General features: G+C 42.0%; 1 protein-coding gene across 1 annotated transcript; it reads left to right on the forward strand.

The window, feature by feature from the left end:
• Nucleotides 1-11,034: 11,034 nt before the first annotated feature.
• On the forward strand, nt 11,035-45,050 carry LOC144935869 (tyrosine-protein kinase Src42A-like). The gene is made up of 8 exons (XM_078862701.1): nt 11,035-11,770; nt 22,784-22,905; nt 26,391-26,557; nt 27,933-28,101; nt 29,855-30,013; nt 34,722-34,903; nt 36,369-36,525; nt 39,610-45,050. The coding sequence occupies exons 1-8, from the start codon at nt 11,388-11,390 to the stop codon at nt 39,819-39,821; spliced, it is 1,551 nt and encodes a 516-aa protein (XP_078718827.1). The 5' UTR covers nt 11,035-11,387; the 3' UTR covers nt 39,822-45,050.
• Nucleotides 45,051-72,089: the final 27,039 nt, after the last annotated feature.

Raw genomic sequence — 72,089 nt, forward strand, 5'->3', positions numbered from 1 at the left:
TGGTATGGCTGATGCAGATGCAGAGCAACAACTAGAATTTATTCATAATAAAGGTTGTTGGGTTATATCGCGTTATTTATAAATGCGTGGCAACCCTCCACCACCCGACACGGCCAATCAGTAAAAAATGTGTCACGTTGACAAAAGACAAATATTTCGCTACTTTAGCCCACCGGTGTGTTGAAGAGTGAATCCACAACATTTACAATTTTGTGTTAAACTACAATTTAATATGGGAAGAGAAAGATGGGGGGGAATCAGAAGAGTAGGGGGGGGCTAATCTGGATTTTTACCGTCGGCCCCCAACAGGAATTTTTTTGCCGATCCTGACCGCGATTAGCATACTTTTTTTTTTCAAAAATAAGTTCACCAACACAAGAATTGCAAGCAGGCCGTCAATGCGGAAAGTGCATTCGCTTCGCCAATTTGTATACGGCGACGTTCTTACCCCCGTCCGACGGCAAAGTGACCTTTCGTTGGAATTCACCTCGAAGCAAATGTGAAGTGGGCTTCGAACGAAGGGAGATAAAAAATTAACCCGTAAAAACAAAGTTTTTCACTATAAATCCTTTATATGCGTGGCATCGGGCGGCTAGAGTCCTCTCGTCCTCTGGCTTGAGATGGCTGCCACCTATGGGTCAGATGATTGTCTGGCAGCATTAAACAATTGGTAATTAAATATTTAAAACATTTTCCCTAAATAGTGTAAAATTTTGGAAAAAAAATGTTCACGAAAATGCATTGTCACGCACAACGAGTCTGTGTGCAAAATGTCAGCTCGATTGGATCACGGGAAGTGGGTTCAAAAACGACCGAAAGATTTGCACGGTCCTAAGCAAGCAAGCGAACTTAATATAAAGGATTTTAAAAGTGAACTCAACGTTAGCAGCTTTGTGATCGTGTGCAGGAACTCTGCAGCGCTGCGCTACCACCCGAGTTCGTTTCCCGCTCACGGCCACCAACAGCAGTCACGATTATGTGAACCGGTTCTGGGCCTCCCCTAAGTCGACTCAGCCTCAAACGAATACCCGGTGCGATGTACAAAAACATCGCCGCTCCAGAGACAACAGTTTGTTAAGGCCATAGGGCGGATATTGTCTCACTGTTACATCGAAGGATGGTGATAGACGGAAACGGATTTAGCAGACAATCATTCACCAGTGGATTGATCGTATAGCGTACGTATGAAAGCATATTCAGTACGAGTCAACTAGTGTATAGATTTAAAACTCATATGACAGGGTGTGACCGACGCGTCGTGAGGAGACTATTATCTAGAAGTAGTTTGACAATGGACGATAAATGATAATGATTCCCAAAGGGTAGAACCCATTATCAAACAATTAGCAGTTTGAGATCGGTCAAGGCAACGACACACACACACTTGGTAATGTGAAAAACTATAACCCATCAGTGTCATCCGGCCTATCTGAGTACCAGGTGAGTTCATAACATCTATAATTATATTATAATTATATAATACATATTATTACGTAACATTCGGGTGCGATTGTTTAGAACGCATTTTCGGATGACAAGCGTATGCATTGGTCGAGAACTATGCTGCCAGGAATCGAACATGAGATCAATTGCAATTGTCTGGATGTTGAACGGATTTTTGGAAGGAAAAAAACTGGCTTCGATCTGGCTTCTCGAAACCAGAAAAGTTGCTTTATAGTCACCATCGTCGGCCAAGGTCAATAAGGCTTCCCCCATGCAGCGGTACCTTGTACAGGGTGGTCTAGATATATTGTGACCCCCCCCCCCATTTAATTATCTATAACTTAATCTATTTGGGTAACAATAGGTGTGAACATAGAAATGAATAAGCAAAGGAAAACAATGTAAGGGGTAAATTTTGATTTAAAGCTTTCGTGACTGCAGGGATTAATTTTCTTGGTTCTTTCGGTAATTCACGTAGAAGGGAAATAATAAAATAATACAAATAATACAAATATAAAACAATAAAATTTTGATTTAAAGCTTTCGTGACTGCAGGGATCCATTTTCTTGGTTCTCTCGGTAAAGTCACGTAGAAGGGAAATAATAAAATAATAAAAAAACAATACAATTATCACAATTATTGTTTTATATTTTTATTATTAAGGGGTAATTTAATTTGGGGTCACAAAGCATCTGAACCACCCAATTTAATTCTCTACAACCTTTTTTTTTAATACACCAATGGGTGTGAAAACAGAAATGAATTAGTAAAGGGAAAACACTGGTAGGGGTCAATTCATTGGATGGTCACAAGACATCTGGACCACGCTGCACAGTACGATCCTTCGATGTGACAATCCAGCCGGCACCTGCACGCCGGTTGATTGCATCGCCACCCATCACCGTGGTGGACTGTGTTAATTATTTCCCCAACATCCATTCTAAGCGACGTGTCCTGCAAAAGTCACTTATTTCAGATCACCTCTAGGTCAGCGGCACTCGTGGGAAAAGGCTTGAGTCTCTACACCCCAACTGTGTCGTGTTATCTTATTCGTCGAATAACTGAATGAATGCTCAACAGAGTATTGGACTACTTAAATAACTATAGCTATCGCACGGCTCTGTGTATCTCACCTATCGCAGCGAAGGTTCAACTATGCTCACCATCTCGCCCACATACTCCCCGCCACACACTGTGGGTATATCGTTTGAATATCTGAACATTCCATCGCTCGCGTGAATTCCCTGCACGCGTGCTTGTTTGAAGGGCGGAATGCGACTCATCCACAGGGGGGTTAGCTGCTTGATTTCGATGCTAGACGTCGAGTGTAAAAAAAACCCCAAAAAACATGAAAATTACGAGAAAACCCCATGGCAACAGAAATATAGAAGAACAAAGGTTCTAATGGGCGCGGTTGTAAATCAGCAGTGACCCACGCAATTTGGAGAGGAGGGATCTTTATTGTTGGCTATGGCTGCAGATTCTTAGGTTATATCGGTAAAGTCACGTAGGTAAAACATTAAAATTAATAAAAGTAAAATAAAATAAGATAAGAATCACGACGTTTCGGAGGCAACACAAGCTTCCGTCTTGCCTCCGAAAAGTCGTGATTTTTATTTTATTTTACTTTTATTAATTTTTATGTTTTACCTACCTGACTTTACCGAAAAAACCTAAGAATATGAATCCTTGCAGTCACGAAAGCTTCAAATCTAGAACTATGGCTGCAGAGTTTGGTAGTATATGTTGTTGACGTCGTTCATTGTGAAAATTCGGTCACAGTTCCTATGATCACTGTTTCATTGCTTTTATGGCTTTATTTTGGTGATTTTCAAAATAAATTTTGATTTGGCCATGTGTGTTTGTTGTAGTACAGAGTTAGACTGATGGCCTTGCTCTAAGTTGTCTTGTGGTTGTTGTTGTTTGACTTGCATCCCACTGGGATTTTTGCACACAGTGTTGGTGTACGGTTCTTTTTCTGCAATATTTTGCTGTCTTTTCTTGGATTTTCTGTTTGCACATAGTCACTTTAAGATGTTTTCTTGTTCATGTTTTTGTTTTCTGTTTGTTGCGGTTTCACCCTCTGCCCCCCTTCTCTCTCTACCCCCTCTCTCCCTACCCCACTTCGCTCTCTCTCTCGCTCTTTGTTTTTTAAACCACGACAAGTGCTGCATCTGCACGCAGCCCTTCTCGCAGTCCAACGGCCTCCGACGGGTAGCTCAGATCTTGCATGCAGAGCTCCCCGTCATCTGCCACCGAGCACACGGCCTCCTCCATCGCCCACTGCTCCTTGAAGGCTGGCACGGCGTGGGTCAGCCGCGCCGCATGGCGGAACTCCAGCCCACACACCCTGGCTACGACCAGAGCGCGGAAGATGCCCAGGCTGCTGGCCGGACGTTTCCCCTCTACGGCCACCTACCTCGCCCTGTGTACGGCGAGCTTGGCGTAGCCGACGAGCACGTTACTCTTCTCGCCTCACTGGAATAATCTTCCCCTCCACATTAAGTAGTCACCTTCGGCCGTTCGATTCTGCTCCTCACTCAAAACTCAAGTGTTTCCCCGAGCTCACTCCACGACCCCTCCTCCCCTCACTAACCTCCACCCTTACTGTCCCCTCTTCGTATTCTCACGCCATGGTTATCACTCATTAACCCCACTCATTCATTCATTCGGTCGTTTACTGTCATCAATTTCGCTTTCACCGAATTCGCGTTATCATCACACACATTTGCCCCCATTGCTTCCTCTCTCATCGATGTCATTCATCTCATCTCCGCACATCGCATTCAGACGTTGCACCGTTGTTAATTCGTTGTTAAGCGCGCCGCTGGTTGTAACGCCACTTAAATTCGACGAAGGTGATATGAGAAGCGCAAACCTCGACAACGGTAAGGAAACGCGCTCGGCCATGTCAAGAAGAAACACGTTTCACTTGTTCTAACGTTTCACTTCAACCTATTATATATACACACACATACACACAACGATGAAAAACAGAGATAAAGATCCCCCGTATAGTCTTAGCAGACTTTGAGAGGAAGTGCTGTTAGCGAGCACCTATGAAGGCCGGCAGGGCACACGAGGGGGCGGCGAGCCAACACCACGCCCGGCCGCCTTTGTCTCCCAAGTGGCGATGTTTATACACAGCACTAGGGAATCGCGTGCGGCTGAGTGGACCTAGCACCCTGCACACATATAAACACGTAACTCACCCACGTCGCCTATGGGGCCGTCCATAAATGACGTCACCTACCTAAGGGGGGGGGGGGGGGTCAGACATTTGTGACGATGTGTGACGAGGGGGGGGGGGTTTGAGAAATGGGACGTCACATCAAAATGCGCAACTTTAAATAAATACAGTATAGACAACACGTTCTACTTTATTAAAGAGACTTTTTAATACATGTTTTCTCCTACAACATCAGAGTGCAGCGTCACATTAATTACGCACTAACAATGACAATAGTTGAAAGCGATTTGAAGCATGTTTTATTTTAAAAATGGAAATATGGTTTGGGGGGGGGCAGAGCTTTGTGACGTCATATTTGAGGGGGGGGGGGGTCTGACTTTTTGTGACGCCGTGTGACGAGAGGGGGGGGGTCAAAAATCGTCCAAAATCGCGTGACGTCTATGTTGAAATGCGCGGGATTTGCGCGGAAGAAATCTGCGTGCTTGAAATGTCGTTCGACTGGATTCGCTTCTATCTGATCGCAGAGAACGAGACGTGCGTGGATTTTCTTTTTTGCGTGTTGTATTCAGACTATTTCGGTTTCTTCCCGCAGGCAAAAAATTTCAGGCGCGGTCTTGAATAGACTCCCGTCTATTGCACCGATTTAAAAACGTGTACATTGTGTCCAACCCGCAAATTACTTGATCATGCCACTGCAGAGAGCTCGATAAGAGACACTGGAGGTGCATGGAAACAAGACATTAAACATCCACAATCTGCACAAAATAATAATCATAGGGGGCCGTCCATAAATGACGTCACGTGATTTTGTACGATTTTTTACCCCCCCTCTTCCGTCGTCACACGGCGTCACAAAAAGTCAGACCCCCCCTCAAATATGACGTCACAAAGCTCTGCCCCCCCCCAAATAAAATATGCCTCACACCTGATGATGATTGCTTGTGTTGCGATCGAAACGTCGTGATTTAATTTTCATTTATTATTTTATTTTCTTTATCTACGTAACTTTACCGAAAGAACCAAAGAGTATGCTTCAAATGGCTTTAAACTATTGTCATTGTAGTGCGTATTTAATGTGGCGCTGCACTCTGATGTTGTAGGAGAAAACATTTATTTAAAAAAAAAGTCTATTTAATTAAGTAGAACGTGTTGTCTACATTCATTAAAAGTTGCGCATTTTGATGTGACGTCACATTTCTCAAAAAACCCACCCCCCCTCGTCACAAATGTCTGCCCCCCCCCAGGTGTGTGACGTCATTTATGGACGGCCCCTAAACGGTAAAAGTGCAGCCCTTCAATTTGTACCTCACGCCACTGCGCCCCTCGAACAAGAATGCATTTGGCCGAACCGTCGTAGCTGGTCAGAACATGTGGGAATGCTCACGCTTGACGCACACCGCATGCCTGTGGGATATGAATGCCAAGGCCTGAATTAAGCGAATTTGACTATTATCTCACCGAACCAGTTTTATAGAGCAACAGGTTACAGCAAAACAACAAGTAAATAATTTACAGGCCTTTACAATTCTGTCCAGACACTTTAACAACTGCACAGAGCGTTAGGTAGACTTTTGTCGGTCTTCTGGGGATGTTTGACTATAAGAGTTGGAACGTCAGGTTCCGGGTTCATGATGGACTGAGACAATATCCCCCACTCACCCACCTCCACTTCAGTTTCGCAACAAACTCAACAAGTTCGTCGATTTTTCGATTTATAGTTTTCGTGACTGCAGGGATTCATCTTCTTGGTTCTTTCGGTAAAGTCACGTAGAATGGAAATAATACAATAATAAAAATAAAACATAATACAATAATTTGTATTATATTTTATTATTTCCATTCTACGTGACTTTACCGAAAGAACCAAGAAGAAGATCGTCAATAACACTGCCCTAAATGAATACATCTACAAACACACAAACGTAATTATCGATGTTCGGACAATGTACCTTCTTCATAGCAATTAACTTTAATCGTATGTGCGCTAGCTTTGAGAAGTTGCGCGCTAGGTTTGAGATCGATTTAAGATTGCGTTGATTCAAGACATGGTGACTCATATAACACGTGCATACGTAGTCACGCACTCGTACCCATTGTCGCGCATCGATCGTCGCCCGCTGTCCACCCGGCAATATCAATGGCTACACCACAGGAGATGAGCAGGTCACATGCGGTGGGGTAAAGTATGGGTTACTCGCTCCTCTTCCAAGACATTTGGCCAGCGTGGGAAGAGGAGGCCAAAAATGCCCTCTGGAGCGGCACGCTCTACAGTTCACTCTCTCGAGCTCCTTCGAGTCAAAGTCCTTCCGCGCCAGCAGTGGAGAGAGCAATACATTGGTGACACTTTTATTGGTGTGTTACCTTACCTGAATAACGTACCTTACGATGAAATGCAATCGATTGTTTTTGTTTGCCATTTTGTTTCGCAGATAATTAATCGGTCGATTTAGATTTAAAGCTTTCGTGACTGCAGGGATTCATCTTCTTGGTTCTTTCGGTAAAGTCACGTAGAATGGAAATAATAAAATAATAAAAATAAAACATAATAAAATCATTCTCACGACGTTTCGGCCACAACGCATTTCACAAGTAGTACTAATCGCATATCTGCATTTCCCATAAATATGCTAAATTCCTCTTGATATGCAAATTATTTTGTCAAGGCGCCCTTCCCCCCTCCATTCCAGCTTAAATAGTCGCTTTAAGCCTGGAGTGTGTCATTCAGACTCTGTCTTCTCAATAGACCTGCTCTCCACCTGAGGACGGCTGCTTGCGTTGTGGCCGAAACATCGTGAGAATTATTTTATTATGTTAGATTTTTTTTTATTTTATTATTTCCATTCTACGTGACTTTACCGAAAGAACCAAGAAGATGAATCGGTCGATTGTTACATCGCAACATCGTGAGAGGTGACGGTGGTTTGGGGTGGACTTCATACAGCAGTTGATTGACCATGGCTGATGGTGATTTTTGTTTCGATAGGATAAACGGTACGGCCGCATTGCATGTATCTATTTCGATTTAAAGCTTTCGTGACTGCAGGGATTCATCTTCTTGGTTCTTTCGGTAAAGTCACGTAGACCTGGTTTCACCTGAGGACGGCTGCTTGCGTTGTGGCCGAAACGTCGTGAGAATTATTTTATTATGTTTTATTTTTATTATTTTATTGCTTCCCTTCTACGTGACTTTACCGAAAGAACCAAGAAGATGCATTTATCTAGTTTTGCAGTCGTGGGATGGTAGAATTGTGTTACACGTAACGCCTATTGTTCTCCGGTTGATATTAAGAGGAAAAGAGTGAACACCTATTGTGTGTGTGGACTTACTGTGCAGGCCCAGGTAGTTTTACAAATTGCGTGGCCTGTGTTCTAAAGCTCGTGGGATGTCTACTGTGTGGGGTTCTTCATAACAAAATGAATGATAATACGATTTAAAAAATAATCTATGCCTCGAGTTTCCTGCCTGGATCATGGCTGGACTCCTTTCCAACCCAACAATAACTCTGCCGTTGTTAGTGGCCCCTGTGGACCGCTGCCACCAAATCGGTGGAAGAAGTTCGCAAGATAGCAACGCAGAAGAAGCGGTGGAAGTGATACATACAGAAAACTCACACGGTTCATTTAAAACAGCTCTAACTTTTCAAATGTGTGCTTCTTTAATTACAATTCTTTTCGCCCAGATTATTTACACTCTATAGAATGTAATGCAAAAAATACGATACATATTGTTTTGGAATTCTACGGATTACTTTCAGTGCTCCGAGTGCAGGATTTGTGAGACGGTTATGAAAATGACAGCCGTCGATTATTTTCCGCTGGAGAGAAACAGGATCCCCACGAGTTGTTTTAATAATAATTATTGGCGGCTGAACTAATCCATTGACCCATACACATGGCCGAGATTTATACACGCCGTTATTAATCTTTTTATCCATCAGTCGTAATTTCCTACTTTATTTAAAAGCGCGTCACGAAATGTATACGAGTATGCCACCTTCCAAAAACATGCAATTGCAATTACATGCAAATATCAAATGCAGTCCGTTCCCGAAAAAAACGATCTTTGCATCGTTTTAAACGATTAAAAGATATGCCCATGTGCGTGTTTTACATTTCTGTACAGTATGTGTGTTTGTATGTATGGTGCAATCCATTTTCATCCGTTCATACGTGCTCCGACCCAGTTGGATTTTGGTTATTTAGCCATGACATTCCACGGGATGCGAATTATTGATTATAGGAATGACACGTATTTGCGTTTAGAATGATACTTAACGCAATTTTAAACGCGACAAGTCATCTCACGGACGTGTCAAGCCAAGAAGTCCAACAATTAAAACAAACACCAGAGACTACCGTACTTTTACAGGTAGGAACAACAGATTCCACACTGCCCACCAGGGATTATTTGTCTGTCGTGCATAGCCCCTCCCAAACATGTACGCTCCCGGATTGGTTGAAGTGCGTCACGTGACCGCGAGCTTTCTGTCGTGCACGAATGCGCTGTCCAACCAAGTTCCTACCTGCCCACTCCGAAGGAACGTGAATACATTTTACGCAAAGCATCATCATTACAAGGGCAGCAGGTTGTCACAGCCATAAGTCGATGGGCTCCATTCCCGACTCGGGCATCTTTCTGCATGCGAAGTCTGTATGATTACTCCCTGTTCTGCATGGTTTTTCTCCGGGTTCTCTACTTTTCTCACGTGGCTATCAACAACAGAAAATTGTAAAAACTGGTATTGGCCAGAATTCCCGATGCTACGGTGAAAAAGAACGTAGCTCAATGGGCCTTAGCCGAAATAAACTGATCTGAAAATTTCGATTTAAAGCTTTTGTGACTGCAGGGATTCATCTTCTTGGTTCTTTCGGTAAAGTCACGTAAAAAAAAAACCTGTTCTCCACCTGAAGACGGCTGCTTGCATTGTGGCAGAAACGTCGTGAGAATTATTTTATTATGTTTTATTTTTATTATTTTATTATTTTCCTTCTACGTGACTTTACCGAAAAAAACAAGAAGATGATCTGTAAATTTCTCAATTCGGATTACACAATGCAACATCACCCCCTACTTTAAAACTCTTGGCAAAAAAAAAATAGTTTCGAAACCCAGTCAGGCTTTCCGTTGATATAACAAACGTAATAATTGCGCGAATTAAATATTATTAGTTACCTAGGTGTCAATTATGGTCAAAGTCCACATCATTGATGCAGAGTTTTCAAAAAAACCTCACGGACAGTCTCTGTTGAGCTCCTTCGAGTGGAGGCTCTTCTGCTAACAGTGACGTGAGGCAAGACATTTCATGGCTGGACATCTTATTAAATCCTTTATATTAAGTTCACTTGCTTGCTTGCTTGCGCGCTTACAACCGTGCAAATCTTTCGGTCGTTTTTTAATCTACTTCCCGTGATCCAATCGATTGCTTAATGGTGGCAGGCAATCCTCTGACCCATAGGTGGCAGCCATCTCAAGCCAGAGGACGAGAGGACTCTAGCCGCCACGCATATAAAGGATTTATAGTAAAAAAATTTGTTTGTACGGGTTAATTTTTTGTCTCTATCATTTGCCAAATATTTCGTGTGGTGCCAATCCCACCCATCCCTTTGGCTTAATCACTCGCAAAATTTGGCCTATGGTCACGAAACGTTCACCGACGCATGCAGAGCAAGGATGAAACCCAGAGAGCGAGCGTGGAGAGAAGGGATTGCTGATGGTGGGGGCAGTAATCTAAGCTCTTTTTTTCAACGAAGCATCGGGATGATTGGTCAATACCAGTTTTTACACTAGAAATAGCGTGTGGTTAGCGCGCTGCGCTACGAGCCCGATGACCCCGAGTTCGATTCCCGCTCACAGTGACGATTATCGTCACCGTTCCTGGGCCTCCCCTAGGTCGACTCAGCCTCAAATAAGTACCTGAGTGCGGTCTGAAAATATCACCGGCCGGGGAGACAAAGGCGGTCGGGCGTGGTCCTTTCCACCCACCCCCTCGTGTGCAGTACCGGCCTTCATAAGTGCTCGCTAACAACACTTGTTAAGGCTACACGGGACATCTTTGAAGTGGGGTGATGTGTGGGGGGGGGGCAGTTGGTGTGTAGATACGAATCCAGCTTCACCTGGATGGCTCAGGTAACGTGGGCGCTTGGGCAATGCAGAGAACGAGGAAACGCGTACGCAAAAAAAAGGCTTATCGCCTACGTGATATAGTGAAGGACGGGTGAAGCGCCTAGCAAAGCCGCTCACCCCCCACCCCACCTACCTACCTACCTGGGCGAGAGCTGTCTCGCATGCACGCGACTCTGTCAAAGAAAAGCTTCTAATAATAACGAAGAAGGTCGCGCCCGTCCGGTCGAGCCGGATTCCACGCGCGCAACTTCCTCCTTCCTGATCGAGCGCCGCGGGTTTCGCGACACGAGCGAGGAAGGGGTCGCCCCGGCTTTCTTGGCAAAGCTGCGGGGAGCTTGTCAACGCGGCCGGCGATTCGCTCGTTCGCTTAAACACCGCGAGCAAACGACTACGAACAAAAAGCAATTTTCGCTACTTTGAAAAGTTTGGCATCATGGCTCCCCACCCCACGTCTTGAGAGAGGGAGAGCCAGCTGTGTGTAGTTGAGATAATGACGATTCGTGCGAAAGGGTGAAGTTGTGATGGTAGCCGATTGCTGCTGTCGTTTTAGGTTGTTGTTGTTGTTGTTGTTTTAATAGCCTCGTACAATCTTCGAAGAAGAACGGCGAAGGACCTGCTAAACGAACGCCATGGCGACGTGCTTAAGATCGTGCTGCCCTTGCTGCGAATGCCTCTGGAATATGTGCTGTCCCCCGGCCCCGAGAAGCGATCAGACTGACTTCGCTCGTCCAAATGAATCCTCGAGTACAGCCCCACTACCGCCGATAACTACACACAACAATCCGACGTTCAAGCCGCTGCCTCTCTACGTGGCCCTCTACGACTACGACGGACGAACAAACGAGGACCTGAGCTTCAAGGAGGGCGAACTTCTAGAGGTGACGGACAAGACGAACCCGGACTGGTGGTACGCGCAGAAGAAGACGGTGAGCACCAGTAACGCCCGCAGCAATACCCGGGGATACATCCCGGCCAACTATGTCGCCGAGTTTCAGAGCCTCAACGCCGAGCCGTGAGTCGCTTCACAAAGCAACAAGCACACACACACGCGCACACAATGCCGCCGCCGCCTTCTCCTCCTCCTCGACACCTTTTCCCTTCTCTGTGGTCGTGACTTGTCTCGATCGCCAACTTTTGCTGCTCCTCCTTCTTGCGCACCGCCACGGTGCGTGGCGAAACGCAACAAGGGTTTTGTTGTTGTTGTGTGTTGTTGTTGTGTGTTGTTGTGTGTGTTGGAGAGGGGCAAAACCCGAGCGCGCAAAGCTGCCCCGCGAGAATGATGCCCTCGCCACATTCATTCATCCATCTTCGCCGCCTTCACCTGTCCTCACCGATGCGGGCGGTGGGAATATCGGAACGCGAAACGATGTTCTGGGTTTATATTAACGCGTACATGATGCAGCAGCAGCAATGTATTCAGGAGCTGAATGACCAATGTCCGAGGTCTTCTAGCCCGCGAGAGGGCTTCAGGAACGATAAACATGGAACGATGGTGGATAGGCGTCCGCGTGTACTGCTCCTTAAGCCAGCCGAGCAGCGTTCCGGAAAGTACTTGTCCTGTACGGTGTATAAATATGTGACTTATAAGCCCTGTCCCACACCCCCCTGGGCAGCTGATATCAGGGGTGTAGGGAAGAGGGAACGATGCCCATGCTGGGGGGAGGAGCTGGGAGCACAGGGGGAAAACGGGAGGACAAATGGATGTTTGCGCTCCTCGAAAAATGCATTCTGTATAGCGGGGTATATACGGCTGAATTATACCAATAATAGCCTTGTTCACACGCGGCATTTTTAATCGTCGTATTATTGTACCGTGCAGGAAATCATTTGTTTTTCGAAGGTTGCAACTTGTGTATATGCAGAGAGACGCTCTCGCCACAAAGTGATCGTTATTAGAACCCGAAATGTTTAATCCGATTAACAACCTCGCATCCTATCCGCATGGCCACAGACCCTCCAAGCAGCATGATTACGCAGATTTTTTTTGTCACGAGACAATTTGCCTCCGCTCCAGTTTTTAATGGCTTGTGGGTTGAGGGGGTTATAGAAAAATATACAGGGTCTTGAATTTTACTAATAGGTGAAAGTCAGGTACTGGTGTGCACATGATCTCCCGGTAGCCTCGTGACGTTATAGGTCTCGGTTTTTTGTCAGTTGCTTAACAGCACATCACTCTAGACGATTTAATTCAGGACAGTTCTCCCTTCTTCTGAGTCAAGGCCGTAGCCATGGAGTCAACATTGGGGGGGACCAAATCTTCTAGGGTGTCTGGGGGTCCCAACCCAGAAAAAAAAATATCTCAATTTGAAAACGAATTTCCTGCCTAAAATGTAAACAAAAAATCACTATCACATAGGATGGACTTTTTATTTATTTATAGTGTATTGTATTGTATTACATTTTCTTAGTTTTTTCGGTAAAGTCACGTAGGTAAAGAAATGAAATTAAAATTATTTTATTTTTTATAAATTTTAATTTCATTTTTTTACCTACGTGACTTTACCGAAAAATCTAAGAGTATGAATCCTTGCAGTCACGAAAGCTTCAAATCTAGAATTGTATTACATTGCTCTGTTTTTTTTTACCTTTTCTTGTTTCATTGTATGTAATTGCAGATATTAGGGATTAATAAAGTACAACCATAACCACAATCATATGAACAAAAATCTATGTTATAGCAATATATTGGGGGGGACATTTTGAGCATATTAGAATATTACGGACTTGTTCTGAGTACAGTACTGCGATAAGTTCTCATTCTTCCCGATGATGTGTCCCAGTTTTTTGTTGTTGTTGTGGTGGCGGCGAACTCGAGAGACAGCTGCTGGTGCATGCAGGGAAAAAAAAACACAACGTGCCCTTGCACTCGTCTGAATGGCCACCCGGCTGTAATTTTTGTTGTCAAAACAAAACTACGAATAAATTTCGATTTAAAGCTTTCGTGACTGCAGGGATTCATCTTCTTGGTTCTTTCGGTAAAGTCACGTAGAAGGTAAATAATAAAATAATAAAAATAAAACATAGTAAAATAATTCTCACGACGTTTCGGCCACAACGCAAGCAGCCTTCCTCAGGTGAAGTACAGGTCTCATTCAGACGCTGTCTTTCCGACAGACCTGTTCTTCACCTGAGGACGGCTGCTTGCGTTGTGGCCGAAACGTCGTGAGAATTGTATTTTATTATGTTTTATTTTTATTATTTTATTATTTCCCTTCTACGTGACTTTACCGAAAGAACCAAGAAAAATACGAATGTTTGTACAGGTGACTCCGACAAGAGAAGCCTCTCCTTTAATAATCCCTGCAGTGAACACACAATGTGGAGTGCTTCGATAGATACATTATTATCGTTATAATTTATGATGATTATTTTTTATCTATGCCAGTGTTCAAGACCTAATATCAATCTTCACTGATCTCAACACCGTGGCCCGAAGTCAAACTCAGTGGCATTGCTTGTTAATGCCAAACCTGTAAACCACATACGGTATATATCTTGATTTGAAGCTTTCGTGACTGCAGGAATCTCGTGGAACTGCTGGATTATTTTTTTCCGCCAGCGGACAACCGCTTGTGTTGCGATCGAAACGTCGTGATTTATTTTTTTATTTTATTTTTCTACCTACGTGACTTTACCGAAAGAACCAAAGAGTACACATGATTAGTTTGGAGGTTGATAATGAGTACATGGCTATTGCTGGGCCATATTAAACTGTCCTGTACTATTGACAAAATACATCACTTTGTTGTACAACAATTCACTGTAGTTCAGTACTGCACTAGATTGTCAAGTGAAATTGCGTTGTATCACACTTCATGCAACATTATGTGGTGCTCTTTCAGCCGCATATTATTTACACATTAAAAAAGTTACCAAAACATGATCTCGGTGGTAAATGGTAGCAAAAATCACACCGTTATTTACCATATACACGTACTGTACGGACACGATAGAGGCATTTGCTGTTGCAAGCAAAGCTTTTTTTTACATTGGTGAAAAGGTTACACTTCAAAAACGCCCTTTCTCCATCACTTGCAATGAGTAACCTGTTAACATGATCAGCGCCGCCATTCTACGCTTCCTTGTGTACGTAGGACATTAATTTTAACGGAGCTTATCCCAAGCAAAGGTTTGCGTTTACCTTTGGCTCACTGAGTTATTTGCATTTTGTACAAGGCAAGGTGCATACCGTGTTGTAGGCAAAACCGGATTCGATCTTGACAAAGCAATTCTTGCCAGCTGCATCTAACCGCATATGCCGGTGTACATAAGTTAATCTAGAGGACTCTATTTTCTGTCCAGTGGCTCTGTATGAGAACAAGTGAGTGCTATTTAATGAGTAACACACATGAGTGGTAATGTAACCTGGCCTGTAATGTGAACTATTTAACACGTAGGCTTTCGCGACCAATTTAATACATAATAGAGGTTTTTGGGTTAGATCGCGTAAATATATAAACGTGTCGTTGGCTCTCCAAACACACCGGTGTGCTGTACTAGTGACGAATTGGCCACGTTCTGCTTACGTGACAACCCTTACTAGTTGGCTGTGTCGGGTGGTGGCGGGTTTTAACGACACATTTATATTTTCACGCGATCTAACCCAAAAAAAACCTCTTATGGATGTGAACTATGTCCAGAGTTCGTAATGAAAATCTTTTGCTAAGTCAACATCAGCAATGAGGAAGCATAAACAATCCCACTCCTTCGGCTAAACATTTGTAAGGCTTTGTGGCACAGCCTTATACAATATTTATCTTTTAGTCACCAATGTTCTGTTATTTCCCTGCCAATATTGATGACTAGATTGTCGGTGATGTTTTGAGCAGCAATGCTACTCCTTCACGACACTTAGGGGCAGGTCAGAGAGGCCTGTAACTCGGAAGTTCCCACCATGGCTGGCAGGTGTAACAAATAACACTGGTCAACACACTTTTTCTGGCATAAGGTATTCTAACGGTTTTAAGGTAATTTTGGAGTGCTGATTTCAAATCTGGCATCAGTTTTTGTCTATCGCATCAGGTTTATGAGATATCAAATATTGCATTTTCAATAAAAACTGCAGAAGAAAAATATTAAATAAATGTGGATATCTACATAAAATTATATTATAAACACACTATCCTAAAAATACAGCACCATATTTTAACACTAAAGCAGTCACTGACTCGCAACAACTTGCAATCATAAGTGACAGAGTTAATTTCGGGTAAAATCAATGAAAATGGGGTATGCCGATAGTATAAAAATGAGATGTGATAGAGCAAATCTGAGATCAGACTTGGAATCAGCACCCTGAAATTAGTCTAAAACAGCTGCAAAAGTCCAGGCCAGAAATTTTCTTTTTTGTTGACCAGTGTATAATCGATTGCTTTAGGGATATCCAATTAAACAAATGCACATGAGATTCCAACCATGCTCCAACATCCAAAACTTCCATTTCATAATAATTGAACATTTTAATAGAATGAATGCGTCATGGAAATGTCTCCTTCCGTGGCATCAAAACCCATAGGGGCATCTAAAGGCATCTAAATTCCCCCATAAAAATCTTTAACTCGACTCCCCCCCCCCTTTCCTGCGGTAAATACCTTTGATAGCATCCTCTGCCTTTCTACACTGAAATGCCAAAGCTACAAATGTAGAATGAATGACGTAGACTACCAGCAAACCGGGCCCCCATCCATTCAAACCCCCTCCACAAGCCACCCAAAACGCGACTTTGTAAGCCACACAAACATCAGCCATGGGAATGGCTTTATGCTTGCTTACTATCACCATACTCACACTCTAGGAATGTTTACCCCCGCCCCTCAGACCACAACCCCCTCTTTCCCCTGTATATCCCCCTCCCACATATCTAACAATGCAACGCTGTCATGTGGTTAAAAATTATGATTTGATGCACTTGTATTATTTTACTGATCGGTGATGCATCCCGTTGATTTGTTTTAAACTAGTTTTCTTAATCGTTTTAGCATTTATTATTTGAGATCATTTAATGGAAAGATGTACTGTATGTGAGAATTCGGTGAGATTCCTGATGACGTTATTTTATCCTTAAAAAATAGTTGGATGCAAATAACTTGATGCTGTATGCCCCCATATTCTTAATCTAGAAATCTAAATCAGCTCAAGCCTGACTTGTGTGGCCACCACCACTCTGAATCCCCCCCCCCCTCTCCCCACCCACTATGGGAACAGATTCTGCTCCACGCAGCTTGCTTCTTGCTTGCTTCTTCTCTCTCCCTACTTCCCGTCTTTCGTCACCCTCTGAAGGGATGAGAGAGTGATGAGAGATGACCATAAACCATCACGGCAACTCCGGTCATATTCTTAGGTTTTTTCGGTAAAGTCACGTAGGTAAAACATTAAAATTGATAAAAGTAAAATAAAATAAAAATCACGACGTTTCGGAGGCAACACAAGCTTCCGTCTTCAGGTGGAACCGTCACAGCCACGACAGCTGTATCAAGTAAATGATCTCATTTACTTGATTTTTTATTTTATTTTACTTTTATTAATTTTAATTTTTTACCTACGTGACTTTACCAAAAAAACCTAAGAATATGAATCCTTGCAGTCACGAAAGCTTCAAATCTAGAACTCCGGTCATCCTCGCAGCAGCGGCTTTTGGCTTGCCATCGAACAAAGATGGGCCATGGCATCGCGTGCTTTCAGATACGCTTCTGCGGCCGTCTGGAACGCTCTTCCTTCAGATATTAGGAAGCCACACACGAGCAATGCAAGTTTGCATTCATTTTGAAAACTGATTTCTTTAGAACTGCTTTTTGTGTTGAGTTTGTTGTACTTGTCTGCACCTACGACTTGTACAGTTGGCTACGTACGGTGCAAGATAATTTCGACACGTACACAGGCATAAATGCATCCCTGACATATTGTCCTGGTCATTCCTTCTTCCCATCCTCCTCCCTTTCCTGCCTGGTGCTGCTTTCTTCCAGCTGCTCATCTTGAGCTGTGCCCTCCTTTTGGCGAATTCCTCCCCATCATCCGTACCTCGTACCTTGTCCCGGTTATCTTGCCACCTCTGCCCTTTTGCACGACGACTGTACTCCCCTTACCCAACGGTGTGTCGCGGGTAAAACTTTGTATAAGGTCCAACAAAATAATCTCGCCTTTACAAGCACATTCCTGTGCATGGGTCTGTATGAAGGTTCATTACCTGTTCAGCTGGTTTTTGGCATCCAACAAATGCAGGATGGAGTTCAAGTTTTACCTACTCATGCTATGCTGTATCTACGAGAAGCTCTTAAAACATAAACAAAAACCCAGCAAACCTTAAAACCTAACGCTTTTTCGAACAAGAAAAGACACTACAAATAGAAATGTACTTTAATCATCCTCACCAGCCATGATCAATCCACCTCTGAAAGCCTTTCAATCCTTTGCCATCCATCATGGTCCCGCAACGTACTTGATACCTGTTTTTTTATATATGATCTCTCTGCAGAATATTTAAATGGCCTTTCAGGTTTAAAAATGATACTACTCTTAACTATCGATGTGAATGTAAGTTACTCGGTGCATTTGGAAACATTGAATATCAAATCTCGGCCAAATAAACCCCCATGATCTGCATGGCTTAGGATGCCCTCGTCAAAGTAGTAGTTTGACAGATAGACCAGTACACATAGGTGTGTAATAAATCATGAGATTTTAGCGTAGGTTTGAGATCCCGAAGACTGGGGGTGAGCAAGCGATCCTCGGGCTGGATTGCCAGCGAGGACCACTACCCCTTTTACGTCGAGATCCGGGAAAGCACGGAACCTTCCATCCCCACCACCACCTCAGGCTCTCTAAAATGATCGTGGAAAGCCTCATGGTTACGATCCAAAGTAGCATCGACCCACAGTCGTCAATGGGCTCGCGATCCCTCGGAATCTTGAGTGCGAGCATCGCTTAGATCCACCGAAGACATTCTCGGCTGTGACTAGATTGGAATGGCATTTTTTTGTTGAGAAATGCTTCTTACTGGAATTCGGAGTTATCTCGGTCTGCCCGGATTTCCTTGTTCTGCCCGGATTTCCTTGTCCTGCAATGAATGCACCTCTGACCGGCCAATGAAAACCTTGAACGCTTTTGTCAAATGTCTTTAGTGTGCACCATTTTACCAAACGCATGCCTAAAATATACGTAAAATAGAGCACATACCTGTAATTCCCAACTTCGCTCACAATATTTTGAGAATTTGGTTCAAATAATCCTTCACCAACGTCATGGTTACTCTTGAAAATGTATCATCATCATCAGCCATGAAATTCGATTTTTTGAGGACCTTTCCCGGCTAATGCAATCACTTATCGTCTTGAAATTTCATGATTGATCTTACTCCTGAAACTGATCAATTGATGGGTATTTATTAATCCATTGCAGAATATGAAAGTGCATGAGAACCACTTTTTTTCTTTGTATTTTGTGCACACAGTATATTCACATGAGACCCTCCAACCATTTGTAGCTGCCATATTCATCACAAAAATACGATTATTAAATCGAATGGCAGCCTTGAATCGTGATAATCAATAAACATAGATTCAAAAAAATACATCTTAGAAAAACACACCAAGATACGTAATTCTATGCATCTTAATGTACTGTATTGTTAATTACGGCTTGCAATAGAATGCAGTTATCACTAGGCGTATTTAAACAGCAGTTGCTATACACAGTAACCTCTTTGTTTGGACCCTTCTGTTCTGGTTTATCTTTGGGGCAGGGAGAAGACCAATGCACTCGCCCCAGGGATCAAGGTCCATTAATCATAAATTCGATCCAACCCAGGTGTCGATGTTGTGTTACAAGTCAGGTACATAGACACACAATGTCATTTCATTCAGGGCAACAGTGAAGTTTAACCTTACTTGAGAGATATATTTGTTTCTATGCTTGAGATTCATAACTGCCGGAATCTTCTTGGTTCTTTTGGTAAAGTCACGTAGAAGGGAAATAATAAAATAATAAAAATTAAACGTAATAAAGTTATTCTCACGACGTTTCGGCCACAACGCAAGCAGCCGTCCTCAGGTGAAGAACAGGTCTTTCCGACAGACCTGTTCTTCACCTGAGGATGGCTGCTTGCGTTGTGGCCGAAACGTCGTGAGAATTATTTTATTATGTTTTATTTGTATTATTTTATTATTTCCCTTCTACGTGACTTTACCGAAAGAACCAAGAAGATGAATCCCTGCAGTCACAAGACAACTTAGATTAAGGCCATCGGTCTTATTCCGTACTACAACAAACAAACATGGCCAAACCAGTAAACTTTTCGAAATCACCAAAATAAAGCAATGAAACAGTGATCATAGGAACTGTGACGGAATTTTCACAATAAACGACAAACAACATGTACTACCAAAACCCTGCAGCCATTACTGGCTGTATGAGTCACTCCACAACAGCAGGAGCATCAATCGGAGTATTATAAGTCAGTGATCGTTAGTGAAGGGGGGAGCCCAGTACATCACTCGCCACTGATGCTCGCTGTAGCCGTGAATCGAATGTAGGTTGCCAGGTTCAGAGCGCAGCGTGTTAACACTTGTGCAAGCAACTTTCCAGTGCTCTCTGAGTGAGGGTAAATGTTTGGCTTCAGTGTTGCAATCGTGATGACTGTTGAAGTGATGTGACGGTTGAAGCATATTGGCACGTGAGAGAGGGCTACGTCACACAGTCTGGCACACAAATACATTTTTTTCGCTAATTGGGTACAAATTTGGACCAGCACAGAACATTGACGTGATGTTTTTAAAACAATATGGTCAATTATGATGATTATTTTTTGCGTGTAAGCTTTGGTGCTTCTGGTAAAAAAAAAAAATAGGAAAAAAAATACGAGTGAATTTTTTTGCCAAGGAAAATGCATATTTATTTTGTTCATGTTGTAAGAATATGACATGACATTTGTAAATATTTTAACCAAAATTCCACAACAGCCATACAGAGTAACCAATGTGTTAGCAAATTACTTTCCACCACTTGACAAAGATGGTAATTTTTCTGAGCTGCCTTAATTGATAATGTACATTCAACTTGCAATATTCTGTAATTAGTATTTCAATTGTGAATGTATAAACGTGTTTTTCATTCTCATACTTACTCTGTGGTTAAAAAAAAAAATCAGAATTAGTCAAGTGTCTTAATACTGTGCTCGAGTATTTTGAGACAAATTTTGGGCCAGCATAGTAAAAAAAAACGTAATTAGAAACGATGTACATGTACAGTGATTTGAGCATAGTAAGTGATTCATATTACGTAGTATGGATTTTTGTGTTGAGCAATGAGGCTTGTTTGCTTCAATACCTTTATCTGTCCATAAACACATTTTATGAAATTTGCCAAACTTTCCAAGGCAGGACCCTCCTAAAAGAATCCGTGTGTTTTATAAACCTCGCTATATAAATAATGGGATTGAACGACCCGAAAATTATCACGCTTATTTTAACCCAACGTTATTTTAAATGTTAACTTTTTGCAGAAATGTTATACTATACTGTGGTGCTCTTTGAGTTTTCATGCGCTAACCTTCATCAGAAAATAATGGATTTCAAGTAAATTTCCCCTCCCCCCCCCTATATTCAACAATCTATCTTACTCATAACCAGGATATGAATGTATGGACTTTGTGGAATGAATGCATTTAATGATGCAGTGAATAATTTGTAAGTTGATGTAAGTTGTGTGTGACAAATTCCATCCAATTCTAAAAGAGATGCTCCTGTAATTAAAGTTTTCACATACAGCACAGGATATGACAAAACAAACACTGTCATTGTCTCTCCTTAACAGTGGCTGTCTATTTTTTTAAACTAAAACTATTAAAATTACACGTGCATTTGCATTCAATTATGCCGAGTTATTTCTCAAATGTTTAAATGGAAATCCAGTAAGTTGGTGACTCGGCCGCCCTGAATACTCTAGCTATCTTTACAATCGCTCATTTGTGTAAACTATACACTATTTTAACTAAACATTTAATTTGTATTTTAGCAGATAAGGCCCACTGAGCTACATAGCTCTTTCAGAAGCAACCTAGTGACAAGTTGCAACCCAATGAAGTGGCTTATCACGTGGACATTTCTAACATCTCAATACTCTAAACACATGATTCAAAATTTTGGGGGAAAAACCCCGAGGACTCAGAGAAAATTACACACGACCATGGGGAGAACATGCAAACACCAAAATATACAGGCGTTCGGGTCTGGATCCAACCGAGAACCTCTTGTAGACGAGGCGAGGTAGTTAACATGACGTTCGACATCTCGCTCCACATGCTGGGAGCTCGAAGTTCCTGAAGAAGCTTCCAGCATGCTGTGCGAAACATCGGACATCGTGCCTGTGCAACACGCGATATAGCCCGAAAGTCCATCCGAGGGCTATGTGAGCACAATCTCGAAAACCTGTGCTTAAATACGTTCAGAATTTCTGCCATAAATCGGCCGGTGATATTTTGGGTGTTTCATTATTGTCGAGACTTATTACCCGCCATTGGTACATTCTCCTGTCACATCCACGAAGTATCAGGTGTGGATGAGGCGAAGAACCAACTCTTGCATAATGTATATGCTATTCTGTGCTCGTGTCATGATGATGTGGGTCAAAAGCTCGCACAATCATGACTCTCCACAAGATCGTGTGAAGGTGCCTCAGTGCAAACTTGCCGTATACAGCCAAGTAATTTACAACAACAATGTGGTTGCAGTCAGTAAATATGTATTTTCTGAAATGTGATTAATTTTAATTGGCAGATTTTTGCTGCCTTTGCTTTCAAGAGAAAACATATATAACACGAACCTCAATGACTATTATCCGGTATTAAAATACATGTACAAAGACTTAACACGAATGTACATGGAGAATACATGATTTGATGCGTTCGTCAATGTCGCTTGAAACGTAAGAGCGGATATGTATCCGATACAAGTCTAAACGCTTTGTAACCATTATGCAGCCACTATCTCGAGAATGTTTAAAACGTGTGTGTTTTTTTTGTCTTCTCCTGCAGATGGTACTTTGGCGATATCAAGAGAGCAGATGCCGAAAAGTATCTGTTGGCAGACGTCAATACAACTGGCGCCTTCCTCATACGGCAGAGTGAGAGCAGGAAGACCGACTACTCACTTTCAGGTACCGACTCTTAGTTCTTTCGGTAAAGTCACGTAGGTAAAAAATGAAATTAAAATGAATAAAAAATAAAATAATAAAAATCACGACGTTTCGGAGGCAACACAAGTCTCCGTCATCAGGTGGGACCATCACAGCCAGACTTGTGTTGCCTCCGAAACGTCGTGATTTTTATTATTTTACTTTTATTAATTTTAATTTCATTTTTTACCTACGTGACTTTGCCGAAAGAATGAATCCTTGCAGTCACGAAAGCTTCAAATCTAGAATTTCAGGTACCTCTTCCTGTTCCTGTGTTCAAAGGCCTGCACCTGCCAGGTGCAAAGTGCCACACTTTAATTGAAATTTGTTATGAGCGTTTTTCTCCCACGTGTTTACCCTATTGTGCTATTGACGGTTACGTCACGGGGCGAAGGATCCATTTGGGCACTGGCGGAGCCAGTTGGGGGGGTGGGGTGGGGTGGCACGTGCCCCCCCAATGATCCAATCGAAATTAGAGATTTCGATCGGATCGGATCATTGGGGTTTATAGTAATAAATAGGCATTTTGTGACCCCACTGCCACTGTGTAGCGTATTATTACGTGCCAGGGACTCTATGAGATGATATGCCAATAGTCTGAGTCCATAATTGTCAATAAGTAACGACAAAGCAGTTATAAGTGACTCACAGAATTGTGCGCAGTTGCGTATACAGTACATGACTTCCCTGAAGGCATCAACACCTTCAGCGAGCATGATACCGATCACACACGGTCCGAATTCGACCCTCGATCGATGGCTGCGCTATCGCCGCAAACACATCGAATAAAAAGCAAGGGACAAGTCCTTACTTGCTAACAACTCCTCTATCATTTTTCATTGCTGGAGGGGTTGCCCCCCCTCTACCTGGAAATCCTGGCTCCGCCATTGCATTTCGGTCTCTCTAAGAGCGGCAGTGCAACTCTTCGAGCTACAGAACGGCCTATGAAAGTGGATGTAGTAGAACTACTCATAAAGATCCCTTGAAAGTGATCTTTGGCCCACATAGTAGGGGGCAGAACTTTTTCAGCTGCCCTGCGACAAGCGAGTATTGTCTGCTGAGTCACAGTCGTAGAAATACTTTTTTAAGCTGGAAATTAGCTAATCCGTAAGTGAGCAAAACCACACTCATGATTTTTAATTGACGGATTTTTCCCCCGGTGAATTAATTGGTGATTGGCTTTATAGACCATCGACTCGCGAGACTCGAAAACCACTTTTTTCTGTTCTATTAACGCAGGCGACTGACATCCGATTCGAACCGATGAGTGTGTCGGTGGTTGCCAACGTCACTGATGTCCAAGTCGCCTGCCCACCTCACAAGTGCCCAGTGGCTAATCCTCCGGCAACGACCAACGGGGAATTGATGAGATTTTGTAATGATCGCCGGCCGATGCTGTTGCTCCTTCTTTTGTTTGCGTACACACCCTCGTAGCGAGCTCCACAGTGCCCGTCTCAGGTGGCATTGATGTTTGTATTTGGTTACGTAGCAACCGTGAAACCAACTGCGTGCGGCGTGTTATAACACAAACACACACTACATTCATTGAATATACATTACAGCAGCAATGGGAACAGGTTTTGAGTACAGGCACCAGTCGCGGCTTTAGAGTCGTACGTTCACGATTTGTTGTATTGTGATACAATATTGTGATACAATACAACAAACCGGTATTATTACTATTAAGATCTTGATACTTTATTAACCACGAGCTTGTTTGCCCGTCCTAGGAGGGAAGCTGTAATATTTACAATTGTATCTTGCGTAAATGTAATGGCAGTTAATCTTGCACAAAACTACGCCATAAAACACCTTGCTGCATGTCACTGTAGCACTGTATATAACTGATCTTCAATTAGTTGAAATTCACTGCTCTGATACTTTATTCTCTTCTGCTTTCGGTCGCTGGGGTTGAAATGAATTGGAAATCGATACAATATCTGGAAAAATCACCGAGAAATGTCGATTTTACCATAATGTAGAAGCATAAATTATACACTTTAGTCTCAAGTGCTGAAGAAATAAATAAAGACACAAAATGCACTTTGTTGCTGCGTATAATTATTTATTAGATTCACTTTCAATAAAAAAACGTCAAACTTAAAGCGGATTTGCGGAATTTGTTTTATTTCCGCTCCACCTTCTGCGTGAGGATAAAAATCCACCTGCTCATGAATATTAATGATGGGGGGGGGGGGGTGCGGCATGTGGAGTGACGTCACGTGGCATGTTGAGTGACGTCACGTGGCATGTTGAGTGACGTCACGTGCGGGACACACAAACAGACATTTTTAGCTCATTACAGTAGTAATAAGTACATAAATAAAGCTGCAGTCGTGCGACTTGGTGCCACGTGGACGTGGACTTTGATTTAATCTTCTGGCTGAATCTCCCCGCTCCCCCCCCCGACAAAGAGTGTCTTAGCTTTATGGGCTTTTGCTTTTACTCGGGGGTTAATAAACTTGCGATTCCGCAAGGCGCTTTGAGATGCTGCTGGGGCATTTAAGTGGCCCAAGATTTGCAAACCATTTGATCGTGAATTGTGCTTTTTTGGCCGCATTCCCAAAAAAGTTGTGTGTATACACATATATGAAAGCACAGCATATCCAGCGTACCTTTGGATAAAAAAACGCAGGAACAATGCACAGCCTTTGTCTATCTACTGATGGATGGCCTCCTTGCTCTGTGTCGGTCGTGGGAGTTGTGAGACCATGCTTTAGCAGGTCAGTCGGTGCGGATTGGCGAGGGGGTTGAGGCAGGCCAGTACCAACTCGTGCATCACTTGCCCACCAATGTTAAGCGTGGCCAGGTATCGAACTCGTGTGATTGGGTTCATGGCACATGTGCTAACCGTGATGCCCATCGCTCCACCAGCGTGAAATACGGTGATGTGCGTACCGTACAATATCATGGCCACAAACCAAACATACGCGCAGTTTAATGGCAAATGTTACACTCGTGAAAGAAAGACGTCCTTTAATTTTTGTTTCTCATTATGGCTATTATACAATGGAAATAAAGACCTCTAGGAGTGGGCCAAGGTATAGTTCACAATATCCTTGTAAAACAAATCACTTGCCGACGCAAAAAAGACAAAGATGAAGGTCCCCCCTCTCGCCTCAACAGACTGTAGGGGCAAGTGCTGTTAGCGAACACCTATGAAGGCCGGCACGGCACACGAGGGGGTGGGTGGCCAATACAAGGCCCGGCCGCCTTTGTCTCTCCAGCGTTGATGTTTGCACACCACACCAGGAACTCATTTGAGGTTGAGTCGACCTAGGGGAGGCCCCGGACCAATTCAGATAATTGTCAGTGGTGTTGGCCGTGAGCGGGTTGCACTCCCCACTTGCTGAGACAAGGGTATGAACACAAGACACACCGCAGCCGAGCTAGATGGCCGGTCTCTCACCATACCACCTCGGTATCATTTTTAATCAGGCCTGTTCTGTGATTGTGTCTATTTTCAGTGCGCGACGGCGGTACCGTGAAGCATTACCGGATCCGGCAACTGGATGGGGAGGGTGGTTTCTTCATATCGAGACGGGTCACGTTCCAAAATCTGATTGAACTGGTGCAGTACTACAAATCGAACTCTGATGGGCTCTGCATGGCCTTACAAAAAGCTTGCGTGGTGGTGAGTTTTTTTTTTGGGTTCCTTCCTTTTCTGTGCTCCGTTCTCAGGTTCCCCGACAAGGGATTAACGCGTCGTGACAAACAAAGAAAAAACTTGGCCACGAGACAGGTGTTGCACGGAGCTCCGATTCCCCACAGAACACCACGTGATTCTGTGAGGCATCATTAAACAAACAATTTGGTGAAAGTGTTCATTTGGAAACATTTTTTTAATTAAATTCTTCTCAAGCCCCGTGGTTTGAAATACAGCCTCCAAATGTTATCCATTCGGCTTCTCTGCCTGAAAGCTCGCTTATTTTGCACATATTTTTAGTTGTTGTTTTCCTTTTAGCGAAGTATTATTGATGAATTTGACTGTTTTTGTGAGGCATTGTGGACATTTTCTGCCTGCAATAAATAAGACGGAAGTGACATTCACATGAGCAGACCCGTGTTTCTTTTGGAAAGCTGAACTTGATAATGAAAAGTAATGTATAGTAATAATGTGTTACAGTCTGCTATGACGTGTTTCAGAAAGATGGTTATGAATAAAAATTACCCAAAAAAATCGAACAACTGGAAAGTGTACGATAAGCAATGAGAGATACATGCTTGGAATTACACTGAGAGACGGACTGAGGAATGCATGGATTTAAACTACTAAACTTGACCAAACTTTTTATTTTTATTACGGAAGGCCCACTGAGCTATATAACTCTTTTTTAGAAGCGAACAATTCACAAGTGATAGCCAAACGAAGTAGCTTATCACGTGCAAATGTATAGTAGCAGCCAAATCCTCTAAACGCACGTCTCTAAATGTGGAGGGAAAAACTGGAGGATTTGGAGAAAAATGTACGAGACCACGCGGCGAACATGCAAACTCCAAATATACGGTCACCAGGGTTGGAGTCGGACCCACAACCTCCTGTATACCAGGCGAGGCAGTTAACATCTCAGTTGTGTGTGTGAGAACGTACATAAGTTAATAAGATCTTCAAAGCTATGAAGACAAAGTGGGTAGGACGCTTGGTGAGAATGGGTGACGGATAAGGCCAAGAAGAAATGGAACACTTCGTAGAGGAAACAACGATGAAATGGGTTCATGCAAAGGTGATGGATGGATTTGGTGCATGCAGAATTGTGAGATCTGGTGGTGGCTTTGTGGGAGGTCTTCATCCAGCAGTGAGTTCTTCATGGTGAATGGTGATGAAACCAATGTGTGCCAATGACCTGGTCAAAATATAACGTGTTGAAATTACCTTTCTCTTTAGTAAAATTATTCAGGAATAACTTTTTTTACAGTATTTACGAAGTACATCGTCGAGTTGAATTAAACGTTGCACGACCAATTAGTCGGGTAACAGCACGCATTCTTGCGCCCTTTTGTGATGGCAGATGGAAGTTCCCAACACGATGGGACTGTCCTACAACACGGTGGATAAGTGGGAGATCCCGCGGGCCTCGATCCAGCTGCAGAAACGGCTGGGGGCTGGCATGTTCGGCGAGGTTTGGCAAGGCCTCTGGAACAACAGCACCTTGGTGGCGGTGAAAACCCTCAAGCCAGGTCTGACGGTCGTCATTTGTGCACCAAATCACCAGCACGCAGCAATCACTGCGCCCCGGAAGGGGGCAAAACAATTTGTCGATCGATCGATAACACTGGTCAACACACGTTTTCTGGCATAAGGTATTCCAATGGGTTTAAGGTAATTTTGGGGTGCTGATTCCAAATCTGATCTCAGATTTGCTCTATCACATCTCATTTTTATACTATCGGCATACCCCATTTTCATTGATTTTACCCGAAATTAACTCTGTCACTTATGATTGCAAGTTGTAACAAATAACACTGGTCAACACACTTTTTCTGGCATAAGGTATTCTAACGGTTTTAAGGTAATTTTGGAGTGCTGATTTCAAATCTGGCATCAGTTTTTGTCTATCACATCAGGTTTTTGAGATATCAAATATTGCATTTTCAATAAAAACTGCTGAAGAAAAATATTAAATAAATGTGGATATCTACATAAAATTATTATAAACACACTATTCTAAAAATACAGCACCATATTTTAACACTAAAGCAGTCACTGACTCGCAACAACTTGCAATCATAAGTGACAGAGTTAATTTCGGGTAAAATCAATGAAAATGGGGTATGCCGATAGCATAAAAATGAGATGTGATAGAGCAAATCTGAGATCAGATTTGGAATCAGCACCCTGAAATTAAAACAGCTGCAAAAGTCCAGGCCAGAAATTTTTTTTTTTTGTTGACCAGTGTAATTCATTCATCGGCTCGTGGTACATGTGTCGAATTGCGTGCGTCTGCAAATGATGTGCAACCAATGCTCGTGCATGTGTGCGTGTTGAACTTATTTCACACCGCACGTAGCCAAACATGCAAATCGGAGGTTCGGGATATGCTAATGTACCGTGTAGAATAAAATAGTGCTACCAGATCGCACAAGCAAGAATAATCTGTGGGCATGGGAGGGTCGCACATTTCATTTTAAAGTGCACTCTCTCACTCTCTCTTCACATTTAAAAAAAAAAACAAAGTTTTAAAAAGGTAGCGAAATATGTTGAACGGTGTTGACTTGTATGCTGTACATGAATATAATCTCCTTCTACCTTCGCGAATATAAATTAACGATTCTATAACAATGGCACCTTCACTGTGATTACCACACACCACGCATCCTTTCTCTCGTTTTTATTACGTAAGATCGACAATGCCACCAACTTGGTACGCTTTAAAGAAATAACATTTTCACGGCGATGACGCCGTTAGAGGATTTGCAGTGATTTCGCAACAAAATTGAGTGACGTTCATTGTGCGGCTCATGGCTCGTATATCAATGAACGTGTTCGAACTGGCTTCGAACACTGGAGGTTTTGTTGAAGGCAGGTGGAACGTAACAGAAGAGATGCGCACTTTTTCGATTTAAAGTTTTCGTGACTGCAGGGATTCATCTTCTTGGTTCTTGCGGTAAAGTCACGTAGAATGGAAATAATAAAATAATAAAAACAAAACAAAATAAAATAATTCTCACGACGTTTCGGCCACAACGACAGACTCTGTCTTCTCGACAGACCTGTTCTTCACCTGAGGCCGGCTGCTTGCGTTGTGGCCGAAACGTCGTGAGAATTATTTAATTATGTTTTATTTGTATTATTTTATTATTTCCATTCTACGTGACTTTACCGAAAGAACCAAGAAAAAGATGCGCACGTGTTGCAATAGTGTGTATCCAATTATGCGATGTTGACTTTGGTTATGCCCCTGCTTCTTCTTGCACCCGCCACGCTGCTCAGGAACTATGAAAAAGGAGGAGTTCATCGGGGAGGCGCAGATCATGAAGCAGCTCCGCCATGCGAACCTCATCCAACTCTACGCCGTGTGCAGTCAAGAGGAGCCCGTCTACATCATCACCGAGCTCATGAAGCACGGCAGCTTGCTGGACTACCTGAGAGGTATAGACATCGACGCTGCTGATTTGGTTTGGTTTCGGCGATTCACACGTACAATGTTCAACTTGTACTAATCGATCTTTGCAGATTTTTTTTTGATGACTCCGTCTTGTTTTACCAATTTTATTCCATCGTGTCATGAGATCAAAAGAGCCGTCCGGAACTCTGGAAAAAGCGGTGCATCTCTCCCCGTTAGAGAACGGCCCCACGGAATTGGATTTCACCAAAAATTACTTCTGTGACCCCTTCTAGTGACCTTTGGTTCACACAATAGAGGGGCAGCGCTTTCCCATCCGCCCAACCACCAGGAGTAATGTTCATCACAATTGAATGCGATTTATTTGTGATACGCACTCGTTGGCGACCAAACAAACAGAGGCCATAGATTCGCTGCACTCGTGAATCCGCATCGGCCGTGGACAGCTGCCCAGAGATTCGAACCTAGGAATTTTTGCAGTGGCAGCTCAGTGCTCTGGCCTCTTACCCTCAATCTCGTGAAAATCCATGCATCTGTATGCCTGCACACACTCATTTGTGAAGTTATTTGTCAATACATTACCTATTTGTACGTTTCAAGGGTAGGCTGCTGACATTTGAAATGCTGTATTCTTCATTTATATTCAAGGTCACCAATTTCTTTGCTATTTTACATCCGTTTCATAATTATAACTGAATGGATTGATATATGAGTGGCATATTTTTTCTTCTGTAAGTTAGGCGCTAACTTTATACTGGTAGGAACCTCCTGGTTACACCAGCCCACAGGGGATTATTGTGTCCATCGTGCAGGGAGGGGCTGGGTGGGGAGGGCCTGGGTGGGGAGGGTGGGGCTGGGTGGGGAGGGGAGGGGCTGGGTGGGGAGGGGCTGGGTTGGGAGGGTGGGGAGGGGCTGGATGGGGAGGGTGCGGAGGGGCTGGGTGGGGAGGGTGGGGCTGGGTGGGGGGTGGGAGGGGTGGGGCTGGGTGGGGTGGGGCTGGGTGGGGTGGGGCTGGGTGGGGTGGGGCTGGGTGGGGTGTGGCTGGGTGGGGTGGGGCTGGGTGGTGCCCTTATAAAACTCAACGTTTAACCTACTCACGCCGGCTTGTGCCCGCCCTCACAGTCGGGCATATTTGCGGAATACACCACGTCGCCGTTGACCCTGGCCATTGACCGAGCAACCCAACGTTCCTACCAGCTCCCTCCGCAGGAATGTGTTGTTGGGGAGATAGCATAGGAGGATGTATGAGGGGATGAGTGGGGAGTGAGGTACTGGGCTGATGCAATGTCACATTTCTCGGTAAGACACAAGGCAGTTGTTCTGGAATGCATGGGACCTATCTCTCCCTGCTGTTAGGAGCTGCCTTTGTTTGGCTGTTACACACCGACTCTTAATTATCCTAAACATGGTCCGGTGTGACTTGGGTAACGACGAACCTGCTTGCGCTTTTTGTTGACCTTATTATTGTTATGAATATGAATAATGTGTCCGTGTCTTAGTGCCATACATGCCCTGGTTTCCTGCATGATGCAACTCACGCTGATTGGTTCCTGCGCTCCACGAGTATGTAGCCTACCGTGCTAATTGAAGGTACAGGGAAGGACAACAAACTAAATGCTAAAAGCAGTTCAAAATAAATGAGTTTTTTCAATCTAGATTTAAAAGAGCGCAACTCCATTGGCTTCAATATATCGGAAGGAAGAGCTTTCCAGACGGCCGAAGCGCTTCTGAAAGCGCCACGCGATGTGGTGACCGTCTTTGTTCGATAGCCAGCCGAAAGCCGCTGTGCGGATGACTGGAGTTGTTCGCGTGATGATGGTTTATGCTCCTTGGCGAGAGTTTGTGGCACTGGTAACGCGCCACTTTACCCTCGTACAAATTTGTGTAAAAATGTAAATGTTTTACATCGTTAAAGTCTACGTGCTAGTGATTCCAATTTCCATATGTCACAAAAGGGGGTGAAGGTCTTTGTCTTGATCTTGATCGAAACCTCATATTTGTTGACAATGCTTGGTTGTACACTATGGGAACCTCATTTGCCAGTAAAAATATGATAATTGTTTTTTTACCCTTCTATCTGGCAACAAAACTGACACCTTTTTACAAGGAGTCATGTTTGCATAGACTGCAATACCTGCAGTCATAATACAAACAAAAGAACATAACTCTGATAATGTGCACTGTCCTTGCGGTCTATGCAAACATGACTCCTTGTAAAAAGGTGTCAGTTTTGTTGCCAGATAGAAGGGTAAAAAACCAATTATCATATTTTTACTGGCAAATGAGGTTCCCATAGTGTAGATGCTTGCCCCGAGCTCTCATACTCTGATGGTGCATTGTCTTTGAGTTGTGCGCCTTTTGGCGTCATCTGGTCCAACCCATGTGAGACTAGGCTCTAAGGAAAGCTGTCTCGTGTGTGGACCAATCAACTTCAAGGACAGTGCATACATTATCAGAGTTATGTTCTTTTGTTTGTATTATGACTGCAGGTATTGCGGTCTATGCAAACATGACTTCTTGTAAAAAGGTGTCAGTTTTGTTGCCAGATAGAAGGGTAAAAAAACAATTATCAATGCTTGGGTGAAGGAGATCGAGATATCTGTAGATTGTAAAAAGAGAAATAAATAAAGATGTTTAGTTTGTGATTCATTGTAATTGTACATATTAGTGGGGTGGGCGGGGGGTGGTTACTGTAAAAGTTCCCTGCAAGTCAATTTTAGTTTTAAAGGACCGTATATAAAGCGGCTGTCGTCTGCGCTCCTTCACTGGAGGAGTAGCAACACTCCACCAACTTTCTCCTGCAGGCCTCTCGTGGTTGGCAGACCTCGACATTGGCATTTAGCTCCTGGGCATCTTGCGAAACGCAAGATATGACATGGAACGAGTGTGTCACGTTTCAAGTTTCGCCCCGGAATGTCATTAATTGCACCTAGGCTACAGCTTACCTTGGATAAAACACTGAATCATAGATAAAATACACTAGTTACAAAGCCACAGAAATTATAGATTTATCAAAGAAATTGCAAAAGTTAAATGATTTTCGTCATCGCAAAAAACTCCCAAGACAAGGCACGTTTAGCGTTTACTAAATTGAGCTTCAGTATATCATGTTTAACAAGATATACAAGTTTGGCATACTGTATTATGCCTTTCTTGAACCTCAAAACAAATATTTATGTTTACAGTTCTTGTGAAGCTGGCTTTTATAGAAAACAAAAATGACAACTGTCATCTGGTTGTTATCATAGCTCTCCCATTGTAAACCCGAGATGGTTGATATTCCTGCATTTGATGTTTATAGCCATCTTTTTTCCAATCCAGATTTTGTAGAACCTCATAACATCGCGAAAATAAACCTCCATGGCTTGGATCCTCATCACAGTTACCTTCATGCAATATTAGTTTAACTGTCCCATTCTTGTAAATAGTTTAAATTGTCTCTATTTTTGTGGGCTGTTGTTTGTGGAATCGTGGATGACCGCATCAATTTCCACTGAGTCACGTGGCTTCTCATAGCCTATAATGGCCAAGCACAGTGGAATTTGATATTCGTCAGTGTGTCCCCTGAATGTGACTGATTGGATGTTGTTTGTAGTGGAATAAGAGAACATTCTTCAAGTCTGGCCTGTTAATGTTTTTGGTCGGTATACGTGCAGTAAGATATACATGGGTCTGTTATTTTTCAAGTTAGTATTGTCACCCTCTTTGATTAGCAGAGAACAATGGGAATGAAATACACGGAAATGTAAGAACGTAATAAAGAAAGCTGCAAAGTTGGGCTCAAGATAAGTATATATGTAGGCAAAAACAAAAAAGGCATTCACAACAAGTTCACTTCACAAATGAAGATCTTTGTTGGACGGACAGAACTGGAAAACACATCGGAGTATTTACCAAAGTCGAATAATGAAAGTGCGATGAAGACACGAGTGATTTAGGGGTTTAAGTACTTTTGGATAATGAAAAGTAACGTAGAAATGTGCCTAAAGGAGAGAGATTTAAATCCTTGTATATCGCCTGCTATGACATGCATCAGCAACATGGAAACTGACAAAGAAAATGGAACAAACGTTGAAAAGTGTATGAAAAAACATGGAGAGATACATGCGTATAAGAGCCAGATGTATCATATTGACATTCATTCAGCAGTGGATCGATCATAGCTGCTGATGATTATGATGATTTTTCGTCTATTTACAAACTAAACAATTGCACGTGTTGCATGTAGTTTTCATGAAGAAAAAGCTTCTCCAGGATAAATAAAGGTTCCGATTCTGTAAAAAAAAAGAACAATTGCCTTCATATATTTTTTACAGTACCAATGTCGTTTCTAAACCATCCCCAAGGCTATTGTCTTCTGACCACACACTAGCTATAACTGGGTAGATAATAGCCAATTAGCAGGTCACTTGGAATGTGATCAATTATGGGTACTGCCCAACTTTTCCCAAGACATTTGGCGAGCGTGGAAGACTAGACCAAATTACCCCTAGATGCCCTCTCTAGTGCTCCGTCTAGTGGTGGCCTTTCTGAACGCATTGGTGTGAGCAAATCATTTCAGGAACGTCTTGACTGTGTCATTCATTATCGGTCCCATCAAGTTGTTTTAAGTCCTCCCAAGCATTCAACGAATGCAATGATTCTCTTGCCTCTCAATTTTAACACTCGAAGCAAGGCCGCTCTTCTTCCCCGCGACGATCAACCGTGTGAATCTGCTCCTACTCCTGTGTCCAGGACCCCTGGGGAATCAACTCAAGGCACCGGAACTGGTGGACATGGCTCGCCAGGTCGCCGCTGGCATGGCCTATCTGGAGAGCCAGAACTACATCCACAGAGACCTGGCTGCGCGAAACATCCTTGTTGGGGAAGGCAAAGTGTGCAAGGTGGCCGATTTTGGGCTCGCCCGGATTATCAAGGTATGCGTTGCAAGCAAGCAATCTCTCTCTCTCTGCAGCTCGCCAGTATTGATGTGCTTTGGGTCGTTACTGGGCGTTGTTCAGAATGATGTCGGACATTTTGCTCCGTGTGCCGGGAGGGTCGTCATCGTTGGCGAGATGTTAACTACCTCACCTGGTATACAGGATGTCGTGGGTTTGATCCCGACCATGACGCTTGTATATTTTGGAGTTTGTGGGTCTCTCTTCTTGTGGTTCCGTGGATTTTTCTCCGGGTCCCCCGTTTCCCCCCCCTCTACACTTAGAAACGTGCGTTTCGAGTATTTTACTGCGATAAATTTCCACATGACAAGCCACTTCGTTGAGCTATCATTTGTGGCCAGGTCACTGCGAAAAAAGGGCTACGTAATCTCAGTGGGCCTTACCTGGTAAAATAAAAAATAGCTTAGTTTAATAGTTACTGAAGAATCTCTCGGCATGCGGAACCCAAAAACACCTTAGAGGGCTGTACAACACAACCGTGAAAAGCCTACGCAGTAGACTTTATCTCTCTCCCGTATCCTGAAGCATCAATTTTGATGCAAACGCTCCAACACTGCCACTTGTTCATGCCGTTAACAATGATTCCTCTTCTCGCATTGGTCCTATTTCTCCTTCATTTTGGAGGGGTCTACCCTTCGGCTTCGTGTCTTCCTGTTTACACTGCAAGAGCCCCCTCGGTATTTTGTCGTCAATCGTTGTCAATGGTCTTCTGACATCCAACCAATCCCTATATTTCTATTCTCGTGGTGCATATCAATACGGCTGGTTAGTATTACTATTACTCCGATAACATGGTCCAAACTTGAAGATGTACACTGCAACTTAATTGGGGGGGAAAGCCCCCACATAGCAACGTTGCCCCCTACTGGCAGACTAATTGGCAGGCCCGTGCTGCTTACACTTAGTGCCCCACGTAGGGACAGCTGCCACTGGAGTCCCCTTGGCTAGACGGCAGCGGGGCATTGAAATAGTTGATATAAGGCGTGATGTAAGGAGCTTTGATTTTCTGAGCCATTCAAGCATCCTCTAAATGAAAGTCGTCATTGTCAATGTCCAAGAGGTGTCATCATTGTAAACCTAATTTCAAACGTTGTTTAGTAATGTACAGTAGTCTATGAAATATATTCATATAGCATAAACTTGTTGGAAAAAAAGATATGCTTTTTATACGATTACCGTTATATAGGTACTTTATATAAATAGTAACTTGGACCGATGTAATTACGACATTTTTTTTATATAATATTTAGTGGGGCTTTTTCTTTTTAAAACTCGTAGTCATAAAACCACTCTGCAAAGTCCGCCCAAAAAAAATCCATGCTGTATAAATTAACATTTGCGGATTTGATTGGCAGCGTGTTCTGTGTGACGATGCGAGTCGCTGCAGGTTGTGTACGCCTGAAACACATGGCGCGTTCCTCGGAATGCAACTTTTGTTTTCCAGGAAGACGAATACGAGGGGAAGGCCGGGGCCAAGGTGCCAATCAAGTGGACTGCCCCTGAAGCTGTGAATTATCACCGTTTCTCCGTCAAATCCGACGTCTGGTCCTTCGGCATCCTCCTTTATGAGCTCATCACGTACGGCAGGATGCCTTACCCTGGTTAGTAGCTGCTCACTTCGTTAATGCTACAATGGAGTGCGTTCTGGGACCTCCCTTTCCAGTAGCAAAATAAAAGAATAGGTTTTACCCTTTCTAGCAATAAAACAGGTGTTAAGATATTCTTGGTTCTTTCGGTAAAGTCACGTAGACGGGAAATAATAAAATAATACAAAATCCACAGCAAATTTTCTTGCTGTGGATTTCACACCTGATGATGATTTGCTTGTGTTGCAGTCGAAACGTCGTGAGAATTTTTATTGTTTTATATTTTTATTATTTGATTATTTCCTTGCAGTCACGAAAGCTTTAAATAAAAATTTAGGTGTTAAAACACCAAATAGAAACCTTTTGCAAGAAATCATGCCTGCATTCACCACGTATAATTGTGGTCAATATGCAAACAAGAAAACATTCTCTGGTAGTATAGAACAGCATGTATATGCATTCACTACCAGAGCGTATTTTTTTATTATTATTTTACAATGGAGTGCATTGCTCACATCCTGGTGGTGAGATGTTAACTACCTCACCTGGTATGCAGCAGGTCGTGGGTTCGATCCCGACCTTGACGCCTGCTGTATATTTGGAGTTTTTTTGCATGTTGTCTCCATGGTCGTGTGGATTTTTATCCGGGTCCTCTGGTTTTTGTCTCCACTTAGAATCGGCGTATTTGGCTGCTATCAATTTCCACGTGATAAGCCACTTCGTTGAGCTCCCATTTGTGGCCAGGTCACTTCTGAATAAGAGCCATATAGCTTGGTGGGCCTTACGTTGTAAAATAAAAATTGTTTATAGTTTAATTTAGTTTGTTTAGTTTCAATGTGCCCAAACACGTGTTTACTGACACACGCAATGAAAATGTACCACAGTCACAACAGGTATTCATTTATTTTTACGTTTCAATCACATTTCATTTTCTCAGTACTCAAAAATTATACCTGCCAAGTTAATTTAGCAGTGTTAGTTACTGTTGCCCCAGATCTATGTTTTACATTTGGCAATGATTGCATTTATTTTTGTCCGCTGAGCATAATTATAATACCATTTTAATTCAATTCAAATGATCACATGTGTAATATGTAACGAAATAAATGCCTGGCATGTGTGCACGATAATGGCATGCGATGTGATGGAAAATTAATATAAAAATATTTCTCAGAGTTTCCCATTGTCGCTCAGAGCACTGAGTTGGCACCACTGAGGTCCCCAGGTTCAACTTCAGGCCTGTGATTAAACTGGTTCCTCAAGTGTAGTGAGTTTATGGCCTCAGCCTGGCCACAAATGACTGCACACACACAAAAACACCTTGACATTAACTTTGGCTTGTCCACAAAGTTTAAGAATGAATATAATAAAATTTAATTTTTAGACACATTGTTTGATTGTCATGCCACGAATCTTAAATCTCAAATGAAGAGCGAGTGCGAGGTGCTGTCCCCTCTATCTACTGCGTGTCGCAACAGAGGTCGCTTGGAGGGATCTCAGACGTGGCTTTGTGATATCCGCTTCCATGAAGGTTGATCATGCAGGATAATTCGTCTTAGTGGCACAATCAGGGCGGGAAAAAAAAAAGAATTGGGAGGAAATTACTGTTTAAAGAGTTTACCATTGTATAAAAAAAGTATTAATGAAACAGTATAATTATTGATGGTTTTGGAAACATTTCCAGCCTAAATAAATATGTATACAGTACTTGGGCCAACATGATCCCATACCATTAGTATGTGATGTTGGCGTGGTCTCTTAAACTACAGGTTAATAATTAAAATTATGTATTTTAAAATGAAAATCCTTTATTTGATCCAGTTAATAATCCATGGAGATGAGGTGCAGGATATGTGCAGTACATTTATTTAGAGATTATATCAGTGTCCGAAAGCATGCTTTAACCAGTTAAACCACATTAGGGTGTGTGATTAAGATACAGTTATTTTATTTGGTTAGTACTGATTAGATTCCATTTGGAATTTTCCCACGACCTGCAAGAGCCCTAACCTATATGCGTGATCTTTTGGGGCTAAAGTCTAACCCTGCCAGTCGTCTAGGCAACCTCGGTGTTATGAAAAGGCTGCCCATATGTTCATCACACACTTGCCAGCGTTAGTATCAATCACATCGCTCACATGTGCCGATGCCTTTTCTTGTTGTTGTCGGTGTAAAATGTCACGTGACGATGAATGTTATGCTCGCGCGTTGTAAAGCGTTGGCTTATTCACCATGACCAATTAACCACCCACACTCAGTGCGGTGCATGCGTGCACAGTTTAGCTGTCATTTCCCAAAGGTGTTCACATATCCGACCTTTTCACACATACCTGAGTTGGTTTGCGACGTTGTGCATTCTCTCTGTAACCGAGGGTTGCCGCTGTTTCCTAGAAACAAACTTTGAATTGTTTCTCTCTCAAAACCGGGCAGTGGACTGGAATGCATTCGGATAGAATACCGGTACTAGGTCTCGGTATGAATCGATTCTTGCCATTGGAGCACAGATGTCAATCCGTGGACTGCCTGGTTAAAACCTAGACATGTGGCAACTCTAATGTATCCAGTTCAGATCATTGAGCTCTTTCAAGAGGCTTCTTCTTGGAATGTTTAAATCCTTGGGGTTGTATCATAGCCACAACGATGAATGCAGCTGTTTATTTATATTTTGGCTTTGAACTCACCCTCTATGGCCTCATTAATGATTTGAGCATTATATTTATATTTACTGCATAGTGTAGCATTACATTGTATATTTGACTCCCTGGAGAATTGGTACAGACAGCGAGAAATTCACCTCCGTGGGTCGCAATTGGTTTGGTTTGCCGCCGCGTTATGAGTGGGTGGGGGTGGGAGGGGTGGGGCTGGGTGGGGAGGGAGGGGCTGGTCACCCCGTGGTGCCCTTATAAAACTCAACGTTTAACCTACTCACGCCGGCTTGTGCCCGCCCTCACAGTCGGCCATATTTGCGGAATACACCACGCCGCCGTTGACCCTGGCCATTGACCGAGCAACCCAACGTTCCTACCAGCTCCCTCCGCAGGAATGTGTTAATGTTGTCGTCATGTGATGATTTTATTTTATGTTTTATTTTATTTTTAGAAATGAACAACATGGAGGTGATGAAACAGCTGGAGCGGGGCTACCGGATGCCGCAGCCAGAGAATTGCCCGCCGCTCTTTTACTCCATCATGTTGGAGTGCTGGAACAAGAAGGAAGAGGAGCGACCAACGTTCGAGACCTTGCAGTGGAGGCTCGATTACTTTGACTCGGACCCGAACAACTACACAGATGCACAAGCCTTTGTCCGTTAGGAGGTTGGGAAGGGGGCGATATGGGTGATCGAGGTATGTGTGACATATGGAAGAGTGGGGTTGGCACTCGCATTGCGGATGTGAAAGATGTCGTAATAACGGGAAATGTTATTGCCATATCGTTGAATAAAAACAGTACATGCAATCATTTGTATATAAAATACGGTAATCGTGTTGTGGTGAAATGTGACCTCTGATATTAACACAAGAATATAGCGGTATGATATTAATGTACAGATTTTAGGAATCTCACACTACTACAGTCATTGGATATAATAGTGAATCTGAGGTGTCTTCATAAACAAAAAACTATATTTTGTATTCTAGATTTGAAGCTTTCGTGACTGCAAGGATTCATATTCTTAGGTTTTTTTTGGTAAAGTCACGTAGGTAAAAAATTTAAATGAATAAAAGTAAAATAATTTATTTTACTTTTATTAATTTTAATTTTTTATTTTACTTTTATTAATTACAATTTTTTACCTACGTGTCTTTACTGAAAAAACCTAAGAATATATATTTTGTATCTCTCTTTGCAAGTCTAATTCCACACACACACACCTATTTCTACACTTTTCTGTCGCATTATAATAAACCAACGCGTAAGCATAAACATTGTCACTCGGTATGCGGTGGCATTGTACAATTCACCAACACCCGTTTCCCACGTGGAACACGTGAGTGTGTTGCAACTTAACTGCTTGGCCAGATTGCAAATATTTCCGTGCAATTATAAATCACATTCATCCTAAAAACGTCAACCAATGCTAACTTTATATGATGTCAATTAAGTATAAAGCCATAAACAACGTAATAACTGAATCAAGTGCTTAACAAGTAGGGTTTCACGACCAATATTATCCATAAAATAGAGGTTTTGGGGTGAGATGGCTTAAATATAAATGCGTCGTTAAACCCGCCACCAGCTGACACGGCCAATTAATAAGGTTTTTCATGTAAACAAAACATGAAAATTCGTTACCAGTACAGCACCACCGGTGTGTTGGAGACTAAACCCACAGTTACTCGAATTGTAAATGTTGCAAAACGCGACACGTTTACATTTACGTGATCGAACCCAAAAATCTCTTGTGCATTACGAATCAAGTGTGTACATTGCCATTGCAATTACAATACAGTTGCAGGCAGGAAAGAGTCGGGTGTTCGTTCCAAGGTCACGCTGTTAGTCTATGACGGACGCTCGAGTCAAAAGCAGCCCTATTTTTCTCGCGGTACATCGGTGGGCACATGTCCATGGGGACATGAAAATGGTCAGATGTGGAGCGGCCTCGGATGAATCCTGGCCACATTTCTCAGTTTTCCTGCGGGATGTGCAGCACAAGCTGCATGGCCATTCCCCAAGCTCTTTCCGCCCGTGCAATAGATGTCTCTCGTTGAAATCTCCACGAAATGTGTACAGCGTCCTCCGACGCGGTCACGTTTTGGACACTTGCAATGTGTCGTGTGATGTGCAAGCTGTCGCACAGTCACCTGTTTCTTTTTTAAATCCTTTATATTAAGTTCACTTGCTTGCGTGCTTGCTTACGACCGTGCAAATCTTTCGGTCGTTTTTTAACCCACTTCCCGTGATCCAATCGAGCTGACATTTTGCACACAGACTCGTTTTGCCAGACAATTAATGTTCGTGAAAAAAAATTCCCAAAATGTTACACTTTTTAGGCAAAATTTTTTTTGTTTTACATATATTCGAATAGAACTCATTCATCACTTTGGCTGAACGTCATAGTATAAGAGCCCAGAGCGTAACCCCTCCACAGGTCGTGGCGGAGTAGCGCAGTTGGTAGCGCCCTCGCTTCCCATGCCAAAGGTTGCGGGATCGATCCCCGCGTCCTCCACAGGCGAATATATTTTTAAATCCTTTATATTAAGTTCGCTGCCACGCATATAAAGGATTTATAGTGAAAAACTTTGTTTTTACGGGTTATACTTATTATTTATTTATATATGGGGAGTGTAAGCAAGGTTCAAAGGTTCCAGTTGGGTTTGTTGTTTAACCGGGCGAGAGCTCAAGAGACCAAGGAGATAGCCTCGTTTGCAAGGAGTGACCTCGGTTACCAAATTGACGAAAGCAAAACAGCGCAGCAACGATACTAGACGTTGAAACAACAAAAGAAACGCCATATCGGCACGAGCGTTATGAAAAAAATGTTGTGAACCTAAACGAATGTTAAAATATTAACGTCCCCCCCCCTTCATCGCAAATCAGCAAAAGGGTAGGATAATTTACAAGACCGTGTCTTCACCCAACCTTGATAATTTAACACGTATCCTAACCTGTATTATAACTTGAATCATAGTTGACAACTTGGAGGAGGTTCTTGGTGTACATTCATGTTGGTGATAGGGAAAGAGGAGTGGGGCATGAAACAACCCATGTTCCCGGGTACTTTGCTGAAACTTGACTTGAAATCAAACAGAGGAGTAGTAAATGATTTGCCAAATATGGCAACGTTTGATGCACACACAAATAGGTTGCCATAACACGTTTTTGAAAAAGCCACGGATCTTACAAAATAACTTTTGGTTGTACTTTCGTTTTCTTGCATGGGCTAGTAAACAATATGAAAAGTTAAATTAAGCACTTTGCAATTCAATGTGTGCCAAATGTGGGACTGTTATACATATTAAAACGCACGTAGTAATGTTGCCAATTTGGAGTGTGTTTAATAACTAGTGGTTAGAGAGAAACAGGATGCAAATGTGTAGCAGCCTATCTTGATCCTGATTTTCTTACAATATAAATTGTAATCAATGTTAATATGAGCATCGGTTTTTGTACATTTTGATGGAACCTCTTCCTGGTTCGTAAGCAAAAAAATGTTTCCAGCAAAAAATACAACTGTTTTTTTTTTCAGACAAAGAGTTGCATGCTCCATAATTCTCAGTGTTTTAAAGTATTTTTTTTTCTTCATATAATACCCAAGTGCACAACACCTTTCAACAATGTATAGTCGATCACTCGTTTTTGTTTAACTGAGCCAATTTATATAACATTGTACGATATGATATACTACGACTATGGTGTAACGGGTTCGCACACTCGCCCGGGCGTTGCAGTTGAAACAAACAATTCAGAACTTTTCTTAAATCCTCCACACTTCTTGTCCACCCCAGCAGTCGAGTATACATCGGTCACACCAGGGTTGATTGGAGGATCATATGCGGCGAGGTAAAGCGTGGGCACTCACACCTCGTGTGGTGTGTAAACTTCGCCACTCGGGAGAAATAAGACGGCCAAGCGTGGTGGTGCTGGCCACCCATCGCCTCTGCGCGTCGTAGCGGCCTTCGTAGGTGCTCGCTGACAGCACTTGCTCCTACAGTCTGTTAAGGCTACACGGGGGTGGGGGGTCTTTGTGGTTTGTACTTCTAACCTCCTGTTCCCAAGACGGCTGGCCACCGTGGGAGCTACTCCTAGTGGAGCCCCCTTTTGTCATGTGAGCAAGGAATTGCAGGGCTGCACCTTTATATTTTACCTTTACCCCGTGATTTAGTGTCGGTGCAACAAGCTACTGGGCTGCATGCATACACTTTGTTTAAAAGGGTAGTCCATTGACTGAAAGAAAAAAATCAAAGCATGTGTACAGCATCGTCCGTAAACTTAACATGTTGTTTTCCACAGGGTTGAACAATGCCTAGTAAAACCATTCCAGAAAGTAGTATGAACATTTGACGGATTTGGCAGATACAATTTCATCCCAACTTCAAAACACTGTACTTTATACATTAATAAATACGTACTTATTTTTGCATACTGTATCGAGAGAAAGATGGGGGGGAGTGGTGCTGCAGTGACTATTACACTGCAATGAAGCAGGTCACCTGAGTTGGATTCCCAGCCATGGCTATAGTCTGGCAGGTGTTCTCTCTGATCAACTCCGGTGCCTGCCCCCTTCACCAAACCCTCCTGACCGCCATCGTCAGTTGACTTCCCCTCTTGACCGACATGACATGGAGAGGTCCTTATGCAGTGGTCGATTAACAGACGTATTGTTGTTATCTTATTCTATACAATACTAAGTTTAGGTTACTTGCATTCAGAGAGACAACCCGGTTCTGTAGCAGATTCTATTCGTGGGCTGCCTCTATGTCAAAGCTTTACCAACAAGTTAATTTAACACAATGCCCTTGAAATAATGTTTGCTTAATTTTAGCAAAGTACTGTGATTTTTTTTTTATTGTTGCCATGTTATTCAAGAAAAAATATTTGCTGCCAGCTATGTTGTGCACTACAATAACTGTACATGTTAACCTGGTTATTTTGTTTTATATTCGCCAGTAACTGTGTAGTTCACAACTTGATTGACTTGTGAGTAAGAGTGTAACTCTGTCATTCTGCTTCAGGGTTTGAAACCAAAAGTGTACTTGTTGAGATCAGTTACCAAAACCACAGTTCTACATGATCATGACTAGGGTCAAACAAATTCCGGGATTCAATCACGTGTTTCGTTATCAATCCGGTTTATAAATGTGTATATGGAAGAGCGTTTACAATTAAACGTTTACGTGTTTTATAGATAATTTAACTCGTGTAGGTCAGGTGTGAAAAAAATACGTATAAAGTAGTATTCTTTAAATTGTTTTTGTAAAATATGAAAAAAGAAAATTGATTTAGGCTATTGCGTGCTATGCCAATGATTGGTAGATGTTAACACTAATCATGACAGCAGAGGATACTGGCCTCAATACACTGCAGTAAATTGAAACCGACCTTTGGAAACCATCCGAAAAAAAGATTGTACATCCGTTTTTGGATTATTATTTTTTGCAAAAGCAGAAGCACTCATGGTTGTTAAATGGAATAGTAAATTGGAAACGGATATTAAGTTGAGTCAATTGTAACTTCTAAAACTGAAATATGTAGACGGTACAGTCGTACTAAATAATTCTCAAAGGTGTAATGATATGAAGAGAAGCTCATGTTGGTTACGGGTCATTTAGACCTGTTGGAGCCCTTTATCTCGCCAGAATTAATATAAAGATTCATAAATCATGTCATCCACATGGCATTAAATGTCCCTCCAATATAAATGTACTTTTAATGGTTGGGTGAGTTGGAATACTGTAATGCAGTACAATAACTTTGTAACTATTCACATGTTTCCCATGTATTCAATATGTTTATCACTTCTGAATTACCTGGTTACCGAAATCTTTAAAGGTTTTACTGTTATTTAACGGGGAATCGATGCAATATTTAACGTCGTGTGATTCAAGCAAATAAACATTATGATAAAGTTATTTTAATGAATTATCGACTGTTTATTAATAGCATTACCACATTGAGGACTCTGATTACTGTACAGTAAATGGCAAACTTGGGGGCCAAGTACAATTGTAAGCATGCAATGTGTGATGTCATTATAATTGTTGTGTTATAACTGACCCCAGGTTTGGTTTAGACTCAAGCCCTCAAACCACTTATTTTAGGGCAAGTTTTTAAAATGATTGCAACGTAATCATTTTCCCATTTTACTCACAAACCGCATATTGATGCTTTTTGACGTTTTAAAATCTCAAAATGGTTTCTAGGCAGTTTCGAGGTTTCCATTAAGAGTTCTATAATGAATATCCAACAAGATAGGGGAGGCGTGCGGGGCACACAATTATAACAGGTTTATGTAATGTATGATCAGTTACCCACATGTTTAGTAACAGCGTCAAGAGTTTGTGGGTTGCATGGTGACCATCGTACTGTGGCTTGTCTATGCATTGTCCACTCGCGATGATGGTATGCGCATCGGCCTGTCGTTCTGACGTGGTTGATGGTTGTTACACCATTCTCTTCGGGGAATGTCAGCAGCACGAACTGAAAGTGAAGCACACATTTACAAAGTGTCACGTGAAATGTGAGCAAAAAATATATTGCTGTAAAACCCCTCTTAACGACCACCCCTGTTAACGACTAATCAATTAACGACGGGCGTCCATAGAGCCCAATGTGTAGTGTATAATGTAGTGTATAGTAGTGTAGTGTATAGTGTAATGTATAGTAGTGTAGTGTATAGTGTAGTGTATAGTAGTGTAGTGTATAGTGTAATGTATAGTAGTGTAGTGTATAGTGTTGTAGTGTATAGTGTAGTGTATAGTAGTGTAGTGTATAGTAGTGTAGTGTATAGTGTAATGTATAGTAGTGTAGTGTATAGTGTTGTAGTGTATAGTGTAGTGTATAGTAGTGTATATTGTCATGTATAGTGTAGTATATTGTAGTGTATAGTAGTGTATAGTGTAGTGTATAGTAGTGTAGTGTATAGTGTAGTGTATAGTAGTGTAGTGTATAGTGTAGTGTATAGTAGTGTATATTGTCATGTATAGTGTAGTATATTGTAGTGTATAGTAGTGCATAGTGTAGTGTATAGTAGTGTAGTGCATAGTAGTGTATAGTGTAGTGTATAGTAGTGTAGTGCATAGTGTAGTGTATAGTAGTGTAGTGCATAGTAATGTATAGTGTAGTGTATAGTAGTGTAGTGCATAGTGTAGTGTATAGTAGTGTAGAGTAGAACCCCTTCTTAACGACTACCCCTGTTAACAACTCACCGCTTAAAGACGGGCCTCCATAGAGCCTAATGTGTAGAGTATAGTGTAGTGTATAGTAGTGTAGTGTATAGTGTAGTGTATAGTAGTGTAGTGTATAGTAGTGTATAGTAGTGTATAGTGTATAGTAGTGTATAGTAGTGTAGTGTATAGTAGTGTATAGTGTATAGTAGTGTATAGTAGTGTAGTGCATAGTGTAGTGTATAGTGTAGTGTATAGTAGTGTAGTGCATAGTGTAGTGTATAGTAGTGTAGTGTATAGTAGTGTATAGTGTATAGTAGTGTATAGTGTAGTGTATAGTAGTGTAGTGCATAGTGTAGTGTATAGTGTAGTGTATAGTGGTGTAGTGCATAGTGTAGTGTATAGTAGTGTAGTGTATAGTAGTGTATAGTGTATAGTAGTGTATAGTGTAGTGTATAGTAGTGTAGTGCATAGTGTAGTGTATAGTGTAGTGTATAGTAGTGTAGTGCATAGTGTAGTGTATAGTAGTGTAGTGTATAGTAGTGTATAGTGTATAGTAGTGTATAGTAGTGTATAGTGTAGTGTATAGTAGTGTAGTGCATAGTGTAGTGTATAGTGTAGTGTATAGTAGTGTAGTGCATAGTGTAGTGTATAGTAGTGTAGTGTATAGTAGTGTATAGTAGTGTAGTGCATAGTGTAGTGTATAGTAGTGTAGTGTATAGTAGTGTATAGTGTATAGTAGTGTATAGTGTAGTGTATAGTAGTGTAGTATATATTGTCATGTATAGTGTAGTGTATAGTAGTGTAGTGCATAGTGTAGTGTATAGTAGTGTAGTGTATAGTAGTGTATAGTGTAGTGTATAGTAATGTAGTGTATAGTGTTGTAGTGTATAGTGTAGTGTATAGTAGTGTAGTGCATAGTGTAGTGTTTAGTAGTGTAGTGTATAGTAGTGTATAGTGTAGTGTATAGTAGTGTAGTGTATAGTGTTGTAGTGTATAGTGTAGTGTATAGTAGTGTAGTGCCTCCACAGAGCCCAATGTGTTCGCTTACCGACCATCCCCCCCCCCCCGTTAATGACGGGCTGTTGTAGCTACAGGAAATAATAAATCCAATAAATTATTAACCACGTTTCTTCTAATGGTGTTTCTCATACTGTATGTATTTACGTACTAATAAACATTGTGTAAATATTATAAGGAACATTTTTTGGCGAAAAAGGGTAATTTCGATGCTATCGGAACGAATTAAGTATTTAACATCTATTTCCTGTACTCGATTAACGACCAAATCAATTCACGGCCGGTGGAACCAATTACCATCGTTGAGAGGGCTTCTCCTGTATTGTAGTAAATTTTCGCTCTCTTTGTTAACTGAAGTTTCTTCAAACCTGTTTGACACATTTCCGACGTACATTTAGACTTGCACGAACGAATAGAGAAGATCACTGTCCGAAATTACACATTTATTTGGTAGGATATTAAGGATATTAAGAGGTAACATTGCCACATGTGCCTCATTACTCTAGATTTGAAGCTTTCGTGACTGCAAGGATTCATATTCTTAGGTTTTTTCGATAAAGTCACACAGGTAAAAAATTTAAATTAATAAAAGTAAAATAAAAATATAATAAAAATCACGACGTTTCGGAGGCAACACAAGTTTCCGGAGGCAACACAAGCTTCCGTCTTCAGGTGGAACCGTCACAGCACGATTGCTGTATCACTTGATACATCACTTGATACAGCCATCGTGCTGTGACGGTTCCACCTGAAGACGGAAGCTTGTGTTGCCTCCGAAACGTCGTGATTTTTATTTTATTTTTATTTTACTTTTATTAATTTTTATTTTTTACCTACGTGACTTTACCGTCAAAACCTAAGAATACCTCATTACTCTGTTGAATTATGCTCGCGTGCAGGGGGTAGATGGGCTTGTGACAACATTCGGAGAAATGGCTACGGATTGTGGAGATTTATCCAGCGGTGAATATACCGCGGCTAGTGGCGGGTGAGGCTGTTGAAGCAGGCGTCGTGAACTGTTCCCAGTAAGCACCCATCATCATTAGTGGGTGGGGGGGGGTACACGATGCTTGTTACCTCACCGCACCAACCACGACACAGAACTGTTGATGGTTTCACCCCAAGGTGTCAAAGAGGTAGGAAACATTCAACACGTATGCGACATTCTAGATTTGAAGCTTTCGTGACTGCAAGGATTCATATTCTTAGGTTTTTTCGGTAAAGTCACGTAGGTGAAAAATTAATAAAAGTAAAATAAATATAAAATAAAAATCACGACGTTTCGGAGGCAACACAAACTTCCGTCTTCAGGTGGAACCTCTCACTTGATACAGCTATCGAGCTGTGACGGTTCCACCTGAAGACGGAAGCTTGTGTTGCCTCCGAAACGTCGTGATTTTTATTTAATATTTATTTTACTTTTATTAATTTAAATTTTTCACCTACATGACTTTACCGAAAAAACCTAAGAATACGTATACGACAATAGGTTCGCCATTTAACCGCTTCATTTTTTTTCGCGTCGTTTCCCCCCAAGAAATGCGCTTATCTGCTCTTGCGAACTATTTTAAACGTATTTTTTTGGTGTTCTTGGTGTCGGCGAGAGGCGAGCGCATCTCTTTGAGATAACAACGCCGCTGCCGCCGCTGCTGGTGTCGCGTCGCGACGCGTCTCGCTGTGAATCTAGCTCGAACCGGTTTATGGTCAAAGCGGGCAGCAATTCTTGACATGAACTCGTCAGCAAATGTCCATTGAGAGGACTGTGAAGGTACAAAAGTTTCGTTCTGTTTGCGATGAGAGAGCATTTGTTTTTAATTTGTTAGTTTGTAAATGAATGCCGTCGGTTCAAGAGACGTGTGATTTGTTTGAGCAGTCTTGTTTTCGCGTGACGGTTTTGCGACTTTCTTTCCCCGTGTGTAAAATTAAACACTTTTCAATACTTGAAGGTGAATAGTGAGTGGGGGAGGAATTTACCGCAACAAAAATGTTGCCTCTCGGTTGTCACTCGGTACCCCCTCTCCCCCCCCCCCGCTACTAATCTGCTCCGCTGTTGTGCCAACGTCGTGATTTTATCGCTTGATCTATAGACTTTTTTTGTAAATGGCAAGTAGCCACGCACACATTAGTGCATTGCGACCTGCCCGGGTGAGTAGACTCCAGGTGTTTTTTTTTTGGATTCTGCGACAATTTACAGAGGTTTTTTTGTTACTCAGTAAATTGTTCCGTGGCATGATTATTAACACATTCCTGCGGAGGGAGCTGGTAGGAACGTTGGGTTGCTCGGTCAATGGCCAGGGTCAACGGCGGCGTGGTGTATTCCGCAAATATGCCCGACTGTGAGGGCGGGCACAAGCCGGCGTGAGTAGGTTAAACGTTGAGTTTTATAAGGGCACCACGGGGTGACCAGCCCCTCCCCACCCAGCCCCACCCCTCCCACCCCCCACCCAGCCCCACCCTCCCCACCCAGCCCCTCCCCACCCAGCCCCTCCCCACCCAGCCCCTCCCCTCCCACCCCCACCCAGCCCCACCCTCCCCACCCAGCCCCTCCCCACCCTCCCCTCCAAGCCCTTCCCCACCCTCCCCACCCAGCCCCTCCCCACCCTCCCCACCCAGCCCCTCCCCACCCTCCCCTCTCCACCCAGCCCCACCCCTCCCATTTTTGGATGCACGACGGACGGACAGACACAATAATCCCCTGTGGGCTGGTGACAAAATGTTCAGTAGCTCAGGTGCGTGACGTAACGCACCTAGGGGGGGGGCGGTCAGACTTTTGTGACGATGTGTGACGAGGGGGGGGGGGGGGAGAAATGTGACGTCACATCAAAATGCGCAACTTTAAATAAATATAGACAACACGTTCTGCTCCAGCTAATTACAGTCTCTACGCCTGATGACGGTTGGTTGTGTTGCTTCCGAAACGTCGTGATTTAATTTATTTGTTTTCATTTTAATTAATTTTATATTTTTTACCCACGTGACTTTACCGAAAAAACCAAAGAGTATGGATCCTTGTAGTCACGAAAACTTCAATTCTAGAATGCTTATATTATCAGATCATGTTTTTCCACAAGTACGTGTGCTTAATGCAGACTCGGTGCGTTGCAAAAAGTATCTTATTTGGTGTTTGAACATCTTAACACCTGGGTAAATTGTCTTGGGGTAGTGTTTGACTTTTTGTCACTTTTTTGTCAAGTAACATTTTGACTTTGGGTCTATCCAGCGACATCAAGAGGTCGCTCGTTGGGTGAGTTTCCTCCTTAGGAGTTGCCAACACAAATGTACACTGGAAATGTTCGTCAAAGTGCACACTGCCTTCTGCTGGCAAGTGGTGAGAAACGCATGGGTAACGTCGAGTATGTATGCCATTAAATTTGCTTAAATATTTGAGAAACGTTTTCTATTTTAACCACCCCTTGGGCGACCTTATTGATACCGCATACTTTACAATGTAATTCCACGGAGAAAATGACGATCCATTTACAGATACCCCACTGACTTCTAATCACCATAATCTCTGCGGGAGGATCGCATAATGTGAAAGAAAATCAGACCGGCTGTGTTCGACAAAGTGTAACAGCAGTCTTTCCAAATGTGTAACAAGTGCATTAAAATTGGCGGGAGATATTTATAGAGGTTTTGAAACAATCGTCTGCCATGTTCGTGTGGTATCGATAAGTGGATCGCATGGTCCAGCAGAGTATGCCAGACCACTGCAACACAAGGGTCATACCCGAACAAATCTGCTTTGGGGCCGTCCGTTAATGACGTCACGCAATTTTGGACGATTTTTTACCCCCCCCCCCTTTCATCACATGACGTCACAAAAAGTCAGACCCCCCCCTCAAATATGACGTCACAAAGCTCTGCCCCCCCCAAAAATAAAACATGCTTCAAATCGCTGTAAACTATTGTCATTGTAGTGTGTATTTAATGTGGCGCTGCACTCTGATGTTGTAGGAGAAAGCATTCATTAAAAAGTATATTTAATTAAGTAGAACGTGTTGTCTATATTTATTTAAAGTTGCGCATTTTTATGTGACGTCACATTTATCAACCCCCCCCTCCCCCTCGTCACACATCGTCACAAATATTCTTAGGTTGTTTTCGGTAAAGGCACGTAGGTAAAACATTAAAATTAATAAGAGTAAAATAAAAATAAAATAAAAATCACGACGTTTTGGAGGCAACACAAGCTTCCGTCTTCAGGTGGAAGCTTTTTTATTTTATTTTTATTTTACTTGTATTAATTTTAATGTTTTACCTACGTGACTTTACCGAAAAAACCTAAGAATATGAATCCTTGCAGTCACGAAAGCTTCAAATCTAGAATCGTCATAAATGTCTGGGGATAAACGAATGCACGCTACGGGCGATTTCGGCGGTTTAAAATGACACCAGGTGGCGCTCTTGTACAAGTCGGACGTCCATTCCCCACGTGGCGTTGAATTACAGTCGTGCAGTTCGAAGAACGAATTCACTCTTTGGCGAGAGAAGTTAATTGATTGTGGTGCTGTTAGTACGTTGGTGGTGGTGGTGGTGTGGACGAGGGAAAATAACAAACTGAACTAATGTCATCTATAACGCTGCCCTCAAAGGGCAAAACATATATGTAACCATTTACTTGATACAGCTGTCGGGCTGTGACGGTTCCATCTGAAGACGGAAGCTTGTGTTGTCTCCGAAACGTCGTGATTTTTATTTTTATTTTACTTTCATTAATTTTAATTTTTTTACCTACGTGACTTTTCCAAAAAAACATAAGAATATATATGTAACAAGCGACGTTTCTGGAAATGACCCTTCATTGTAGAGAGATTGTTTTTTTTAAATCTCTCGTACCAATCACTCCATAATTTCGATACATACTGTCAAAGAATTTGTTGCCAGATACGTAAACAAAACGACAATTACCAGCGAAACGTTGTACTACTCAAATTGTAATTGTTGCAGATTTACTCTCCAACACACCGGTGGGGTGAAGTAGTAACTAATTGATGTGTTGTTTACGTGACAAATCCCTTACTGATTGGCTGTGTCGGGTGGTGGAGGGTTACGACACATTTATACTTACGCGATCTAACCCAAAACACCTTTATTATGAATAATATTGGTCGCGAAAGCCTGCTACGTGTATTATAATAGCACTGCCATCACCACATATCATTACCATAATCGTCAGCCGTGATCAAACCGGTGAATTCGGGGCTCACGCAACACGCGAGCCATCGCTGCCTTACAATCCCGATATGTTAATCGTCCACCTTGCCTCCCCGCCTGCACATGAGCTGACTTCGTGACTACATCTCCACCATTGCATTTAGGCAATATTATTTCATGAAAGGCGGTCCACTTTTTAAATCCTTTATATTAAGTTCACTTGTGCGCTTGCTTGCTTGCTTACGACCGTGCAAATCTTTCGGTCGTTTTTTAACCCACTACCCGTGATCCAATCGAGCTGACATTTTCCACACAGACTCGTTGTGCGTGACAATTACTTTTCGTGAAAAAACATTTCCAAAATTTTACACTTTTTAGGACAAAAATATGATATTTAATTACCAATTGCTTAATGCTTGCATGCAATCATCTGACCTATAGGTGGCAGCCATCTCAAGCCAGAGGACGAGAGGACTCTAGCCGCCACGCATATAAAGGATTTATAGTGAAAAACTTTGTTTTTACGGGTTAATTTTTTTTGTTTTACTTAAGCTGTCCTATGGGAGACGCGTGGTGGGTTTGCAGCTACAATTGAACTCTGTTATCTAGCAGCAAGCCTGACATACTCGTGTTTCCGATGGTTAAGTTACTTAAGGGGGGGGGGGGGATCACTACTACTTTGAAAGGAGAAAGATAGTGTATTGAGCGTAGAGGAAATAGCATGTATATCTCGGGAAATGTTAATTAGAGGGGTACAAAAGGCAGGCATTTTTTTCATTACACAAGACTGAGAAACTGTTTTAGTCACCTTAACGATTCTAATTATGGACGTATGAAGTATGCACTAAGTTAGAAATGTGCAACTTGATGTGTTAGTCTAGTCATCTATGTGAGCTTTTAAGTTAAACACAGCACATGATGAATTTAATATAGAGTTAACCTATGTGGGACAAGGTTTGCTAATATCCAGTAATTAACGTAACATAAATGCGTCAAAGAATAGGCCATATCCACCGTTTCTTCTTGTTCTGACAGCTTTGAACTTGTAAATAATCTAAATAAACACTTCATAACGGACGATACTGAAATAACATTATGCGCAGGGTGAAAGCTTGTCACGGTGAAGAATAACAAAATTAACACATTTAATCTCGCCCAACAGCAGAGTTGCTCTCAATAGCGCGCACACATGAATATAAACACGTTCCAAAAGCATGGAGAGAGAGAGAGAGAGCGAGCGCTTAACCTTTTTGCGTATCGTTTGGCACTTCCAATGAAAAGAGAATTACTTAGAAATGCTTGTTGGAGTCTTTTTAAATCCTTTATATTAAGTTCGCTTGCTTGCTTGCGTGCTTGCGTGCTTGCGTGCTTGCGTGCTTGCTTGCTTACGACCGTGCAAATCTTTCAGTCGTTTTTTAACCCACTTCCCGTGATCCAATCGAGCTGACATTTTCCACACAGACTCGTTGTGCGTGACAATTAATGTTCGTGAAAATTTTTTTCCAAAATTTTACACTTTTTAGGACAAAAATAATAATATTTAATTACCAATTGCTTCATGGTGCAATGCAATCATCTGACCCATAGGTGGCAGCCATCTCAAGCCAGAGGACGAGAGGACTCTAGCCGCCACGCATATATAGGATTTATAGTGACAAACTTGGTTTTTACGGGTTATACTTGTTTTTCAATCATCGTGGTAAGAAACTCGCTCGCGGTATGAAGTTGGGTCCCTGGAAACATGCAACGTCGGCATGCCCTTGGAACCTTTGGCCCAATGTTGCACCAACGTCGGCTCAACGTCGCATGCTTACTGACGTGTTATTTGGAAATGGGTTTTGCCCGAAAGAAAACGCTGCATGTTTTATTGTCGATTATAATCAACGTTGTGCAAAGGCTGCAGTACATATATACCCCATGCAGTATTGTCAACATCCATGCAGTATTGTCAGCATCTATGTATTGGATGTTGAACTTCTTTCGCACCGTGCGTAGCCTACCGTGCTAAACACGTGTACACGTGCACACTAAATGCATACATGCACACATGCAACCTATTGCCAACAGGCATGCATGTACACACACACGACAGTACATATGTATACACACACACACACACACGATTCCAACATATTTTGCCACAGGCAATCCAGCACCTGTGCACACACGGCACGTACTGTAACACCAAGGTCGTGATTATAATGTACATTGGGGGGACATATCTCTCCCAATATTCAAATATGCTCAAAATGTTCCCCCCAATATATTGCTATAAAAATATATATTTGCTATGCTATGTAAATAAATAAATTGATAAACCCTGCCCGCAATATCTGGACTTGTCTGCATAGATTTGTTTATGATTGTGCTCATGGTTGTTCTTTACCAATCCCTAATCTCTGCCATTACATACAATGAAACAGGAAATGGTAAAAAAATAACAACAGAGCAATGTAATACAATACACTATTAGACATTATTGTAAACAAATTATAAAAAGTCCATTCCATGTGTTAGTGAATCTATTTATATTTTAGGCAGGAAATTAGTATTTAAATTTAGATATTTTTCTGGGTTGGGACCACCAGACATCCTGGAAGATTTGCCCCCCCCCCCAATGTTGACTCCATGGCTACAGCCTTGCTGTACACAAACGACAAACAAGCACACGCTGCATTGTCAAAAGATTTTAAACAAAGATGGGAGCCAGGCGTCCATCAATTCCAATGTGGCGGAGCGATGTTGACGGCTTATGCCGGTTATTAATTATGAAAGAATGCCCAAGCAGACACGCGTGGACTGACTGGATGAGTTTTGGCATGGATCATCACCTCGGCTAATGAAAGCGTTGTGTGATTGGTTTGCAGTTCGTGGTCCACCCTCCCCGACTGACAGATGATGGCAGTGGATTTCGGGGTTTGCGCAATATGACGACGTCTCGCAAAAGAAACGTCATCATCTTAATTACTGGTGTTAACTACCGAGGGATTGTTTTAATTATGATACGGTATTGTGTTTTTTGTTTGTTTGTTTAATGTCATGAATATTGCTTAAGCTTACATCCTACTAATGTAAAATCAAGCTAAACTGACATTAACATTTTTTTTGGCATATACGTCTGGCCTGCTTAACAAATGAAAACATTTCTAGTTTGTTGGTATTTGAATACGAGTTAAATTTTACGTGGAAAGAGTGCGTGAAGTCTTCTATGGTGTTATAAAGTGAAAGGTCTTAATAAGGTGATATAGAAAATATACATATTTATCTTTAAATGAATAGATTGATTTTTTTGACATTTGCTTATTAAATGCTCCATTGAGATGTTCTCTAAATATGGCATTAAAATAAAATTGTGTTTTCTTTTCATTGTGCTTCAGCCACACCAGAGAGTAAGAATGTAAACATTTTTTAAATAATTATTTTGAAAGCCCAGGTTAGTTCGATGCCAACATAAATATCTCGCTGCGATGAGACAGGGAGCTTCTAAAAGATTTGTCACCAAATTTCAATTTCATTTCCAACAAGTTTTCTAACAATCAATGGGGTGCTGGGAAGAGCTTAAATAAACTGTCAGTAACTTCAAAGGGCACTTTCTACCGGTTTGGTTTCGTGACCTTCCAGTTTTTAAATCATTTAAATAAGCCGTAACGCAATGCAGGTGTGGGAAAGGCAATATGATCGTCGCAAACACCGTGGCCAGAGAACACGCTCGCAACAACAAAGCTTGCACGTGTCAGAGAGAGACCCATCAAAAAGTAAACAAAATCAATGTAAACGACATCAGCGCAGAAACCTAGTTTCCATTGAACTAAACCTTCAACATTCTGCTGCTAGCTTAATGTTTTTTTTGTGCAAATATTTCCTGGAAAAAAAGTTGGAGCTTGTTCCTTTAGTAGACCTCCTGTGTGGCACGCTTCCTGTTGTTTATCTCCTATACATAAATAGTCTAGACGTAAGGGCTTCCTAGTCTTATGGCTCAACTCACCGTTGAAGTCGGTCATTTAGGGGCTGTGTCCGAAGACATATTGTTTTAATCTTGAACTTCCTTAATGGTGTTGGTTTGCTTCATTGGTCATCGGTTTTTAGTTTGAGGTTTTCTTCCGCACCCTTTTGAAGATTCTATTTAAGTGACAGTTTTAGTCATTAGTTGTTGTTAGCGTATTGTAGCTTTTTAAAGTTCCTTAGGGAAATGTTGTGAAAGGTGCTTGTGTGTTTGTGTATATATATAGGCAGAACTTCAGTCTTCAAATACGAATAAAAAACACATTAGCTATCGACTTCACATACCAATATTATCAAGCAGCATTTGTTTAAGTAAGGAAACTCTGAATTATGTATAAGTATTATTATAAATTGAAGTCTTGTTCTGACAACTTGGCTAATTATATAATGCAAAGAGCAGTATAAATGGAAATAGCTATTATATGTATATATATTATAAATAGATAGATAGATCGTTTATTGTCATTGTCACCAGTACAACGAAATTTAAAATGCTCACCAGTCAGGGCATCATTAATAAATTTAAATTAAATAAAACAAGAAAATAAAAATAAAATTAAATGAAAGATGATCAATTTATACTATATATATAAAAACAGCCCAAGTATACCCACATACCCACATAAAGTAACTAATACAAGTAAATAAATAATATACTATTGTTTCCTGTAATATAGGTGGCAATAATTTACAATTGTTGGTCGCAGAAAACATGTCTGCATTCAAACATTTGGCAGCATTGGAGAAGGAGAAATAGCAAGCGCATTGCCATAACTTTTGAATGACACTTTGTGTGGCAGTGACTGCCGCATTTAATTTAGCAGCACACTGCAACTTATTCTGTGGAAGTCCAATTCAGGTTTTGTTGTGGGGAAATCTGGACATGTGTCACGGAGTTTTCTTCTGACACGTGAACGTATACTCAAACAGGATGCTCTCTCACTTTCTTGTGGAATAAGCCCATTTCTGAACAATGCCAAACAAGCAGACATTCATCATGCACTGCATCCATGGTATAGTAAAAATGAATCATGGCACATTCAGAAATTGTAATTGCACAAATATGTGTTTTAGTGTACAGCGTGTTTCAAAAGATGGACCCGATTTCAAATCGCTATATCTCTGCCACCACGAACCACCCATGAATAAAACTCTTACCACTTGAAAGGGCGGGGCATAGAGTTTCAAATGAGTACCGCCAGATACCTCTCCCAGCGCACAAACAGCCCCTAGCCTCAGTCATTCGCAAGATGGCGATCCCGCAACACAGATGGGGCGTTTTGCGTTCTGCAGTTCAGCAAGACTGAATCCGTAATTGCGGTGCAGCGTGCGTTTCTACGGCGTTTTGGCATTGATCCGCCAATGTCAAAGAGCATGGTGGCACAAAAGACCGTGTTTTGTGCCACCATTAGCGACTAATCTGGATGACCTCAAAAACAGAATCACGGCAGCGGTGACTTCAGTGGAAGAAGACACTTTGAGAGGCGTTTGGGACGAATTCAACTATCGTCTCGATGTTGTCCGTACAGCAGGTGGAGGGCACATAGACCATTTATAAAATGGTTAGTAAAACTTGATAACTCATTAAACCGTTTGTAACTTTTTGTGTAATTGTAACGTGTTGCCATCGTGAAATATACTGCTTTGAAATTGGGGTCCATCTTTTTAAAACACCCTCTATTGCAGTCAATTGTCCATCCATGGACAAAGACGCAATTTGACGTTTTATTTAGTGGTTTGTTATGATCATATTTTATTCTGAAATGTAATCTCCACGATGCCCCTTATTGAGGATATATACCTGCTAAGAAAAAAAGCGCAATATTTTATGAGCCGACCATTTATTTAATGAAAAGAATATTCCATTACATGAATACGGTCACTCCAACAACAACAAAAACAGCACGGCAGTAAAATGAGCAAATCACTCATTCCTGCATTCGTTTCATCATCCATTATGAAACCACACGTGTGGGCGATTTGTTGAAGTATTCACTATTATTGTTTATAGAGTTTGCGCAGAAAGAACGGTCTGCTGCTTCAGTATTTCCGTACACATTTGAACGTAGCTAATTGCGATCGTGACGTTTCCAACGGGATATTTAGCCAGTCCTCGATTGAACCCTACCGCTGTGTTTTCGTGTTGTGCCGTCTGCCATTTCGTCGCACGTGCTGGGAGTTTCTTCAGGAACTGGAACGACGCGTCAGATATCACGCGGGACAACAAGCGGTTCAACCCCGAGAACACATCGGAGCTGCACGGCACAGCCGCGAAAACTTTTTTTGCAACAATACAAACGTCCGTTTGTTGACTTAGACGAGTCTGCCGAGTCTGATGAAGTTTAGACATATTCTTGGTTCTTTCGGTAAAGTCACGTAGAAGGAAAATAATAAAATAAAAAATATATGACATCATAAGATAAAATGCTCACGACGTTTCGGCCACAACGCAAGCAGCCGTCCTCGGGTGAAGAAACAGAGCTGTTGGAAAGACAGGCTGCTTGCGTTGTGGCCGAAATGTCGTGATAATTTTATCTTATTATGTTTAATTTTTGTTATTTTATTATTTCCCTTCTGCGTGACTTTACCGAAATAACAAAGAATATGAATCCATGCAGTCACGAAAGCTTTAAATCGAAGTTAGCCTATAATGAAAAACAGCCCAGGTCGTTTGCACTGCGTATGTACCTCCCATCGGCAGTCAAATACAGAACACATGCTACCTAAACGCGACGTAACTATTCCCATAGTTTCATACTCTAGCATCTGATGCAGCGTGCTTCTCGATTTTTACGATCAGAGGAAACAAGAAGATGCTCGGTGTATTCGATACTTTGCTTCGTTCATCATTTCGGTTTTTTTTTCAATGCTTTGCTTTATGTGCCCCCCCCCCCTCTTTAAATGTAAGATTTCACAAAAGATTGCTTCTCAATCTGATACCGACAGTACAATCCATATTTCGCCTATTGCATCTGCCCATTCATTTCGCCGTGTTAGTCCACGTGTCAGCCCATAGAGTTTGCCAAAATTTGAATTTTCGCCGCGGACGACTCGATTGGCCACAGCAGGGCTCTGCAGCCAAAATGACGAGAAGATAATTTTTTTGTTAAAATATTTATTTCGAATTCGGTAAACAAACCAGACCCCCCGCAATGCACGTGACTGGGAGACGGGATCCTTCATCAATGACGTCACGAGGCAGCCCTTTAAAGCCACAGGTCGCCGGTAACAATGGTCAACAACAAAAAAACACGTTATTTTCTGGCCTGGACTTTTGCAGCTGTTTTAGACTCATTTCAGGGTGCTGATTCCAAGTCTGATCTCAGATTTGCTCTATCACATCTCATTTTTATGCTATTGGCATACCCCATTTTCGTTGATTTTACCCGAAATTAACTCTGTCACTTATGATTGCAAGTTGTTGCGAGTCAGTGACTGCTTTAGTGTTAAAATATGGTGCTGTATTTTTAGGATAGTGTGTTTATAATATCATTTTATGTAGATATCCAGATTTATTTAATATTTTTCTTCTGCAGTTTTTATTGAAGATGCAATATTTGATATCTCAAAAACCTGATGTGATAGACAAAAACTGATGCCAGATTTGGAATCAGCACCCCCAAAATGACATTAAAACCGTTGGAATACCTTATGCCAGAAAAAGTGTGTTGACCAGTGTATAATCGTTTGAAACCGTCTAGAAACATCGCTCCGCACTGCAAGAGAAGATTCTTCCGTCAAACCAAAGCGCCTTTGCGACAGCCTTGGTCTATGACAATTGCGCATATACCACATGTACTACCGGTAATTACGATCAAGATGCACTATTTGTAGTTGAGACGTGGAAAATAAGCTGGCACATAATGGCCTCCTGTTGAGAGTGATGATAAAGGGTTTCTTAATGTCTACATCAGACGTCGTAGTTTAGCGACTCCCCACAGCATTACTGAAATTGAACTGTTGACCCCATGAAAACTGGTTCCGAGGCAATCATGCTTTGCACTCTGCAGAATGTCGTAATTCTATAGCATTGAGGTATACAGTCCTGTGTCTTGTGTTGCTTATTACCATACGGAACGTAATCAAGAACATCACTGGCCCAAATCAAAAACTATAACTTCAAATGACAAAGTCATGAATTTATATAGATGTCATTTAGCATGTATGTGGCAAATGACCTGCATGTACACTATATACATAATGTAATTATATATTTTCAGATTGAAATGAACAGGGACTACATTAAGGACACTTCGCATATGATCTTATTATGACCAGTGACACCTTATGATGCATACAGAAGTTAGACCTGTATAGTGTTTTAAAAAGCACATCATTTCATTTAAATGTGTGAAAGGAAAATCTCATTCTCTTTTATATAATTCTGACTGTATATTGTGAAAAATGTTTTTTGTATGGGGAAAAAACATTGCAGGTTAGTCCACGATCACAATGTTATGGAATGTGTTAATACATAATACGTCAATTCCAGCAATTCTCATTTCATCAATGGGTGATGGCCTTTTTTAGGTACGTCGGTCATGGGTATGTGTGTGGGTTGGTGAAGAATGGGGGGGGGGAATTGCAAAACCAATTGCAATTTCACTTGTCATGCATGTTAGCCATGGACGAGAATTAAACTTTGGTTGTTGGGTTAATAGCACAGTGTGCCAACCACTCTATCACAGTTTCACCATCATCCCTAGAATGATGGAGCAACACAGTGCCGTACAGTACATGTTCAAGGGTGCTAGAACAATTTTACGTGTCGGGTATGTTTTAAACCCGTACTGCTTTTAAACATTGAGAAGACAAATTTAAAACATTTACAATAAATACGACGCGAAGGTAAAGACAAGTATGACAGCACTTGCGCGTGTGTTTCTGTTTTAATTCTTCGTTTTGACTGGTTTTATTTCACACGTCACTCGCTACATTCGTGTTGCTTAAATTAGATGTCGCACAACGTTGTTTTGTGAATGTCTTTATTTTAACTCCATTACTTTATTTGCTTTCACTGTCTTATTACGTGTCACCAGTTCTGTTGAAATAACGTTTTGGCACTCTGGGACCTGTTGAAGATCACTGTTGCTAGATGATTAATTCTAAATTACGGTGTTTTAAATTGCAAACACGATTTAAACAAAAAAAATACCGGTTGAACTGCAGAGTCTGGCAACAAACAAGTTTCTTCTAGATTTGAAGCTTTCGTGACTGCAATGATTCATATCCTTAGGTTTTTTCGGTAAAGTCACGTAGGTAAAAACATAAAAAGTAAAATAAAATAAAAATCACGACGTTTCGGAGGCAACACAAGCTTCCGTCTTCAGGTGGTACCGTCACAGCCACGACAGCTGTATCAAGTAAATGAGAGATTTCAGGAGTTACCACTGCGTTTATATAATGGTTGGAGAAGGTGGTGGGGCATGGGCCGCATCTTTATTATTAATATGGTAAGGTGAGGCTTGAGACTAAGAATAGACTGCATAACAAAGGCTGAGCCTTATGGAGAGGTGCGGTTTGTGACTCAACCTGTAACAGGAATACCACCACTAAACATGGTAAAACAGTAATGGTTGTCTGTCAAATAAGATTGGCAAATAAGTGTAGTTAAATCTTTTTTGCATGGTTAATCACATCTTTCCAATGATTACTCAGTTTGTAACCGTCATCACGGTTGAAATTATGTCTGTGTTTGTATATTTGTATGGCTTCGTGTACAAACGTTTGATGGTAGCCAGGAGGTTTGCAGAGAACCTTGGTCTCGGAAAATACAATTTCATGAGAGCCCACCGAGTTGTAGCAATGATCGGCAACGGCCGAAGAATCAGTTCTGCCGTGTTTCAGATCTGACTTGTGCTCGCGGACACGATCAAAAACATGACGTTTCGTTTCTCCAATGTAGCAATCACCACAAATGCAACTCAATTTGTAGACTCCAGGATACTGTAAGTCAGGAACGACATCCTTCACAGATGGAATAAAATCAAATTTACTTGATACAGCTGTCGTGGCTGTGACGGTACCACCTGAAGACGGAAGCTTGTGTTGCCTCCGAAACGTCGTGATTTTTATTTTATTTTACTTTTTAATGTTTTTACCTACGTGACTTTACCGAAAAAATCTAAGGATATGAAACAAGTTTTTGTCATACCAACACGATCCTGGGTTCTTTGAACGTAATGGGCAAACGATTACACTACACGCTGTATTCTACTTCATGTGTCTGGTAAGTTTCAGTCTTAATTTCGAGCAATGGATATCAGTAAGTGATGTCTAAACGGGTTAATGGAACCGCCCCCCCGACTTTGCAACAACATAAACCCACGCTGACATAAATGGGTGAAGTATGTTTCGATTTAAAGCTTTCGTGACTGCAGGGATTCATCTTCTTGGTTCTTTCGGTAAAGTCACATAGAAGGGAAGTAATAAAATAATAAAAATAAAAGATAATAAAATAATAATTCTCACGACGTTTCGGCCACAACGCAAGCAGACGCTGTCTCCCCGACAGACCTGGTCTTCACCTGAGGACGGCTGCTTGCGTTGTGGCCGAAACGTCGTAAGAATTATTTTATTATGTGTATTTTTATTATTTTATTACTTCCCTTCTACGTGACTTTACCGAAAGAACCAAGAAGATGGGTGAAGTATGCTCAATCCCATGGCCAAAACGGTGGGGGGGGGGGGATAAGGCCTTGATGCAGCATTGAATTGGCAAAAGGACTGCAATTTAATCCAGTTTTTTTTTACACGTAGGCTTTCACGACCAATATTATTCATAATACCTTTATTATGGAGTTATTTTTTGTTGTTTGTAAATTCTATGCATTGTTTTTCAAAATCTGTCTTAAATTATTTTTATTTTATTTCATAAGCCAGTGTGTAATGCATAAATGTACTGTGTCTTTATAAATATACTGCACTGTACGGCAATATTGCTCAAAGTTCTGTTTTTGTTTTTTGTACAAAAATGTCACCCTCCAAGGCGCTCGTGAAAAAGCAATCGCCCTCATCCTTTTGCCATCACCCCATCCTCTCGCCGCCTTAGTTTTACCATTGCGGATTATAACACCACATTGTGTCGTATGCCAGCTTCAAAACGATACAGAGTCACCACGTGTTTGGCTCCAAATGCCCGTGGACAAAAAAAGGAACGTCTCCCACAAAAATGTCAGACGCAGTATTCCGTGAAGAGGAGTGGAATTGCTTGCCATGGCTCACACAGTGTGTGTGTGTGTGGTCGATCCACGGACATCAAATGCTGCTGCACTGTTTTTGTGTGATTCTATATTCTACTCTTTCTCTTCTCACACTGGTGTTTTTTTAAAATATATACACAGTGTACTGTTACATATATCGTGCGGTGCATTTGCAAAGTCGTGTTGGACGTTCAGCGTGAGTGAAATAAATGTATGAAGCTGGATGGCTCTAAAAATGTAAAAAAATAAGCGTATGTTTGTAAGGTACTTTGGTTTGAATGGCGTTAATACTATTCTTAGGTTTTTTTTGGTTAAGTCACGTAGGTAAAAAATTTAAATTAATAAAAGTAAAATAAAATAAAAATAAAATAAAAATCACGACGTTTCGGAGGCAACACAAGCGTCCGTCTTCAGGTGGACCGACTTGTGTTGCCTCCGAAACGTCGTGATTTTTATTTTATTTTTATTTTATTTTACTTTTATTAATTTTAATTTTTTACCTACGTGACATTACCGAAAAAAACAAGAATATGAATCCTTGCAGTCACGAAAGCTTCAAATCTAGAATTGACGTTAATAAGTTTCTATCCACCATTCATTCAGAGGGACTCCACTTCGCCTTGCAATCTTGAAATGGGCGAAAACAATCAACACCGGAACTCCTCTTATCCGCGGTGATCTGGGAGACCAAAATTGCATATCCAATTATCCGCGATGCCTGAACGTGTACAATAATTTGTGGACATTCGTGAATTTTGGGATGACATTTGCCGATTAAAGCCACTTAACCGTGAAAAAACACATTCCTGCGGAGGGAGCTGGTAGGAACGTTGGGTTGCTCGGTCAAAGGCCAGGGTCAACGGCGGCGTGGTGTATTCCGCAAATATGGCCGACTGTGAGGGCGGGCACAAGCCGGCGTGAGTAGGTTAAACGTTGACTTTTATAAGGGCACCACGGAGTGACCAGCCCCTCCCAACCCAGCCCCACCCCTGCTACCCCCCACACAGCCCCACCCTCCCCACCCAGCCCCTCCCCACCCTCCCCACCCAGCCCCACCCCTCCCATTTTTGAATGCACGATGGACGGACAGACACAATAATCCCCTGTGGGCTGGTGGAACTAGGTGGTTCCTACCAGTAACATATGTAGACTCGGAAGCCATTCTGCAATGCAGGGCTGGAAAAACTGAGGGTAATTGTGGATAATGGGAATAATTTGGGTTTGGATAATAAGAATGTTATTGTATTTCCAGCAAGGTGCAGCAGAGCGGCATTCACGGTGGGTTTGTTAATTTTCATTGCATAAAAAATGAACCCGTAAAAACAAAGTTTTTCACTCTAAATCCTTTATATGCGTGGCAGCTATGGGTCAGATGATTGTCTGCCAGCATTAAGCGATTGGTAATTAAATATATATATATTTTTCCCTAAACAGTGTAAAATTTTGGAAAAGTTTTTCACGAAAATGTATTGTCACGCACAACGAGTCTGTGTGGAAAATGGCAGCTCGATTGGATCACGGGAAGTGGGTTAAAAAACGACCGAAAGATTTGCACGGTCTTAAGCAAGCAAGCAAGCACGCACGCAAGCACGCAAGCAAGCAAGCGAACTTAATATAAAGGATTTAAAAATGCACACTGATGACTTGACATGCATGTTTGCACATAAATAGCTGCATGTGATGTTTTAACACATCTTGCGTGGCAGCGAAAAGTGATAAAAGGTGGAGAAAAATCCAGCACACGGGCCATATCAATGCCAATTGGGAAGCATTTGCTTGATCTAACACTTAATCTTCGTAAAGTGACAGGCAGCTCCACAAATCTTCAGTTCAAAAAAAAAACTCGACCCAGAGAGGTAGACACAAACTGGCTGATGTGACACCTCTTCTGGCAGGATCATATTCACGGCGCATGCAGCCCTTGATAAAGGTCCTAATGCATCATACGATGGAAGTGAATTGCTCACGGTCCTGGTCAGACATTTAATCAACCACCGTCTGTGACATGGTCATATTATAGCTTTGTGCGCAAAGTGCGTATCTGACCATGAGATGTCTGCTGAATGTTATGAATGCAGCTAAATTGCCGAGATGTGTGCAATTTTTTTTATCGCATCTACGTAATCCTGTATTTTTGCTGAAATGAGATGGAATTCATTCAACTGTATTTTACGTGCGTATTAAGTTTTAATAGGTGCTTAATCAAGACAATGTCCAATTTTGCAATGGCCTACGATCAGCCAGAAGATGACTTTTTATTTAATTGAATTGATTTATGTGACATCATAACCTCAATAACATATTTAAGTGCACTGACCCTTACATAATAGATATTTCAATATGCCTATATATGAGGCTTATTAATGAAAACTTCCTGACTTAACAATGATTCATTGCACGGATATAACGATAGTTGTGGTGGGTAGCATTAGCAGATGATTTATAGACCGCACATACCACAACTTGTATACAAAAAATTTGGTGTGGTGCATGGTTTTGATTTTCTAATATTTATAATACTAAATGGTCAATATAAAATACAAACGTTGGTGGATTTTTAATTTATAATGATCTCAGGTCACCGGGTTTATAGCACAATGTGTGAATCGCTATGCCACTGGTCTGCCCATTATTTTTCTTCGTCACCGTCGAATCCATATAATATCACAGAGTACTTCGAATTGTATTGTTCCGTGTCAGACTATATTTTAGGATTCACAAACTTCAGTGTCAATGCCAAAAGTTCCCACAGCCAAACTGAAGCAACTTATTGGAATTTGCAACAGCAGAAGCCTTTGTGCGTGGCTGCCTTGTTTAAATTACACTTACTGTTTTTTACTCGATTGTATCTTTTTTTTCGTAATATCACTAACTGTTGAAATGTAATACTACTACTCAGTTTATTTATGAATTGCCTACTCAATAATAGCAAAAAAACGAAAGTCACGCGTGTCCTCATTTGATTTTCATTTACAAATGGACGCTGCCTGTTCCCAGGCATTAACCAAGTACAGTATATGAAAACAAATAAGCCCGAAGTAGTAATTTAGGGGTTTCATTGGGTTCAGCTACCTTGTGGATGTTAATCTCCGTTCTCTCGTGCATTTGATTGTCTACAAATTCGGGATACAAGACAAAGAATATCAAACTAGAATCGAAGCTTTCGTTACTGCAGGAATTACTCTTTGGTTCTTTCGGTAAAGTCACGTAGAATTTAAATTAAATAATAATAGAATACGACGTTTCGATTGCAACACAAGCAGCCATCATCATGTTCACATGAATGAGAAAACAAACCTAGTAAACTTGGAAATATAATGCAATACAACACAGAGAGTCGGCCAACACAACAGTCAACCCCACCTGGTTGATTACATTCTATTTAAGGCCTCGACACAGAGACGTTGTATTTCTGTGTGCCTATGTGTGTGTCTCTCTCTGTTTGTCTCTGTGTGAGTCACTCTCTCTCTCTGCTTGTGTGTCTGTCTGTGTGTCTCCGTGTCTATTTTTGTCTCTCTCTCAAATGTAGCAATCTTTGGAAGAACGTAATCAACCAGGTGGGGTGTTGACTGTTGTGTTGGCCCACTCTCTGTGTTGTATTGCATTATATTTCCAAGTTCACTATGTTTGTTTTCTCATTTATTTGCACCTGATGATGGTTGCTTGTGTTGCAATCGAAACGTCGTATTCTATTATTATTGTATTTAATTTCTACGTTACTTTACCGACAGAACCAAAGACAAATAATATTATTTAGGTATCAATCTAATGAAGCGGTCTTTTTTTCCCCCCCTTCTTGTTTTTGTTCAAGCTCTGATCTCTGGGGCAAGCTGGCGGGCAGACCTTGTGAAGGGACTAAACGCATTATCGGCAAGCTGGTGACGACCATTAATGATGCAGGATCAATAGGTGAACGAGAGTGTTTCCAACAATGGGATAGGGAAGTGTTCGTGGGGAGTGGAAGTGCAAAGGTTCGCGCCCTGCGCTAGGAACCCGCGGCCCGAGTTCGATACCCACTCACGGCCAACACCCGTGACGATCATGGGCCTCCCCTAGGTCGACTCGGCCTCAAATGAGTACATGGTGTGGTGTGTAAACATCGCCACTGGGGAGACAAAGGCGGCCCGGTGTGGTGTGCCGTCCTTCATAGGTGCTCGCTAACAGCACTTGCCCCAACATTATGTTCAGTCTTTAACGGAATCTTTGTCTTTGTTTAGGGAAATGTCAATGTGCTGATGTGTGGACACGTGGACGGGGGTGGATTGATCGTGGATGGGCAGGGAATGAGGGGAATGTGATGGGAAGTTGCCAGACGGGTGTAGGCAAGTGTGAGTGAAGTGCTACATTGGCATGATTTCTATTTTTATTTATTAATGTAATACAGTAACAGACAAATGCCATCTTTAGGGGCGGTCCATAAATGACGTCACGCACTTAGGGGGGGGGGTCAGACATTTGTGACGATGTGTGACGAGGGGGGGGGGGGGTTTGAGAAATGTGACGTCACATAAAAATGCGCAACTTTAAATAAATATAGACAACACGTTCTACTTAATTAAATAGACGTTTTAATAAATGTTTTCTCCTACAACATGAGAGTGCAGCGGCAAGGTAAATACGCACTACAATGACGATAGTTTAAAGCGATTTGAAGCATGTTTTATATTTTTTTTGGGGGGGGGGGCAGAGCTTTGTGACGTCATATTTGAGGGGGGGTCTGACTTTTTGTGACGCCGTGTGACGATGGGGGGGGGGGGGGGTCAAAATCGTCCAAAATCGCGTGACGTCATATATGGACGGCCCATTCATAATAAATAAAAACGTCAATCATATTAATCACATCATCACAGGCTATTCAAATGCCTCTCCATGCCCTGGTGGTTCACGGTGTTTGCCGAATCATTCTTCAACCACGCTGGCTATTGACGCTTTGTCAATCAGGTCGGCTTGTGCCCCAGGAAGAGTTACAGGCAAGGGGCCGCCCATAAATGACGTCACGCGATTTTTGACGATTTTTGACCTCCCCCCCTCGTCACACGGCGTCACAAAAAGTCAGACCCCCCCCCTCAAATATGACGTCACAAAGCTCTGCACGCCCCCCCGAAACCATATTTCCATTTTGAAAATAAAACATGCTTCAAATCGCTTAAAACTATTGTCATTGTAGTGCGCATTTAATGTGGCGCTGCACTCTGATGTTGTAGGAGTGTTGTTATAACAATTAGTGTTGTTATAACAATTCTATATTTATTTAAAGTTGCGCATTTTGATGTGACGTCACATTTCTTAAACTCCCCCCCTCGTCACACATCGTCACAAATATCTGACCCCCCCCCCCAGGTGCGTGACGTCATTTATGGACGGCCCCTTACTAAACCTCGGCGCTGCCGCTCCACTCATTTGCTTATTGTAGGTGCTGTTTTTATTTGGCATAAAATCCTTTATCTATAAGCGCACCGCATATTGCTTTTGTATCTGATGAAGAAAAAACGCTGCATGATGCACAGCACTGTGCAGACATGGTCTGCACGTAAAATGCATTCGGTGCGTGTGTACTGCATTAAGTAATAAGTATAACCAGTAAAAACAAAGCTTTTCACTATAAATATGCGTGGCGGCTAGAGTCCTCTCGTCCTCTGGCTTGAGATGGCTGCCACCTATGGGTCAGATGATTGCATTGCACCATTAAGCAATTGGTAATTAAATCTAATATTTTTGTCCTAAAAAGTGTAAAATTTAGGAAAAAAATTTTCACGAACATTAATTGTCAGGCACAACGAGTCGGTGTGGAAAATGTCAGCTCGATTGGATCACGGGAAGTGGGTTAAAAAACGACCGAAAGATTTGCACGGTCCTAAGCAAGCAAGCGAACTTAATATAAATGATTTAAAAACGTCTTCTTATCCAACACTTTTAAAACGCCTTCTTGCCTTCCCACTTTCCGTTCTCAATCGCCGCCGTACTTAATTGGTTTTAACTTCAGTCGAGTCTTCTTTTCGGGAAGGAGCAATATTAAAAAGACAAATAATTTTTAGCCGAGCTGGGCTAGCATTGCTCATGGAAGAAAAGTTATTACCACATTCAGTCTCACTCCAATAACCCGATGCCCTCCCTTATGCGTACAGCAATATAAATGGTATGCGTGTCACTGCCAGGAAAAAAAAAATCTGAAATAATATTACAATGATATATATTTTAAGAAATACGTAAAAAATGGTACTTCCATATGCGTTGGTCATGTGTTAAATTGGCTGGATTACATCTGTTGAGGGTGCTCTTTTGGGAGCTGGGGAAACTGCAGGGTGATTACTGCACGTCTGGTTCAAAAGAAAATCGACGTGTATAAAATTTAGTTTCTTAGTGTGTACAAAATCAGATGTCTAGGGTAAAGTTGAGGCGCAGTGCTTAGCTCATTGTAAGTATAAACCTAATGGTCCGGGCCTCGATTCCTGTCCATAGTTAGCATCAGTGTCGAGTGACATCTAAACCGTTGCAGACTAACTCGTGCTGCCCAGTGTGGTGAAGTATAGCCCAACAGTCCCTATGCAATGAAAGATAAGGGGCGGCCTTCATCCATCAGCGAATTGACAAGTGTCGTAAAACATCAGATTGCACTTCTCTTAATCGACCTCGCAGTGAAAGCAGCATATGTATGTTCAAGAGGCGGAAGACGATGATGTGTTGGTTGGTTGCCGTGAGTGCCGATGGGTCGGGTGAAGTTATGAAATTGCAGGAAAGTAGGGAAAACATCGCATACATCGCATACAGCGGTGTGTTTTTTTCTTACTTTCTGGTGGACACAAAACATATAATAATGTACTTAAGATAGCACGGAGAGCCATGTCAATTATTAGAGAAAGTGAATCTGACTTGGGCCTGAGTGGGTTATTACTTGCGAATTATGTTGCAGCTGAGTGTTTACCCACATTGGCTTTGATAGACTCGAATGCCTCGTATATACAGTGCAGTAGCGTTTAACATCCGAGGCATCAAAGCGCAATGCACTCTACCGATGCTGGAGCCTGACGTTCCAAACCAAGGGTGGGGAACCCTTTTTTCTGCCAATGGCCATTTGGATATTTATAACATCATTCGCGGGCCATACAAAATTATCAACTTAAAAATTAGCCTGTTATATTTGGTCAAACATTTAATTAACTCACCCCTAATGTGATGGCTGGAACTGCTTCTCTTTGGCGAGGCGTGTGATGTTAGCTGCTATTGATGATGTCGCTACTCGCGACTGCTTTTCCAGGTTTGCTCCTAGATTTATTGAATTTCGAGTCCCGCCTGCGGTTGCCTTGGCAGGGCCAAACCAAATGATTTCACGGGCCTTATACGGTCCTTGGGCCGGACGTTCCCCACCCCTGTTCTAAACCCGGTGAGCTGATTCACAGGTAACATCAGTGGTGAGTGATATCGGGAACCCGTCCTGGGCCTTGTCCCCTTCACCAATCTGCACGACCCAGCATGGTGAAGTATGGTCAAACAACCCCGACGACTAACACGTTGTGGCGAGGCCTCTATCAAGGAGGCGATTTACAAAGGGCTGCAATTCACTATTATTATTTTAATAATCTCTAGTGATGACGTCGCCCTGCTGCTCGATTTAAGACCGGAAGCAGGTGGATTGCTTCACAATTCTGGCAAATCGCCCGATGATGCTGGATGTAATGACCAGCGAAACGTCGTACTACTCAAATTGTAAATGTTGTGGATTTACTCTCCAACACACCGGTGGGCTGAAGTAGTAACTAATTGGCGTTTTGTTTACGTGACAAATCCCTAACTAATTGGCTGTGTCGGGTGGTGGAGGGTTACGACACATAATTATGCGATCTAACCCAAAAACGTTTATTACGAAAAATATTGGTCGCGAAAGCCTACGCGTTAAACTAAGTAATCTTTAGCTTTGGTTAGCTACAAAGTGCGTGTAAATTTCCAACCCAATCGGACTTCAAGTTGTCTCTGCCTAACGCATTCCAGTCGGTGCTGCTTCACAAAGCAGCAGCAATTGCAGCCATCATCGAGGGACGACTTCTGGGTTTACACAACACACGCACACACTGCTTCCAGCCGATAAAGGCATCGGTAGCCAATCGCATAGATCTCGCATAAATGCCTCTGCCCTCGTATCAGTTTGACATACAGTGAAGATAAACCCAAGAGAACGGCCTCTGATGATGACTTATTTTCCATTCCCGTGTGGTCGTTCTTCAGACATCGGCTCAAAAATGAATTATCAATACCAGCAAGGGTGGCAAATACTATCAATTATTTTCTTTAACCATTTCATTTCTAGATCACAAAGACATATAAGGTCACCGTGGGAGATTTTTGATGAGATTTTTTTTTAAACGACTGACACCATTGC

This window comes from Lampetra fluviatilis, chromosome 14 (genome assembly GCF_964198595.1).
Source record: "Lampetra fluviatilis chromosome 14, kcLamFluv1.1, whole genome shotgun sequence".
In the NCBI taxonomy this organism is placed as follows: Eukaryota; Metazoa; Chordata; class Hyperoartia; order Petromyzontiformes; family Petromyzontidae; genus Lampetra; species Lampetra fluviatilis.

Bases quoted from the DNA above. Each gene is read 5' to 3' on its own strand.
- LOC144935869 (XM_078862701.1), top strand. From the start codon at position 11,388: ATGGCGACGTGCTTAAGATCGTGCTGCCCTTGCTGCGAATGCCTCTGG. The intron at 11,771-22,783 runs GTGAGTCGCTTC...CTTCTCCTGCAG, and splicing joins CAGAGCCTCAACGCCGAGCC to ATGGTACTTTGGCGATATCA. The intron at 30,014-34,721 runs GTATAGACATCG...TCCTGTGTCCAG, and splicing joins CTTGCTGGACTACCTGAGAG to GACCCCTGGGGAATCAACTC.